Source organism: Clarias gariepinus, chromosome 1 (assembly GCF_024256425.1).
Source record: "Clarias gariepinus isolate MV-2021 ecotype Netherlands chromosome 1, CGAR_prim_01v2, whole genome shotgun sequence".
NCBI lineage: Eukaryota > Metazoa > Chordata > Actinopteri > Siluriformes > Clariidae > Clarias > Clarias gariepinus.
In genome coordinates, this window is record NC_071100.1 from 21,497,763 (window position 1) to 21,549,530 (window position 51,768).

Consider the following 51,768-nt stretch of genomic DNA (forward strand, 5'->3'; position numbering starts at 1 on the left):
CACGGGGAAGACTGGAAGCTGCAGCAGGTCGTCGTAAAGCACAACACGATGCTCATGTCCATGATACACCACTGGGGGAGGGTCAGTTGGTTTATCTGCGTGATTATGGCGCTAGAGGTCGTCATAAAATTCAGGATCTGTGGAGCCCTGTGGTGTATCAGGTGGTTAGAGCCCCTAAGGAGGGTGGGGCAGTATATGCCATCGCACCAGTGGATGATCTGGGGAAGGTTAGATGTGTCCATCGGTCTGCCTTGAAGGCCCGGATCCGGAAGGATAGTGCGGTTGCAGTCTCTCCCTGTTTCCCCCCTTTGGAGACCAAGGTGTCGACACCAGAAGCCTTAGAGGAAGAAATCGATTTGTTTATGGTGGTGCCAGAATTTCCTCCGGTACAGGTTTCCCGGGATACTATTAGGTCACTCAGTAGGCCTGCAAATGCTGACGTGGGGACCACAGTTGTTGGAGGCCCTGAGGCTCCTAACTCTGCAGTAAGTGTATTACCGGGGCCTGTGCATTTGTCAGTGAGTCAGTTAAGTGGTCCGAGTACTTCTCTGCGGAGAACAGGGCGGACTACCGCAGGCCATCATTCAAATCTGCACCGGTTACCCCGTGCTGCAGCCGAAGGCATGAGGACGGCTGTAACACCAAGCCCTGTCTCAAATAAAATTTCTGTTTGGTTTAGGCCATGGGACATGGATACGGAGTAATCTAAGGGTATGGGTCCTTTAGTCATCGTCGGGACGCCGATAAAAAAAATAGGGGGTAGAATGTGGCAGGGTAAATGTCTGTTTTGAAATGTGCTTCGTTGGGGGGTGTGGCTATCAGATTAATACGGGGAACGCAGTCTATTTAAGGACCCTTATTTTGACTAGTGGTGTTGTGTTTGTGGTGTCTGGGTCCTCTGCAACCTGGCGTGTCCCTTTTCGTTCCTGATCCCTGTTAAGTTTAATTCTAGGGAGGTGACGGCATGGACGTGTGGGCTATTCTCGGCGGAGCGCGCTTTTAGTATCAGCGGCGCTAGCGGGATGAGAAGGCCGGCCGGTAGATTGAGCTGCGGCATCGGCGGTGAGTACTCATGCAGCTTCGTGCGGGCGATTGTCTAAACCAAGAGTGTGGTGGACTATTATAATTTCCTCGCCTTATTCCTAGTTGATAATGCTAGCGGCGACGCCATTGCTGTTTTGCTTATGTGTAAGAAGATTGCTTGCTTGTGACTCGGCTGCTTTGTAGGCCGTGGGGCTGGTAGCTACGGTGTGCATGCTGTTTAAGTTTCTTTTTGTTTTCTTATTTTTACTTTTGATTGCTTTTTGTTCTTGTTTTGTGTGAATGGAATTGCCTTTCCTGGCTGATTGTTTTGCATGTCTGCTTTGTGTATTCTGTTGTGACGGCGCGAATGGTTGTGTTGTTGTTGTCCTTTTGTTGTGTTAATTTGGTGCGTTTAGGCACCGGTCTCGGTCGTATATAGGATTGGGAGACGACTTGGTGCCCTCCTCCATATGCTATTGAGTCTGTGAAATTGTTTATTTTGTTTTGTTTATGTTTGTGATTATTGTTTAGTGGGAATTGTGTGGACTTTACACAATTGTGTTTGCTTTGTGTGTGTGTGTGTGTGTGTGTGTGTGTGTGTTCTTCTCTTTTTTTTATTGTTGTGAGTAGGAGCCAGGCACTGTGCAGGACAAAGAAAGCTGGCTGCATGCATTTGTGGTGTGTGCTTCACCGATTGCAAGGGTATCAACATAATTCTTTCTTGTAGTGAGTGCATGGCACTTAATTTGATGTGGATTTGGGGGGGGGTTTTGAATGATTTGCTGAGCTGCAGCCGGCCTGCTTTGTCCTGTAGGTTTCTGTTCCCTTTTTCCTCTGTCCCTGAGGACTGTTTTTTATAAATTTTCTTTGATTGCTTCTGTGTCTCTTGGGAGCAAATAGATATTTGTCTGTTTTTAATAAATAAACCATCCTTTTTGTACTGCTACCCACGTCTCAGGTACTCATTATTCTTGCCTTTGATAAGTGGAGCTTACATGTGTGTCTTTATTGGGAGTATTTCCCTGGCGCCCCACCAGGGTGGCGTAGTCGGATTAAATTAATTTTGTAAATTCCCGCCTTTCGGGATATAACGGTTGCCACATATATATATATATATATATATATATATATATATATATATATATATATATATTAGTTAAGCCCTGGCATATCCCTGGCAAATTCTCACTTAAAGTTACTTTTATTTAACCAGAAAGTTTATTTTTTTGTTGATTAGAAATGACACAGGCTTCTCCCAGAAGATAAGACGATGTGCAAGAGGCATCATTGTGGGAAAATTAATACTCATCTTCTATTTACATTTGAACAAAACATGGCATGTCCAAAATTATTTATACCCTTCTCAATAATCAATAGAAAAGCCTTTATTGGCCATTTTAGCAATCAAACACTTCCTATAAATGCTGACCAGCTTTCTGCATGTCTCCACTGGTATTTTTGCCCAGTCATCTTTAGCAATGAGCTCCAACTCTTTCAGGTTGGAGGGTCTCCATGCCATCACCCTGATCCCTAGCTCCCTCCACAGATTCTCAATTGGATTTAAGTCAGGACTCTGACTGGGCCACTGTAAAATGTTCATGTTTTTGTCTGCTAACCATTTCTTGCACATCTCCCATGGCCTGCACAATCACCAGATCTAAATATTATTAAGCCACTTTGGGGTGTTTTGGATGAGTGGGTCAGGAAACATTTTCCTCCATCAGCATCATGTAGTGACCTGGCCAATATTCTGCAAAAAGAATAGTGCAAAATCCCTCAGGCCACTGTGCAGGACTTGTATTTGTCATTCCCATGACATATTAATGCTTTATTGGCTGCAAACGAAGGCCCTACACCATACTAATGAATTATTGTGGTCTAAAACCAGGATTTATCAGGATTTAAAAAAAATAATAATAATTATTGCCTGTTTTTTTTTTTTTTTTTTTTTTTTTTTTTTTTTTTTGCAGTGTCTACCATTTTCCACAAATATGTTCAAATAGCTTATGGCTCCTTTTAGAAATTGTGTTACAGTAGGTGGTCAACGAGATTATGTTTTCCCTGCCATATTGACCTAAATTACTGCACAAATAGTTTAATGGGATTTTACTCTTTTACAATTCAGCTAATAAGATTTTTAGGAATTAAGGAAATACACTTTTCAGACCTTTAAAACCCTGCTCTCCATACTTTCTCTGAGCTAAAATAATTTTCCCTACAATTAACTTTAAATTCCAACACTTGGAAATGCTAACATAGGTACTTAGGTTTAATAGTTCTTTAGTGATGTCCAGACAGTATATACAGTAGTACAGTGCACATAGTACAGTATATAGTACAGTACATAACATACAAGTTGGCTAACTAATAATAAAACTTTTGCAATATAAATAAAATAATGTTAGTCTGAGATTTAAGTTCTAATTTATGAATTATATGAAATTATATAAATTATATTATTGAAATTTTTAAAAGAAATACATTTATAAAAAAAAAAACATATCATTGCCTGCCAATATAGGAAATATAGCAACTGTTTTAACCATTACCAATAACACACATTATTCCACTTCTTTTTTTCTTTTCTTTTTTTCCTTTTTTGTGTGTGTGTTGTCTCTTGAAGCTCCTGTCACCAAAACAAATCCCTTATGCACAAACATACTTGGCAATAAAGCTCTTTTTGGGTTTGACTAAAAAGCAAATTACTGCTAACACTACTCAACAATAGTACAATTACAGTACTGCAATAGTCTTTTATTATTATTATTATTATTATTATTATTAATAATAATAATAATAATAATAATAATAATTGTGCATGCACTTTAAATCTGTATTAATGAATCTGTATTTACCAGAAAATATTTACTTTCATTCGTACCATTTAATTGATTACATTTTGAGGTAAAAATCATTCCGTCTTTAATACAGGAGAGATAATCAGTGGTGCTGAATTTTTTCCTTCTTTATATAAACCAGGACTGAAGAATGGATAGAGTATCTTTGTAAAAATCTGATCAGTAAAACAGTAGATATGAGCTCTGGCCTCAACATCATAAAAGGAGACCAGACCCTCCTCATAATCCACAAACACCCCCACCCTCTCCACCCTCTTTTTCAGTGTGAGGGGGACATCAGTATTATCATGCGCCCAGTACTGATCTTCATTTCTTAAAGCCACAGTCCAGAATTCATTCTGAGGGTTCAGAGTAATCTGCCCCTTCCTGTTACTGCACTCTGTGGTGACGCCGAGATCCCATGAAGTTTTCCCGCTGACCTGCACCTCATAATAAAATCTCCCTGAGGAGAACCTCTGCTTTCCCAGAACACAAACACCTGTATCAAACCTTTCTGGTGTATTAGGGAGATCCTGAAACTCATCTCCATCTTTTACTTGTTTTCCATCTTCAGACAGGATGAGGTTTGGATGAGCTGTATCAGGATCCAGAGTCACATCCACTAAGGGAAACACAGAGTGTGAGATATGACGTTAGATGTGATCAAGTGAATTAAATCTAGATTTAAATCAGATTTATAAGAGGATTTGTAGTAGATTTAATATTTTAAATAATCTCTTTAAAAAAAAGTGGTTTACACCAAGTATTACAATTAAAATAAAAATCATCTAGTCTTATACACAACCAAATTAAATAGTTTATATGATATGATCTTCAAGTTGATTTTAATCTGTTTTCCACCTTCTGTTTAACACCCTTCTATGAATGAATTATTTAAAAATAACACAATGCCGTCAATAAAATTTACACACACTCGTGCTACAGACTCCGGATTAAGAAATAAAATAATAACTACACAACACATTTCTTTATCAACTGATAAAATCCAAAATTGCCTTTAAAGTGTCCTGTTGCTATAGTGAAACAAGCACATGGTCCTGGGAGAGGGAAGTATTTTATTAAGTCTTTTATTTCTGTGTTAATCATCTGATCATAGCAGGGCTTAGAGGAATACAACCTCAGACGAACAACAACATGTAACTTTTTTCACCATACCATCCATCCATCTTCAACCGCTTATCCAAAGTCTGGTTGCAGGGTTTCACCATGCCATTATTTATTTAACAAAAATAAAGCCAAAAGAAATCATGTGGGCAAGTACCTTATTATTGTATATTATTATAATATAATATGTATATAATAATAACAACAACGACAACAACAATAATAATAATAATAATAACAATAATAATAATAATAATTATTATTATTATTATTATTATATACCACAGCAATAATTTTAAAGTAATTCAACCACAGCATTTTAACAGGGTTGAGGTCTGGACTTGGCTAGGGCAATCCAAAACCTTAATTCTTAGCCAAAAACGCATACAATTACAGTAAAAGATATGGTATTAACTTTTACAAATGACTGTATACACGAGGTAGTCATCTGTAATAGTTTTCAATTCAAATGTGTGCCTTGTTGAGTTCATATATATATATATATATATATATATATATATATATATATATATATATATATATATATATATATATATATATATATATATATATATATATGTAAATATAGGGCAAGTTAACTTAGGACAAGGCACACCTGTGAATTAAAATCCATTACGACATATTTTGGGTTGTTTAACACTGTTTTTTTGTTTTTTGTTGTTCTTTTATAATTTTGATGTCTTCAGTATTAATTTACAATTTTGAAAATAGTAAAAATAAAGAAAAAACACTAACGAAGAAGTGTGTCCAAACTTTTGCCTGCTAGTGTACACATACATATATCTTGGCAGAGGAAATTGTTTTATTGTAAAAAAAAAAAAAAAAAAAAAAAATCATGAACTTATGTTACTGTTAAGCACTTACAAACTTAAACAAACTATGAAAAATTAATTACCAAATGTACTAATAAAACATACAGGTAAACCAAACTGATTTGTGCTTATCCAGTGTTATTAGGTTTTTATATATGAGCATTTAGTAAATGTGATTTTAAATTTCATAATTTCTCTTTTCTGATGGCTGGAAATTACTGCATTTGTGTCTCCTTGACCAAACGGGGTCTATAAAATATTTTATATAGACTTGTCTATATAAAACAGCTCGACACACAGCTATATCTCGACAGCACTTTTGTCAAATACCACTGCCATATTGAAATACTGTAGTGCTTAAGATGTAGTGCAAGTAAAAGTGACAACATTTGTCTCTTTCTAGAAATAGGTAATACAAAATAAGTAATAAGTAAGATTGTAATTTTTTTTTAATAAATAAAAAATTCAGTTAAAGCCCACTTCCAGCCTTATGATAGGTCACAAGAATTCTGTCTTATCTGTAATTGATTAGATCTCTACAGGTAAGCTAATCCTAGAGCATAATGTGAGCCAATTCTAAAGCATGAAAACAGAATATAAACATATAATTCATTTAATCATTTAATGCAGTTAAACGTAATATCATTAGCATCCCCTTCAATTAATGATGCAGCTACCTTCAGATTTTGTTTTTAAAGTTGATGTCATTCTGAGATGACATTTGCAAAAGTCTGCATTTTATAGATTTTATATTTTCCCATCTGTATTTTTTTTTTACCCAATTTGCATGTATTTCTGAACATGTTTCCCAGGCCATGCTTGTCTGGGAATCTTTACTGAACAAAAATATAAACGCAACACTTTTGTTTTTGCTCCCATTTCTTGTGAAATGAACTCAAAGATCTAAAACATTTTCTCCATACACAAAATAACCATATCTCTCAAATATTGTTCACAAATCTGTCAAAATCTGTAATAGTGAGCACTTCTCCTTTGCCAAGACAATCCATCCCACGACGAGCATGCAGATGAGCTACCCTTAGACGGTTTCTGACAGTTTGTGCAGAAATTCTTTGGTTATGCAAATCGATTGTTTCAGCGGCTGTCCGAGTGGCTGGTCTCAGACGATTTTGAAGGTAAACATGCTGGATGTGGAGGTCCTGGGCTGGTGTGGTTACATGTGGTCTGCGTTTGTGAGGCTGGTTGGATGTACTGACAAATTCTCTAAAACACCTTTGGAGACGGCTTATGGAAGAGAAATGAACATTCAATTCACGAGCAACAGCTCTGGTGGACATTCCTGCTGTCAGCATGCCAATTGCACGCTTCTTAACACTTGCGACATCTGTGGCATTGTGCTGTGTGATACAACTGAACATTTCAAAGTGGCCTTTTATTGTGGCCAGTCTAAGTGCAATAATCATGCTGTCTAATCAGCATCTTGATATGGCACACCTGTGAGGTGGGATAGATTATCTCGGCAAAGGAGAAGTGCTCACTATCACAGATTGTGATAGATTTGTGAAGAATATTTGAGAGATATGGTTATTTTGTGTATGTAGAAAACGTTTCAGATCTTTGAGTTCATTTCATAAAAAAATGGGAGCAAAAGTGTTGAGTTTATATTTTTGTTCAGTACAGTATAAAAGTACAAACTATTTACAGGTATCTTCTTGTGTCCTTTTCAATAATCTTTCAAAATATTCTTCTCACTTTTAAAACAAAATGCCTTTCTCACACCAATAATCATTCTTATACTGCCAGCAGTTAATAGCCTACTCTATACAGTCATTTTAATTTTTAATATTGATGCAGTAGTCATTAGGCTGGCTACTGTATGGCCTATTTCTGACCTTTTCATGAAAGAGAAGAACCTGTTGATCTCTGGCAAGACAGAAGGAAACACCCTGACTGCTGAAGATACACAAATACAGTGGAACCTTGGATTACGAGCATAATTCGTTCTGGAAGTGAGCTCGATTTCCAGAACACTTGTAAACCAAATTAAATTTTCCCATAAGAAATAATGGAAACTCAAATTATTCATTCCACAGCCCAAACAAATAAATACATAAAAACAATTAAGACAAAATATAAAGCAAAAATAAAACAAATTAACCTGCATTTTACCTTTTAAAAAAGTAAAAAGAAATCCTGACAGATAAGTGTTTTTGTTCAAGTGTTTCACGCTGTGTGTGTGTGTGTGTGTGTGAAGCCCCACCCATAACGAGAGAGAGTGTACGAACCGGCTCGGGATCAACTTACGCGCGCGCACACACATAAGAGAGGCTGAGGGAGAAAATGTATTTTTATAGGGGTCATACGGGCCTACTGGACATGCACTTTTTCAAGCTGTTTGGACTGAAACTGTGTTAGGAGAGTGTGTACAAAACCACTCTACAATGATAAAGAGCCGCCCAGTGATTTTCTTTTCAAAATCATTTTTGATTTTGAATCAAAATTTTATTAAAGTAACATGCCCCTTCTGGAATCAGGCCAATCTCAAATGCCTGTCAATGTGACGCCACACCAACAGAGGCCGCTCCTACTATAGTTGATTGACACTGGTGTTTTAGCAAAAACCCGCCCCGAGTGAGAAGAAGCTGTCGGCCATTGTTTTTCACCGCTGGAGCAAAATGTCACCTAAGCGAGTGTGGTGTACAGTTGTTGGGTGAAATAGCGAACACAGCAGTCGTCATTCACTACCAACATCTGAGCCACTGAGGACGCAGTGGCTGAATTTAGTTTTTGAAGCTAACGTCCCCGCCGATCTACCTAAATGCGTTCATGTTTGCGCTAATAATTTTTCACCAGACTGCTTTATAAACGAGGGTCAATATAAAGCAGGTTTTTCTAAGAAGCTGCTCTTAAAAAATGGATCTGTACTAACGCTTCATGTTCCTGCTTCATCTTCACCAGGCTCGGTAAGTGTGATTTCTTTTTCAATGAATTTTTTGCAGATCGCCTTTTCTAATAATCACGATGAATGCGGATTGTACTGTAAGTTAACTTACACTCACATAGAACATGGTTATGTAGTTTTTTCTATGTACATCCGTCTCTAGATAATTCCTAATCGCACGTTTATAATAAACAATGCATTAAGGTGATTGTCTAGTTGCAAACTGTGTAGTCGGAAAACTATATTATGCTTACCTTTGTAACGCTAGATGGTTTATAATGGTGTCTGTCAAAGATTAGGAAGTCATGTAAACGCATCGCGTTTGTATCTCTCTCAGTAAGTTTCTTTGCTTTTGTTGTTGTTGCTCGCGGCAGCGTAACAGCCCGTTAATTTATGCCCAGCGTTGTGTGCAATGCTTTGTGGGTAATGCAGTCCAAAGCATTGCCCGCACTGGACTACACTCCCGTGGCTATACCCCACGTGTGTTGTGAAGACACGCCCCACAGAACTGGAGGGCGGGCTTAGCAGAGATCATAAGCATTTAAAGGAGCATATACTGAAACAGGTTGCTGAGAACAGAGCTAGTTTTTACCAGGTAAAAGTAGTGTTTTTTTTTACACAACCATTGAGAATTTTAAATTAAAGTATATTACAAACTTTTAATTAGGACCCTAAAGATCATATTAACATTTAATGAAAAATGCTGCTGGATGACCCCTTTAAACTTCTAATGAGACTTTATTACACAGTAAACCTTTCTTATTTGAATTTTACATAAACACACATTAACGGAAAGACTGTCCTCGCTGCTTCACTCACACACACACACACACACACACACACACACACACACACACACACACACACACACACACACACACACACACACAGCGTGAAACACTTGCACGTTTAGAGTGTGTGTGTGTGTGTGCGTGTGTGTGTGTGAAGCACCCCCTCGCTGCTCCATACACACACACACATACACACACACTAAAACGCGCGTGCAAGAAAGAAAGAGAGAGAGAGAAAGTGTGTGACATGATACTCAGTACTCGTAAACCAAGACTTGTTCGTTTTCCAAATCAAAATTTATTAAAAATTTAATTCATAATAAAAAAAAAAAATTTGCTCGTCTTGCGGAACGCTCGCAAACCGCGTTACTCATAATCTAAGGTTTCACTGGATATAGTTACACTGGGGGCTACAGTGTGAAATACCATGTCAATGTTTCTGATTATAGAGACTTTAACAGGTTTTACTGCTAATTTTACTCTCTCTTCTTATTATGGAGAAGAGAAAGTGTGAGAGAGGAAATGTGTGTGTGTTTTTTGTATTGTACTGTAACTCTTATTGCAATAACTGAAAATGAAGAATTAAAGGAGAAGAACTAAAGAAACTGAGAAAAAGGAAGTGAGAGACAGAGAGAGAGAGAGAGAGAGAGAGAGAGAGAACAGTACAGTACACTTAGAGATTTAACTATTCCAAAATACTGTAAAACTATAAAATTGTTCTTACCTGCAAATTTCTTGTTTTTTCTAAACTCTGTAAAACATAACATTGAGCAATATTATATAAAACAATCTTTTGCTATGTAATGTAGGGTGAATAGTGGTAAAGTGGGACAATGGGTAAAGTGGGACAGTTAGGCTTAATAATTTATATATTTGCATGGATATGTTTTTATTACTTAAAATCAACAATAAGTTTATCATTAGCAAGTATGTGATAAAAAAAAAATCTGTGGCTATGACATCACTTCCGGGGTGTGGCACATCATATTTAACAACCATTTTCAGAAAGTGTCCCACTTTACCACTATTTACCCTACTGTATTTACTCTAAGGTTTTTATAGTTTGGAGAAAAAAGAAAGCATAAAGTTTTAAAATTCATGTGTCATTACATACCTTCTGCCACTCTTTTTTTTAGCTTCTCTGAAAACAGGAAACATATATTAAAGACTGGATAGACATGTTTACTGTAATATGCTTTCGTTATGTTCCATTTAAAAGCTTTGTGAGCTTGATATACAGGTTCAATTTATTTAATTGCATATGTGCACTTCTCAAATAGTTAAATATGAAATAGAAATGTGGTGTTTACCATGTGGAGGATTTGATATGTTTTTCAAATATATCATGTTTAATATCATTACATAGTTCAGGTCCACTAATTTAATTGGACAAGCAGTGATATATGATTGATGATATTTTATACACACTCTAAAAAATAAAACTGTGCTGTACTCAATTTTTTTGGTGAAACATTTTTACACTTAAAAATATTGAGTAAATATAAAAAAATATAAAAATCATGTAAAATATACTTCATGAATTGAGTACAAGTCAGTAAAAAAATTAAGTAGACATGAATAACTATATTTAGTACAATGATGTACAAAATTGAGTAAATGTAATGAAAATTTGAAGTTAATGAAAAGTGAAAATGAGTAAAATAATTGAGTACATATAGGTGAAATGGAAGGTAGAAGATACTTAAAATTATACTATTATTTAATAAACAAATGTGCTACATTTACTAAATATTTTAACTGAATGAAAGAAACAATACACACATTTTAATTTTAATTAAACATTTATTTGCCAAATTTGACAAGACATGAAGTCTAAACTCAACCTGGTTTACTTTGCAAATGACATGTAACAAGATCATAAACAAAGAGCTGAATTTATGTTATTAGTAAACAGTTTCAGAAACAATACTCCTGCCACAAGTATTATACAGTTAACACATGGAAAGTAGACTTTTGTATTAGAATCTAATGAGTCACATTTTACGTCTGAAAGATTGCACACCTTCACACTTCAGTTTCCTGCAAACTGTGGGATCCATACAAATGTGTGTGCAGACCTTCTCAGGTCTTAAAGAAGCAATGACAGTCTAAATGAAGACAGGACACTAAATATCCATGACCAACAGTACCATGCTTCACTCGGTAATGATCGAAATTCCTTTTGATGACGCGACAAATGTGCAGAGCTTACACTGCCATCCCATAAACTGGCACCTGAAAAAGGAACAATAGTATACAAGTAAGTACAAGTGTGACTGTTAATATAAAGTCTACCAGACTGGTAAAGTAGTACTTCCGTTTAAATACATACTTTTTGGACTAATAGTCTATTTCTATCTTTGATTCAATGGTTACACATTTAATACTTCTGTAACATTTAAAAAAGTTGATATTTACCTCCTGTTTTATCTCCATTCAACTTCTCTTCATTAGTGGTGTTGGTGCTGTGAAAGAGATATAGAAAATATATAACATGTTTCACACAAACACACACAAAATCAATCAGTTTTAGGTTCTTTTACTTACATATCAGAACATACATAATGTTTCACTTCAATATTTTAATTTCATATTACTTTCTCCCAATTCTAATTCTGAGAGAAATGTTGTATTTTCACTAAATCTTTATATTTCATAGCTTTAGTTATTAGTACAATACTTAGCAAATTTATTTTATAACATCTGCTGCTGCGTGCTCAGTGTTTAATCATGTTAAAAATACTCATATACAGTAACGGATAAAACAGAACCCGGACACTGCAACTCATTTCTGCTGTTTAAACCGGATTTGGTCCGCGTTTCCTCCTTAAAGTGTCGGAGTGACCGAGCAGACTTGCGGTTCAGTGTGTGAGGTGGACCGGTACACATGCGGTAATTATTTGAACATGTTAGTTTTATATCCTCGCCACAGTGGCGGTAGGCTGCGCAAAATCACCGCATTTGGCGGGAGAAATTCAAATATTGCGGCACAACCGCCGCCGTTTACACCGAGAAACCCGGAAAAAACCCGGAAATGCACGCGCTGCTGCTCGGTGTTAAATCTCTCCTTTTACACCAGATTTTAAGTGTCTGTATTAAACGCGCTTTAGCTGATCAGTTTGGTGGTTGGAACAAACAAGCTAAATCACTATGAACCCCAGGACTGGCCTGTTGCTAGCTATCGTTAGCTCTGGAGCTCGGCTGTGACAGGATTCAGAACAGTAACTCACACACTATAAAGTTGTGTGTGCAGGCAGACAGAGTCATTATTACAGTAACTTGTGTTAGCTGTTTACTCACCAGGATTTGTAAGGAATGTTCCAGAATGTTCCAGGTGCTTCATGTCCATTCTCACATCTTCACAGCCTTCTTGTCTCTGATGTTACACCAGACTTCCCATGAGCACTTGCACAGGGCAATTTACTCAATTATTTAAGTTTTTGTTGTTAAAAATAAAGAATATTGAGTTGGAATGAGTGATTATTGTAGTTCTTGAAACTAATCAGTACAATTACTCCATTAACAGATATTTTGATTTAAATGTATTAAAAATATTAAGGGCATGTTAAAAATATAATTCAGTTAGTCAAATACTGATTTTTACTAGTGAAGTAAACTTAAATTATAGTGTAAATTTAAGACAAAATGAATAATTGTTTTTTTAGGCATTTATTTTGATTTGTCTAACTTAAACAATCATGTATGTGACTATTAGAGATTTTATTAAGGTAACATAACTTTTTTATAACTGTGAAATTTACAAGGCCACAGAATCATTTTTTAGAGTGCAATAGCACTTGGACATTTGACTGCTTATATTAATTACTTTGTTTGTTTGTGTTCAATGTATAAAATCTATATCCTTGCAACAGTTTGTTACACTGAAATGATTACTACACCAACTACACTCTCAGACAATGCGTTGTCATGGAAACATAGAATGCAACTGCTGCTTATTTGGGAAGCAATATAAAAGTATTTTAAGTGTGTGTGTGTTTAAAATTTCAGGGTTATTTTGTTACCTCCCGTGATGTTGAGCACATTGGGTGACAAGTTTCCTTGTTTGTTGTAGGAATTTAAATTCATTAAATAAAATTATTATTATTATTTTATTTCTGGACTGGGTTGCTAGCCTGATGCCCATTACCTTCTCATCCGGGCTTTGAGACTGGCAATGGTGGAGTACTTTGTATTTTAAATTTATTTTAAATTACATTTTAATTATTTAAAAAGTTTCATTGTAAACAGTGTTTTTATTTTTATTTTCAATCAAATGTAATTTTTTTCTTCAAAAAGTGTTTATCGCTATTTCACTTTATGATTATTTTATTTTATTTTATGTAAATTACTTTGAATTACCATTGTGTATGAAATGTGCTATACAAATAAACTTGCCTTGCCTATTGAATGAACTAATTATTCATGCAATCACATGATTCAAACAACAACAGAATATGAATCTCAGAATTTATTTTCTTAACATTACAATGGTATTTATCATGTGTATCAGGTGTGTTTCCATCTGAGGCCAGCTCAGATAAAGTTAGGCTTTGATTCTCCCAGCCTGTAGCTTCAGCTGTCATCCTTTCTGATAAATTAATGTATAACATTAATTTTTAGTTTTAACTTTTGTAACTGTATAATCTGTCCATGGCACAAATATAAAATTTACCAGTTTGCCTGTCATTTTTGAAAATCATTGGCAGTGCAAACAACAGTTGGCTATGACTTCAGATAACTTAACAAGCTGTATACACAGTATGGAGTTAACATTACATCTACATTCAATGTCGCAATGCTAAGCTTTATAAACTCTTGTAAAGTTGTTTACCGAAGCTGAAGTACTTGGGAAGTTGATTCAATACAGTTTTTGTGCTTTAGACAAGAATCTTTTTTTTTTTTTTAAAGAAGAGTGTATACAGTAAGTAAGTGTTAAGGAGAAGTGGCACTTTAATACTTGGGAAGTTAAGTGATATATATAAAATGCTATTTTAGTTTGCCTTCAGAATCTGCTCACCAGAATGCTCATCTTTGAACATTATATCAGTTACTCAATTATTTATTGCTTATTTGTATAAAAACTCATCATGAAATTCAGAATAACTGCATGTGCAAGTATAATATTGTTTAAATTGAAATTTATTCTAATATCATACACTCTCAAAATACAAATAATAAGGCACCTCAATGTAAAAAAATATATATATTCTTCCAAAACTAGGTAAAGGTAAAACAGTGATCTGCATAAAACAGAAGAATTCATGTTCTAATTTTCTTAAAGGTCAATAATATACCTGGATAACACCAGATGCTAATCAGACACTTACTGATTTTTAGGTGAACATGATCATTTATATTAGTATTTAATGTATATATGGTTTATTGCTTTTATTACCTAAATACTGTTTTGAGCATGTTGTTACTTTGTGTGGTTCAAATACATGTTATCTGTTACATGTTACAATATATGTTACCTTTCAGATTAAATTTGATTAGCGTGATATCGTGTATTACGTTTACTCCATTTAATTAATCAGTATGACTTTAATATAACAACAAATTCAGTCTTACCCGTATTTTGTTTCTCCTGTTCAAGCTCTAATAATCAAACAGATAGATTTTTTTTTTTAAGTTCTGTAAAATGTGATAAACAGATTAAATACAACAATCTAATAAACACAAATCAGATGGCAGTTATCAAATGTATTTTTCTCTTACGTTACATATACTGCATAAAAAAGTCACGCACAATAATATTTTGTTGCACCATTTGCTTTGATTGCAACACGCATTGCAAGATCAATTTTGGGAAAAAAACAAACAAACAAACAAAGAAACAAGCAAAATAACAAAACAAAACCCACACACTTGAATGAGTATTAGTGCTAGCTCACAAAAAAAAAACAGAAAGAAATCCACTTCTGCGTTTATTAGCTCACACAAAGTTCAATAATCACACTGCTTTCTGAAACCGTGCTAAAATTATTTGTGGATTCAAACCGGTTTAAATCGTGGATCCCTTCTATGACCTATGACATTTTGCTTGCACGTCTATCACAGATATGTTTGCCTTTCCTAATAGCAGACAACTCTGAACCGGATCAGCATTGTAACAATCACATTTGTTTCACTGATTTGGCCCAGCTTTATTGCAGATTCGGTTCAGGAATCTTGACTTTTTTGTCAAATCTATATTAAAGTTGGAGCCATTTCACTTTTTTGGTGTGACTCTGGAACAGAGTCAGATTTGCAAACAGCAGCCAAAACTGATCCAGATTTACTTTTGTTCCGGCCATACAAGTTGTTGCTACTGCACTACTGAGCAAGAACTCAAACGTATAACTTTTCCTGCTTGTTCTTCATATTAGTAGTCCTAATAAGTGGTACTGAATCAAGAACAAAATATGGAAATCGTTAGGGCGAACAACTTAAGAATGTGAGGACATATTTATTGACAGATACAGTAATTAGAGACAATCACATATTCTGAGCAAATATCTTTAAAAAATCTGACCATTTTAAGATTTAACCTTTTATGAATAAAAGTTCACATTGATATTTGTTTACACACATACATCTTTCCCTTATTCATACTGTACATACATGCATACTCACTCACACACATACACACACACTTATCTCAGTCTTATCGATACTCCTTGCACTTTATTACACACAAACATTAATTTTATCTCATCCTGACCCTCTTTCACACTTACTCCTCTTTTGTCCTTCAATGACACACATACCCTCACATATTTTTCTCCTGCCTTACATTAAGATTTTACATGATTGTTAAAGTTTTGCATTTGACACATGTTAAAGCGCATACACTGCCTGGCCAAAAACAAAGCTGCATAGTCTAATACTGTTAAACCTTGGATTGAGAGCATAATTCATTTCGGAAGCATGCTTGTATACCAAAGCACTCGTATATCAAAGCAAATGTCCACATAAGAAATAATGCATTTGAATAAATCAGATCTACTACAGCAGATAATAAACTATGCTATGTCATAACCGAAGCAAACTACATGCTTATGCCTTGTTTCGTTCAGTGTTGCTAGGCAACAGACCACGCGCCTAATCGGCGGGAATGTGGTGCACTTGGCCGCGGTGTATTATAAACTTGAGAAATGTTTCACTGTTTATGCTCACATAAGAACCATGTAAGAAAAGCGAGGGAAATGTGGAAGTGATGTGTGGCCACTTAATGAGAACTAAAACAAAGATTTCGGTAACTGAACGGGGTGTAACATCTGCATAGTGACACTAAACAGCTGAACAACTTCACTTTTCCGTTTACCTCTGAGAATTTTTTTTTTGTTAATATTTAGAATTTTTATAACAGTACAAGAAAATAACAGTTTGGTCTGTGCCGTTAGTCCCCTTGTATATATATATAACATCGAGGCCCGGTCTATGCAGGAGCACCTCAAATAAATGTCTTCACATGTTAAAAGACTCACAAAATGAATATATTACAAGAGGGAAATCTAATACCGTATTGTGTAGTGTCCCTTTTTCAGCGGATTTTTCCGCTACCGCAGATCATTTTATCAACTTCATTGTTAATTAATATATTCATTTTGTGAGTATATTACAGTTTTTCTCGATTGCTTAAACACTATAACCAGGCTTTTAAACAAAAATTTCAAAACCGTAACGCTATTTTTCAAAAAGCTCACCCATTTCCCTGAACTATAAACACTATTCCCTGCTTTGACACATGAGTCAAATTTGGTGAACTGTTACTGCAAAACTCTACACACAAATCCCTACATTTTTCAGTGCTTACACCATGTAGTCATTTAGAAAGCACTAGCATTCAATAATGTTAACTTAAGTCAGCATAGCTTGAGCTCAATTAGCACACAATTAACCAGGTGGAAACACTAGGAGTCAAAATTTATCACACACCAATCAGAACCTTCGATGGATAGATAAAAGGGCCAAAGTCAGCTCATTCAGGTTTGAAACAATGGATCCAAAGAGATGCAAAGGAAGAGGACGTGGTGGAGAAAGAGGACGTGGTGAAGGAGGAGGACGTGGTGGAGGAAGAGGACGTGGTGAAGGAGGAGGACGTGGTGGAGGAAGAGGACGTGGTGAAAGAGGAGGAGGAGGTGGTCTAGGACAACAGGAAGGTGGTGGAGGAGGAGGACGTGGTGAAGGAGGTGGAGGTGGAGAACGACGGCGACAAGGAAGGGGAAGAGCAAGGGCAAGAAGACAGTCAGTCTCGGATGAAATTCGAGCCACTTTAGTTGACCATGTCCTTGTCCATGGGATGACTATGAGGGAGGCTGGGCAACGAGTACAACCAAATTTGAGTCGCTTCACTGTTGCCTCCATCATCAGAACCTTCAGGGAGGAAAACAGGTAGGTGTACTTGCAGTAAGCCTGCTTTGTACAGAAACTTTTAAGTTACTGAACTTATGTTTCTTGAGTTTCAGTATGTTTCCATTATTTTCCTGTAAAAAGAATGTGTGACAGTTACAGTAATGAGTGCTTCTATTTTTGTAGGACACAGAGACAACCACCTGGTGGATGCAGGTTAAGGCTTTTGTCGGAGGAGCAAGAGAGGGAACTTGTAAACATGGTAATTGCAAATAATGTAATCCGCCTGCAAGAGATTCAAAGGAGAGTGATTGAGGATGATCATCTTTTTCGAGGCATAAATGCCATCAGCCTCTCCACAATTGACCGCATCCTCCGAAAGAATCAATTCCGGATGAAACAGGCATACCGAGTCCCTTTCGAACGAAACTCTGACAGAGTGAAAAACCAACGTGTGGAATATGTTCAGGTATGAGTTTTGATATTGTATAAAGTATTGTGTACCATCACAGCATGGCAGTTTATGCTGCCATTTCAGCACTCTTGAACTGTGGTTCAGGGTACCGATTGACTCTACTGTGTTATGTGTTTTGCAGAGAATCTTTGAGATTGAAGGACGGCCTGTTCCCCATGAAATAATCTTTGTGGATGAGGCAGGTTTTAACCTGACCAAAAGAAAAGGGGGAGGAACATAATTGGCCATCGGGCTATTGTAAATGTCCCTGGTCAGCGTGGAGGGAATGTCACTATGTGCGCAGCCATCAGCCAACGAGGGGTACTCCACCGCCATGCCGTACTAGGACCCTATAACACTATGCTTCTCCTTGCTTTTCTTGATGGTTTAAGACAACATATGTTCCAGCTGGACTACAGGGAACCAGCACAGCCAGAGCAGCCTCACTACGTTGTTGTGTGGGATAACGTCAGCTTCCATCGCGCTGCTCTGGTTCGTGGCTGGTTTACCAATAACCCAAGGTTTTCTAATATCTTTCTGCCTGCATACTCTCCCTTTCTAAACCCGATAGAGGAGTTATTTTCGGCATGGCGGTGGAAAGTGTATGACCGAGAACCGTATGTCCGTGTTCACCTCCTTCAGGCCATGGAAGAAGCCTGCCTAGACATATCAGTAGATGCATGCCAGGGGTGGGTCAGGCATGCAAGAGGATTTTACCCCCGCTGCCTGGCTAGGGCCAATATAGCCTGTGATGTGGATGAGATTCTCTGGCCTGACCCAGACCAAAGACAAGATGCTGAGGTGGAATAATGTTTTTTGGTGTGTGTTGTACTGTATAGTACATGAATAAAAATGTGCCACTGTACATACATTGGTTGCGTCTTTTGTGTTCATCATGTGAAAAGGTTTTTGAAGGGGAGAACCATAAGCAACCTAATTGTTTTGGAACTATTGTTTTGAATTAATTGTACCAGTGTGCAAAACTCTGTTGTAGTGTGTGTGTTTTTGAGGGCTTGTGTTTGATGTCTGAGGGCAAAGTTTGGTCTTTTAGCAAGAGTGAATAGTTTTGAGTGTAGAGCTTCATTTTGACCTGAAAATTGTTTGGGAAATTGAGTGAGATGTTATGGATTTGTTTTTACTGTTGCGAGAATATGAGGCATAGTTTCAAGAAATGTGTTTTAGCAATCGAGAAAAACTGTAACATGTGAAGACATTTATTTGAGGGGGAGCTGCCCCCTCTTGCCCCTGCGTAGGGCCGGCTTCGATTATATATATATATATATATATATATATATATATATATATATATATATATATATATATATAACTGGTAGTCGTTTTACTTTTAGTATATACACATGGTATAGACAAGATACAGATTAAGCATTATAAGTATTACTTACAAATACTTATGGCCAAGCTACAAAATGGTAAATAATGGGCCACATCTGTTTTGGGTTAGCAGGGGTTTAATGTTTAGAGCTGGAAAACTATACATGTTCTGGGCCAAATTTAGACCAGACGTGATAATGACCTGGGTCTGAATTTGGCCCTTTGTGCAAAAATAAGCCGGGCCAAATCTTGTTACCAGATCTGTTACAGACCTTGGAAAAGTCTGGGCCAGAGTATTTTTGCTAGTAGAATTTTGCTACTGTGTCTAATTTGGGCCAAATCTAATAAAATTGTAGATTAAACTGGCCCGGCTCTGGCACAGATTCACATCAGATGTGCACGTCAGACCTGTGCTATATTTGGCTGGTTGTGCAAAAATAAACCAGGCCAAATCTTATCAAATTTGTTACAGATCTTTGAAAATGTCCAGGCCAGATCTGACCCAGGGTACTTTAGCTACTGTGCGTGATATGGGCCAAATGTGATAAAATTTAAGTTTGAGCTGGCCTAGCTCTGGCACAGATTCACATTAGATGTGCAGGACAGATCTGTGCCATATTTGGTCCGTTGTGCAAAAATAAGCCAGGCCAAATCTTGGGAAACATCTGGACCAGATCTGGGCCGGTGTAGTTTTGCTACTATTATTGATTTGGACCAGATGTAATAAAAATTATAGGGTGAACTGGCCCAGCTTTGGTACAGATTTATATCAGTTGTGCAGGACAGATCTGTGCCATATTTGGCTTGTTGTGCAAAAGTAGGCAAGGCCAAATCTTGTTACCAGATCTATTACAGATAATGGGAAATTAATGGGCCACTGGCAACAATCAACACAAACAAAGAAGTAAATATGTAGAGCATATCAATTCAAAACATGTAAAGTCCATAGCAGTTCACAGTTCAAAGTTCTTAAAATATTTAAAGAAAAAATAGTTCAGGTCTAATTACCATCTTTAATCCCCTGTCTTTGTTGCTCTGGAAGCAGACAATAATACAATGTTAATATTAGCCACATTACAGTGTTAATGTAAAAGAAACAGAGACAATAAACAATTTAAACGAATTTGTAATGACATAAAAATGAGTTTTACAGCAAATTTTGACATGAGGCAATAATGAAGTGTTAGTGCTATTATAACATTTCAACAGCGAGCCATTGAAGAATTTATACCCCCATTGTATTCTATTTAGCTATAGAGACATTATTATGTTGAAAAACCATCCTTATAGCTCGTACTCCTCTGTCAAAATGCGCTGTAGTGTTGTTTTCAGGTCCAGAAATTTTATATAAAGCAAAATATTGTGCCTATTAGGTTATTACCTTTTTTGAAACAAATAAATGCCGTTACTATCAGTCCAACAGCAATCAGGCATGATGAAACTGAAATGCCAACAGCCCACTTCCAAACCTCAAAGATTTTACCTAAAATCAAAGGGTTATTGAATAATCAATTAATTCATTAAAAAATATTTATAAAATGTATAAACATTTTCTTATACAGGACATTGTAGCATTTTACCAAAAAAATTATATGTAAACTATATATACAATAAATATATAAATATAAATGTGGTGTGTGTGTGTGTGTGTGTGTGTGTGTGTGTGTGTGTGTGTGTGTGTAGTTTGTGTTTGTGTACAGTAGGTTGTGTAGTGTGTGCATGTGTGTGTAGGCTGTGTAGTGTTTGTGTATAGAGTGTGTATGTGTAGTGTGTGTATGTTTAGTGTTTAAATTTGTAGTGTTTGTGTCTGTGTGTGTGTATGTATGTATAGAATGGGTAGTGTGTGTAAAGTATGTGTGTGTAGGCTGTGTGGTTGTGTGTGTACGTGTAGTGTGTGTATGTGTAGTGTGTGTGTACATGTAGTGTGTGTATATTTAATGTGCGAGTGTGTAGTGTGTGTAAGATAAGTACGGTTTGTAAGGTAGTGTGTGTATACTGTTTTTTTTTTTTTTTTTTTTTTGTGTGTGTGTGTGTGTGTGTGTGCTGTAATGGCAGCAGATTCCAATATGTGTACCAATTTCCATGAGTTTTTGAGCATGTTAAGACCCCCAAAAGGGCCTGGATGATTGAAAGAAAAATTATTATATAGCTGTATAATTACAGTTTTTGTCAATCACATTAAAAGCAAATGCTTAGACCAAAGGCTCAATGCTTAAACTTCTTGAAGCACAGCGTTAAGCACAGTGTAACCATAGCTTAAACACATTTTCAAGTTTGCACTTTGTTCACAAATTTGTAAGAAACATATTGACTTTGTCAGATATTAAACTCCCCTGTTATCTTTGGGAAAACACTGCTGCACACTAAGCAATGCTTACCTGGCAATTGTGGTCACTCACATACACACCTGAAAGCACTTGTACAAAAAACAGAACAGCAATCAGTCTGAGCCTTAGGACTACAAATAGGCCCCAGGTAAGACATTTTAAGAACTATGCAAGCATGGAGGCAATAAGAGTCAGAGTGAGAGGAGGACAAAGAGAGAGAGAGGAGTCGGACGTGGAAAAGGATGAGGACGAGGACATAGACGAGGACCAGAGCGGAGACATGTATCAGATAACATCAGGGCTACTCTGGTCGACCATGTGATAAATTGTGACCTGTCCATGAGGGAGGCTGGGCAAAGAGTCCAACCTAACCTCAGTCGGTACACAGTAGCATCGATAATAAGGACATTCCGACTGAAGAACAGGTATATCTTCAAGTTTATACTCTAATTACTGTTCAGTATGTGTCACATGATTCTGTATCATACAGTATTACAGTATGTAACTGTACCATACAAAAATGGGTAGTGCAGTGAGGTATATCTAAAGGAATACCATTGTGATGTTACAGTACTGTGTACAGTTTGAAGTTACAGTATGTGAAAAAGAACACGAACAGTGACATGTTGTGGTGGCATTTTCGACAGAATGGTTGGACGACCTTCTCAAGGTCGAAGAGAGGCTCTTCACTCTACAACAAGAGCTTGCAACAAGATTACTAAAATGGTGCGAGAAAATAAATTGCAACAACGCATAATTGCAGATGGAAATGTATTCAGCAATATCAACAGGGTCAGCATTTCCACAATAAGTCGCATCACACAGAAACCTAACTTCAGAATGAAGCAGCTGTACAGGGTGCCATTTGAAGGGAAAAGTGTCAGAATCAAGGATGTGCACCATGATTATGTGCAGGTATGTGTCACTTTACTTTACATACCATATATTGTGATGTGGGAATGAGGGTTTATGCTGCCTGTAGCTTGTACTGTAGTTTTTGTCTATACTGATCCAACCAAGCCCCTACGTGTGTGAAAATATAGACACTGTAGTTACTGTATGTGTTCTCAGTAACACTATTCAATATTTACAGACAGTTCTGGATTTTGATGCTGCTGAACTGCCACATGAGTTCATCTACAGTATGTGGATGAGGCAGGCTTCAATCTGGCCAAAAGCAGGCGTCGAGGCCTTAACATAGTTGGACAAAAGGCTGTTGTAAATGTCCCTGGCCAGCGTGGGGGAAATATCACCTTGTGTGCTACAATTAGTGTCCAAGGCGTCCTGCATCACCATGCCACACTAGGTCCCTACAATACTGAACAAATAATTTTATTTCTAGATGTACTACATGCATTTGTGTAGGACAGACCAGAGCAGTCCAGGTTTGTTATCATCTGGGATAATGTCGGTTTCCACCAGGCAGCTTTGGTTCAAGATTGGTTCAACAACCATAAACAGTTCAAACTTTTATATCTGCCCTCTTCCAGCCCCTTTTTAAATGCAACTGAGGAATTCTTTTCAGCATGGGGGTGGAAAGTATATGATCGGCAACCATACGTACATCCGCATGACTCTTCTGCAAGCAATGGAAGATGCATGCGGAGACATTGAGGTGGGATCGATTCAAGGGTGGATTCAGCACATAAGGCGATATTTTCCCCGATGCTTGGCCCGCGAGGACATTGCCTGTGATGTTGATGAGGTCTTGTGGCCAGACCCAAATAGAAGACATGAGCCATCCCCACCCCCACCCCCACCCCCCACCACACACGTCATTTTTTTGATTAGGTTTGGTTTCTTTTTGTTGCTAAATGTCTGTAAGAATGTCTGTTCATGGAAAAAAATATTGTTTGATTACTGTAGTATGAATTACTTTAGGCTTTTACAGAAGAGCAAAATACAATTAAAAAATTCAAAAAAAAAATTGAAATGCGTATTGGTAGCCATTAGCAGGTGGTAGACCTGCAGGTTAGTGACATTTAGTTAAATATACTTTTGTATTTCTACAGGATTTAGGTTTCAATTACTATGAATAAAATGTATTTCTTTTATCACTTCTAGTTTTACTGGATTGTAAAAAAGTTCCGTTTTTTTGTGTCACCTTATAGATATTTGCAAGCAATGATGAACGGGCCCAAGCACTTGTGCCATTACCACGCAAGCGCACCAGACAACCCTTTTGAGCATGTTAAGACATCCAAAAAGCCACTTAAGTGCACCGCACAATCTGTGTGCCTTTTGGCATAAGATAAAGGCATTGTCATGGCTGGACGAGTCTTTCTGGTGCCCAGGTGGCAATGGCACAGGTGTTTAGGTGTTGCTTGCAGCATTGCAGTTGCTTTGGGCAATCATACAATGCATGAGTTTAAGGCATCATCATGGCTGAACCATTTGAGATATCAAAAATCCCTTTGCAATTTTGTATCCTCAATGCTTTGAGGTTTTGAGTGTGTGTGTGTGTGTGTGTGTGGGTGTAGGATGTGTAATGTGTATTTATGTGTGTCTAGAATGTGTAGTGTGTGTGTGTGTGTGTGTGTGTGTGTGTGTTTTGGATGGGTAGTGTGTGTGAAGTGTGTGTGTAGGATGTGTAGTGAGTGTGTGCGTGTGTGTGTACTATAAAATATATAAAAAAAACAAATATAAAAATAAAATATAGTTGCAAGCAACGATGACGGGCCCAAGCACCCTGTGCCATCACCACCCCGGGGGCACCGCCCAACCTGTGTGTTATTTGAGTGTGTTAAGGCCTCAAAGACTTCATGGACTTCTTCAACGAAAAAATTTATAGTATCAGTAAGAAAATAACAGAGGTTCAACTTCTAATAGCATGTGTGTTCAATAGGCTGCAGGTGCTGGAAGAAAAGGCTCACACTATGATGTTCCTCAATGTGATGTCACTAAACATATCACTGTATATAATGTCACTCAAGATAATAGCACACAGAAAGTTATTAATTATTAATATCATTAAAATCCCTCCACAATTTTGCATCACCAATGTCTTTAGATCACATCGGCCCGGTTTGGTGACGATCGTATAAATTCCCTAGGCGGAGTATATCAAAATCCATCGGGTGCGTTTTTGCAAACGACCCAAAATAACCGGCCTCCTGTTGAGTTGAGCCCATGACTTGCAGTGCGAAAGTTGTTCGGCTCAATGAGCTCTGAATGTGTACTGAGTTTTATGTGCCTACGTGAAAATGTGTATTTGCTATCCAGCAAAATCTCATGTGGGGGCCCCTGGGAGTCCCGGGCCACACGACTCTCAGGCATCCTAATGGCAGCAGATTCCAACCTGTCTGGTGAGCTTCATGAGTATTTGAGCATGTTAACATGAAAAAAATAAATCCTTAGGAAAACAACAGGGTCCTGCGCACCCTATAGCGCTGGGGCCCTAATACATAAAATCAAATAATAATCCTTAGAACAACAAGAGGGCCTTCGCACATTATGACATCAGGACTATTAAAATATAATTTTCAGAGCGATGGCGATGATGTCATAATTATGTTGTCATCGCGCTGATGATATAGTGCTTGGGCCCTAAAGATACAGTAGCATAAACTATAATGCAACAATAGCCATGGTAGGTTATTAACTACCTTATCTGTAAAGATGCAACAGTCTAAATCTGAGTATAAAATTTTTATAGACACTTACTCTTGATGATGATCTCTGTCTCCATCATGTGATGATTTTGTAGAAGTCTGCAGTAAAATCTGTTGGAGTCACTATAGGAATACACAGTGATGCGGCGTTTCACACTGAACCCCTCAGTCCCTTTGTGTATCTGTGTCTCTTCAGCAGTCAAAGGAGCTCCTTCTCTATCCAGCCACAGAACCTCAGGTTCAGGATTCCAGCCTCTGGACTCACACACTAGATTAACCCCTCCTGAGTTATCATAACCCTCCATCATGATCACTGGGTGGCTTCCCTGAGCTATAAACAGTTAGCTAAATTGATTAAGTAAAATATTGTTTGAAAAATAATATAACATTATGGGTAAATGATAACATCAATTTTTTATACAAGTAAATGAAAAAAAATGTACATATATGTATTTCTCCATTACTCATAAAAAGATAATAAAAATCTTCATTTTAAATAAAAAAAAAAACCTGCTCGTACAGTGTGGAAAAACCAGGAAAAAAAAAAGACTTCATGAGGCTGGTTCCACCGCTGCTGAACCAATGTACAATCATGGTTGTGTGAAAAATAATGCTGATTATTACTGCAGATCAAATAATACAAAAATGGCATTTTCTGTGTCTTAAGTGAAATGGGTTTAGCTGAGTCCAATAATATATACTCACAATGATCAATCTAAGTAAGTTGATCCACATCTGCCAAGGGAGTGAAGCACAGCCTAACTAACTCAGACACTTCACATATCATTTTGATTAACTGAAATAATTATTTTTTTTACAAAAATACTGAAACATGAAAGTATTATTATTTTTTTAAATTATTAATTTGGTGAGCCATTATTTGAGATGCACACTGCCACCTAGTGAGTGCATGTATGTTTGAATGATGTCTGTACTTGTGAACTTAGTTCTTTAGTTCACATTTGGCCAAAGTTGATCTGAAAAATGACTAAAATTGCACCTAAAATATGATTTTTTTTAACAGATATTTAAAGTGATATATGTTTTCTCAACCCATTTATACTGTTAAAAACAGTATTAGATTTACTGTGTAATTCTTTGGTGCCCAAATAGATCTTACCATTGACAATGATGGTCACAGTGATATCATCAGACCAGGAGTTGTCCTCAACAAAACACTTGTATTCTCCTTCATCAGAGACTTGAACAGCTGAGAGTTTAAGAGAAATGTTTCCTTTCTGTAGCTCCTCCTTGAAAACTGAAGTTCTTCCCCTGTAAGCCTGAGCCTGATTTTCATTTATGTTTTCATGATCCATATAGAGATGCACCAATGAGTCTTCTACATATGGTCTGAACCACTCCACTGTCATGTCCACAGCACTGGTGTTGGGTTTGATAAAACAGGGTAGAACCAGATCTTCACCAGCTACAGCAACAAGAGGAGAATCTGGACCAGTGACCTTTAAATTCTCTGAAATATAAATGTTCATCACCTCTGAATGTTCTGTGTCAGCAAAAAAGATAAAACAATTAATATATTTATATATATATATATATATATATATATATATATATATATATATATATATATATATATATATATATATATATATATATATATATATATATATATATATATAATTGTAATATAAGAGCAAGTAATATGCTCTGGTCCCATCCCAATGAGACATGGCGACATAGCAGCTTATAGCAGGTTATGGTCGCTGAACCGCTGGATGTCCAGGTGGTGCTCTGAAAACAACATGGGCTTCATAGACAATTGGAAGACCTTTAAGGGCATCAAACTAAATTGTTAGTATTTCAAATAGCATGGAAGGAGAGCATCCTGAACTATAGAAAAGCTCTTAGTATAGCTGGATCAACGTATCTCTCCACTTTAGATTTTTATTTAATACCGTAGCCAAATTAACCAGAAATAAGACCACTACAGAAATCTCCCCAACAGCATTGTGTAATAGTGAGGACTTCATGAACTTTTTTAATAATAAAATTGTAAATATTAGGCATAAACTTGAGGCTTTAAAACCAAACAATGTAATTGATGCAGATGTTAAACTAGCCATGTCAGAGCGGAACCTAGAATACTTTACTCCCCTTTGAAGAGAATGAACTTATTTCATTCATCTCTTCTGCAAATTCATCAACCCGTATATTGGATCCTGTACTGACACATTTTCTTAAACATATAGTACTATAGTACTAGCAATAACAGAACCCATGTTGAGAATAATAAATTCTTCACTCAGCATTGGGTATGTTCCAAAATCTTTTAAATTAGCAGTTATTAAACCGATTATTAAGAAACCTGACCTTGACCCCTGTCAGCTGTCCAATTACAGGCCAATATCAAACCTCCCCTTTATCTCTAAGATTCTGGAAAAGATAGTAGCGGAGCAGCTATGCTCATATCTACATAGAAATGGCATACAGTACATGAACTGTATCAGTCAGCTGACCTCCTATTGGCCTCTGATCAAGGTTGTGTAACCACGCTTGTATTACTCGACCTTAGTGCAGCTTTTGACACTATTGATCATAGTTTTCTTCTTCACAGATTAGAAAATGTGGTAAGGGTACAGCCCTCTCCTGGCTCAAATCCTATTTGACCAATCGATATCAGTATGTAGACTTAAATGGTTATTATTCTGCATGTTCTCTGGTGGAGTTTGGTGTTACACAGGGTTCAGTTTTAGGCCCACTGCTTTTTTCCCTTTACATGCTTCCTCTGCGCAACATAATCCGTAAGCATGGTATTAGTTTTCACTGTTATGCTGACAACACACAGTTATATGTTTCAGCAAAACCTGATGAGATAAACCAGCTTACTAAAGTTGAGCGATGTGTGCAGGACATAAGAAATTGGATGCTAATTAACTTTCTTTTGCTTAATCCAGATAAGACAGAAGTTCTAGTCATAGGACCACAAGCAGCTAGAAGTAAGATTCTAGATCACTCTGTAACTTTAGATGGCCTTTCTGTTCCATCAAGTGCAACAGTAAAAGACCTCGGTGTAATTATAGATTCCAGCCTTTCATTTGAAGCTCATATAGATAATATTACCAGGATAGCATTCTTTCACCTCAAAAATATTGCCAAGATAAGAAATATATTGTCGCTAAACGATGCAGAAAAAAATAGTTCATGCTTTTATCACCTCTAGGTTGGACTATTTTAATGCCCTACTGTCTGGTTGTTCAACTAGGTGTATAAACAAGCTTCAGCTAGTCCAGAATGCAGCAGCAAGAGTCCTCACTAGAACCAGAAGATACAAGCACATCACCCCTATCTTATCTTCACTTTATTGGCTCTCTGTGAAATTTCGCATAGATTTTAAAATAGTACTTTTCACATATAAGGCATTAAATGGTCTCGCTCCGCAGTATCTGAGTGAACTGCTAGTGTCTTACGATCCGCCACGCCTACTTCGATCAAAGGATGCAGGCTGCTTGTCAGTACAGAGTATTATGAAAAATACAGCTGGGGGCAGAGCTTTTTCTTACAAAGCCCCAAAATTATGGAATAGTCTTCCAAATAGTGTTCGGGACTCAGACACAGTCTCAGTGTTTAAGTCCAGGCTAAAAACCTATTTATTTAATCAAGCATTTTTATAAATAGATTTGCCTTAGGTAAAGGAGCAGATCTGGGGGACTCATGGACGTAAAGTATTATGGTGAACTGGTATGTTTAGGTGCTGTCTTCCCCACTCTCACTGATCACTCAGGTTTGTTGACGGTGAGGTGATTGGTTGCTTTACATCTCAGGAAGCCCTCATGTCTTTGTTTCCTTCTGGCTCTCCCTTTTAGTTATGCTGTCATAGTTAGTCCTGCCAGAGTCTCTGCTTGCACTCTACAGTAAATATACATTTATATTATACATTATATGACTGTGACCAGACCTAACTGTTATCTCTTCTCTTCTGCTCTCTCTCCTGCTCTTTCTTTTCCCTCTCTCTCTCCAAATTCCTATCTTAAAAAAATTTGCATATTTCATCCGACCAATAAAAAAAAAGTGTTTTTAATACAAAAAAAGTCAACCTTCAAATAAGTATGTTTAGTTATGCACTCAATGCTTGGTCGGGAATCCTTTTGCAGAAATGACTGCTTCAATGCGGTGTGGCATGGAGGCAATCAGCCTGTGGCACTGCTGAGGTGTTATGGAGGCCCAGGATGCTTCGATAGCGGCCTTAAGCTCATCCAGAGTGTAGGGTCTTGCGTCTCTCAACTTTCTCTTCACAATATCCCACAGGTTCTTTATGGGGTTTAGTTCAGGAGAGTTGGCAGGCCAATTGAGTACAGTAATACCATGGTCAGTTAACCATTTACCAGTGGTTTTGGCACTGTACAGTGCCAGGTCGTGCTGAAAAATGAAATCTTCATCTCCATAAAGGTTTTCAGCAGATGGAAGCATGAAGTGCTTCAAAATCTCCTGATAGCTAGCTGCATTGACCCTGCCCTTGATAAAACACAGTGGACCAACACCAGCAGCTGACATGGCACCCCAGACCATCACTGACTGTGGGTACTTGACACTGGACTTCAGGCATTTTGGCATTTCCCTCTCCCCAGTCTTCCTCCAGACTCTGGCACCTTGATTTCCGAATGACATGCAAAAGTTGCTTTCATCCGAAAAAAGTACTTTGGACCACTGAGCACCAGTCCAGTGCTGCTTCTCTGTAGCCCAGGTCAGGCGCTTCTGCCGCTGTTTCTGGTTGAAAAAGTGGCTTGACCTGGGGAATGCGGCACCTTTAGCCCATTTACTGCACACGCCTGTACACGGTGGCTCTGGATGTTTCTACTCCAGACTCAGTCCACTGCTTCTGCAGGTCCCCCAAGGTCTGGAATCAGTCCTTCTCCACAATCTTCCTCAGGGTCCGGTCACCTCTTCTCGTTGTGCAGCGTTTTCTGCCACACTTTTTCCTTCTCACAGACTTCCCACTGAAGTGCCTTGATACAGCACTCTGGGAACAGCCTATTCGTTCAGAAATTTCTTTCTGTGTCTTACCCTCTTGCTTGAGGGTGTCAATGATGGCCTTCTGGACAGCAGTCAGGTCGGCAGTCTTACCCATGATTGCGGTTTTGAGTAATGAACCAGGCTGGGAGTTTTTAAAAGCCTCAGGAATCTTTTGCAGGTGTTTAGAGTTAATTAGTTGATTCAGATGATTAGGTTAATAGCTCGTTTAGAGAACCTTTTTATCATATGCTAATTTTTTTATATAGGAATTTTGGGTTTTCATGAGCTGTATGCCAAAATCATCAATATTAAAACAATAAAAGGCTTGAACTACTTCAGTTGTGTGTAATGAATCTAAAATATATGAAAGTCTAATGTTTATCAGTACATTACAGAAAATAATGAACTTTATCACAATATGCTAATTTTTTGAGAAGGACCTGTGTATATATATATATATATATATATATATATATATATATATACATATATACATATATATATATATATATATATATATATATATATATATATATATATATATCAAATAAAACAAAATGCACTTCTGAACATTACATTTATGGTGTCATAATGTTGTATAAAATTGTTAAAAAATGCCACTGCGAATGTGTATGTAATCAAAGTTAAATTAAATACATTTTATTATTATTCTTTGCCCGGACGGCCGTCTGGTAGTTCTAACAAACCAGTATCTATAGATCCAAACCTGTGTATCAGATATTGACCTATTAGTTTCCAAATAGACCAAGTTATAATGCACAAAGCAAGACCAAATTAGGCTATTTCCTGAACAACACAAAAGGAGACAAGTGCTTTTAACCACGAATATGGGCTGTAATTTGCGCACATGTACTGTACACAGACCCACACACTACTGTGGTTATAAATGATGATCAGATAAAAAGTAATGAATGATCATGTCATCTAAAGAGTCAATATACTATTCCATAGCAGGAGGTTTTCCTACCTGATAGAGAGTCCATTAATCTGAAAAGAATCAGGAAAGGCACACACAAAAGCATCTCTGAAAAACAGTTTAGCATTATTATAAATACATTAGTGGCACAATTTAACATCTTTTTTTTATACAAAAAACTCAGTACTCTATGCTAACTCACTTTCAGACTTATATTTGGTCAGTAAGAAGATGCTAAAGAATCTCCCTTGCCCCAACGTCCAGAATTTCAGTCCACTGTCCTTACATATGTAAGCCGTTACTGAAAGTGAAACTTAACCCCTCCTTTTTCAAGAATCATCCATCTGCATTGCTGCAGCCCCACCCCACTGCAGTCTGCTGAAAAAAAGGGACAAGCTGCTTGATACTCAGTCTGTCCTGTTTTAGTCTAAATTAAACAAATATAAAGAACATACAATCAGTAGAATAAATAAAAACAACCATAAATGTCAATAATCTAGTGAACTAAATATTATAATTTTCAGAATGCATTTTTGTCCCTTTTAATTTCATAGTAAAGAGATATTTAAATCCCCTTACACCCCCCAAAACACTCTATGTTTCTCATTAAGCCCTTCGACACTACACTTTATATGAGAGTTTTCTTTTATAATGTAATGTCAGGTTTATTTTACTCTATTGTAATTTTCCTCTGGTCAATTGGAAAGGTGACAAATTCAAACTCTTAAACACTCTCTCTGCTACAATGACTTGGCAGTTCTTGTGTCTAAGCTAACTCACTGTCCTGATATTAAACAACACGAAACAATGTGCATGATTGAAATGATGGCACATATCAAGCAAAACCAGCAAACATAGACTAAATTTCATTCATTGGTAAGAAGTGCCAGTGTCTCTGTTTAAAACTCCAAACAGAGATCAAGTGGAAAATACAATACAGATCTCAGAGGTGGAGGGAAATCATGTAAAGCAAAAGCAGGCAAAGAGTCCAAAGCTGCCAACCTGCCAAGCCTCAAAACTTTGCAGATCCCAATCCGATGGAGCATCCATGGGATTTGCTGAACAAAAGCATCTGATTGACGAAGGGCCCCCTTTGCAAACCACAGCATCCAGAGCATCCACTTTCCACAGCCTACCCAGAGGCCATTTGGAGCCAAGCCATGAGGGGCCTTACTTTGATTAAAATAATAGATAATTTAAACTAGCTATCAAATGCTAGCAGAGTCACGCATGGTTAAATCAATAATCCTCAATGACTACAATGTATTATTTAAATGAACATTTAAATTAAAAAACAATTAAATAGCAATTAATCACCAATACAGACAGGTTTTAGGCGGACCCAATGTCCTACTGGCACTGTTCTACTGAGCATGCCCTTGGTTTTAATTTTCGCATGATGCCAATTCTCCTTTTGACTCAATACGAAGGCTTTAAAACCAACGTGAGTGGTACTATGTTGTCCACTTATATTTACAGTAATTGGGCTGAACCACTGGGCTGTTGATTGATCCTTTAGCTTATCATTTGTTATCAAAATTATGTTTGCCTGGAGCAGACAGTGAATGCAGGGCATACAGTATTGTGTGACAAATTTATGCTTATCTCAATAGGAGATGCAATGATTCCATATTTTTTACACATTGTTTTATGCATAAATTAGGTCTTTACATTGGTTAGAGGAACAATATAGTAACTAAAATCAAACCAGATTCACAGGAAATAGCAGAAACGATTATAATTACTGGTAGAGGCAGAGAATAAAGGGCACACTCATGTGTTAATGTAGAGCAATGTCCTTATTGTCCTGGTTAAAGAGACAAAGTTTCTTCCTGAGTTTTGCAGAAGAATAGAAAGGAGCTAGTGTGACAAAGTTACCAGGAGAACTCTGTCATTTTCACCAGCATGCTTAGTAAAATGCGAGTCTAATCTGATCAAATCGACTGCATATTTTATTGCGTAAATTTTTAGCGGGCCTGATGGCATAGTGGTGAGCATGGTTGCATTACACCTCCAGCTTTGTGGGTCTGAGCCTTGTCCCTGGGCTGGGTGTGTAGAACAGAAATTGTTATAAACCAAGAAACTATTGTTATATTTAGATATTTTTAACCACATATTAATAGACTAATAAGAATAAATCAACTGTTGAAGAGACAAGAAGTTTTATTCACATAACAGGAATGTCAGCATTAACAAGACCATAAATCAGAACAATGCAAGTGTAATGTAAAGGTACACATACATTTATATATCATTTTTTTTCACATACTTTATTGTATTTGTAATTTTTATAATTTTATTATTTATTCTTCAGTGTATAGTCTGGACTAAGTTCAGCCACAATGTGCATTCAGTCTGAATGAACAGGTTCCTTTTTTAATGTCTAATTGAGCATAATGATATTTTTGAAATAATATTCATGAAAGCAAAGGGAATAGTTTTAAATTTCATTGTATAGCTATCTGGCCATTGAAATTAAAATAAAATGTATATTTATGGTTGGTTAATCCTGGTTTTTGCATTAATCAATGTAATAATGGACTGTAGGATTAAAACTATTTGTTTATTTAAAAAAAACATAATTTCTAGAATTAAGCAGAAATACTTTGATATCTGTTTTCATTCTAACCACTTAATAGATAATTACATGTATGTGGTGAACATTCATTAAGTCTTCAATACAGGAGTGATGATCATTGGTGCTGAATTTGTACCTTGTATATTGTACCAAGGACTGAAAATTGGATAGAGTTTCTCAGTGAAAGATTGATTAGTGAACGAATAGATAAGAGTGATGGACTCCACATCATAAAAGGAGACTAAACCCACGTCATAATCGAGAAACACTCCCACCTTCTCCACCTTGTCTCTCAGTGTGAGGGGGATATGGGGATCAGCATGAGCCCTATACTGGTTAACCAGTCCCACAGACCAGAGCCCATCCTGAGGACTCAGTGTAATCACTTCCTTCCTGTTAATGCTCTCTCCCGCGACACCTAATATCCACCAAGTTTTTCCACTGACCTGCACCTCATAATAAAATCTCCCTGAGGAGACACTCTGCTTTCCCAAAACAAAAGGATATACACTAAACCTCTGTGGTGTATCAGGGAGACTCTTCCACTGGCATTTGCATGTCACTTGTTTTCCATCATTGGACAGGTTGATAATGGGATGAGCTGTATTAGGGTCCAGAGTCACATCCACTGAGAGAAAGACACAGAATGAGGTATGAATATGGAAATAAACAAAAGATTAAATCATCATTCAGTGGAAAATACAATGAAATATACAGTACAATAAAAATGTAATAACATTTTAATCTGATTTTTTAAATATAAACACGCTAAACGCTAAAACAAAAGATAACTTTGAGGATGGTAATTTAAATAAATACAAATGTATGGTATTTAACCTTGTTTAATACATATTATGAATGTATTTATCTTAGTATATGCAACAGAATGTATTGTAAGTTATTATATGGGCCAGCAATACCACTAAAAGATATAGCCATTAAGACTAAAAAGTATAAGCTGGAAAAACATGTAGAAGATCACAGGTTTTTAAACAAAATTAAAACAGGACACCTTTTAGCCATGGAGCCATAGCAGCAAATCAAGAGCATATCCCTACTGCTTCTAATAAATACTTTATTTTTATGTATTCAAAAGGAACAGAACCAAGATGCGGGTTTAAACAAGTCCAAAATCTGAGCTTTTGTGTTAGGTACTGGTACAGTATAAACAAGCATGAACTTGCATGAATTTTGGCTTAGGAGACTGTCAATAGAAATATGGCCAATTGCATGAATTTTGGGATAGTAAGCTGACAACAAAAGAAAATCATTGGCAATGATCACAGAATAACAACAATTACAGGAAAAACTGTACCATCTGCATAGATTCTGTGTATGCATACAATATGTCCAACATGTGTACTTCTGTATGGACCTCACAAGCTTTCTGCATGGTCAAGAATGACAAGCAAATATCACACCTGAATGAAATCCAAGAAGTATTGAAAGCAATTCACAAACCTTAGTTAGTAATTGTAAATTATCACAGACATGATCTGGGTTTGCCACAAGAGGAAATGTTCCTGCAGTCTGACCTGGTTGGAAAAACTAGTCCAAAGTTTAATTGACCTACAATGGCCGACCATGCTAGCGGAACAATTGACTTTCCATGTACTTGATACTTTATTTTATTATAACAAAAAGGTCTCAACTCTACACACACACATTTACACACAGAATAAACAAAATATAGTAGAGACTCAGTAATTAGGATAAATCTGTAAAACCATTATCACCTGCAAACTTCTTCTTCTTTTTTATAAACTCTGTAAAATATGAAAGTAAACAATATTTTATTATGTAATCTTTAATAATCACAATTCAAAAAAGTCACAATTAAAAAATAAATCACGTTATTACTCTCTTTATAAGTGTTATTAACACTCTGCCTCAGAATTGCTGAAAAGAAAAACAAAAGCACAAAGACTTGAATTAGATGTTTGTTAAAAACTGTTTAAGGCACTCTTATTATTTTGTATTCAGTGGCAGCTTTGTGTGCCAGATAATATATAACACTTACTTCATTTGGATTTCATATTTCTACTATATTTATATTTTTACTATATTTCTAGTATAGAGTATAATAGATTAGTTTAATAGTTAAATTGTTTGTTACACCGAAACAATTACTACACTACGGTCTGTCAGTAAATATTTTTTTTTTGCCAAGGCAGCATGCAGGGCTCAATGCAACTGCTGCTTTTTAGGAAGCATAATTAAGTAAAATACATGACCAAATTTTATACTTTTATACCACTTACACATCATACACAAAATCACACTTACAATCGAGCTACTGTACTGAGCAAGACTATGATTACATACACCTTCACCTATTACGTACCTTACTGTATCTGCGGCCAAAGCGCATTCATGCTAAAATTCAGCATAACATCACATTTCTGAGTGTAATATTGGTTGAATATAAATTAGCACTAATATCATATGTGAGTGTAATAATTCATATCAGTATTTAATATGTATTTTCTCTTATTTTTTGAACCTTGTTTTAACTATTTTAAAAGTAAGTAAAACCACAGCAGGTTTTGCAGTCTAACAAACTTTATGACCTTTATGATTACATTTGATCAGGATGATATTGTGTGCTCTATTTACTTCAAATAATTAATCAGTATGATTTTATGAGCACAACAAACTGATTCTCACCTGTATTTTGTTTCTCCTGTTGAAGTTCTGTGGATAAAATAAAGTTGTTTTTTTTTATTGTTATTTTTTTTAAGTATGAAGTATTAAATAGTATAAGTGTAACAATGTCATAAAGTAAACACAATTGAGATCACAGTTGTGATAAACACAACTGATATTGTATTATATATTATATTATATTATAATCTGATATTATATATTCAATAAATGATTAAACAAATTGTAACATGTGAAAGTGATGTTAGATGTCAGTTATGAACCACAGAAAAAAAAAATGTAAATGCATTTCAACTGTTGTGTATCTCTTATCTTTACAGAGCCCTCTCTCCTGCTTACAACCTGATAAGTGTATTTAGGTACAGTACATGTGAGGTTCCCATAATTTGATGACATGAATTTAAATAAACATGGAAAAGAGCTGAAACATCTACAGTGGTGTGAAAAACTATTTGCCCCCTTCCTGATTTCTTATTCTTTTGCATGTTTGTCACACTTAAATGTTTCTGCTCATCAAAATCCGTTAACTATTAGTCAAAGATAACATAATTGAACACAAAATGCAGTTTTTAAATGAAGATTATGTTATTAAGGGAGAAAAAAAAACTCCAAATCTACATGGCCCTGTGTGAAAAAGTAATTGCCCCCCCTTGTTAAAAAATAACTTAACTGTGGTTTATCACAGTTAAAAGTTTAATTTCTGTAGTCACCCTCAGGCCTGATTACTGCCACACCTGTTTCAATCAAAAAATCACTTAAATAGGAGCTACCTGACACAAAGAAGTAGACCAAAAGCACCTCAAAAGCTAGACATTATGCCAAGATCCAAAGAAATTCAGAAAAAAATGAGAACAAAAGTAATTGAGATCTATCAGGCTGGTAAAGGTTATAAAGCCATTTCTAAAGCTTTGGGGCTCCAGCGAACCACAGTGAGAGCCATTATCCACAAATGGCAAAAACATGGAACAGTGGTGAACCTTCCCAGGATTGGCCGGCCGACCAAAATTACGCAGAACGCAGAGACAACTCATCCGAGAGGCCACAAAAGACCCCAGGACAACATCTAAAGAACTGCAGGCCTCACTTGCCTCAATTAAGGTCAGTGTTCACGACTCCAACATAAGAAAGAGACTGGGCAAAAACGGCCTGCATGGCAGATTTCCAAGGCAAACCACTTTTAAGCAAAAAGAACATTAAGGCTCGTCTCAATTTTGCTAAAAAAAATCTCAATGATTGCCAAGACTTTTGGGAAAATACCTTGTGGACCGACGAGACAAAAGTTGAACTTTTTGGAAGGTGCTTGTCCCGTTACATCTGGCGTAAAAGTAACACAGCATTTCAGAAAAAGAACATCATACCAACAGTAAAATATGGTGGTGGTAGTGTGATGGTCTGGGGTTGTTTTGCTGCTTCAGGACCTGGAAGGCTTGCTGTGATAGGTGGAACCATGAATTCTACTGTCTACCAAAAAATCCTGAAGGAGAATGTCCGGCCATCTGTTCGGCAACTCAAGCTGAAGCGATCTTGGGTGCTGCAGCAGGACAATGACCCAAAACACACCAGCAAATCCACCTCTGAATGGTTGAAGAAAAACAAAATGAAGACTTTGGAGTGGCCTAGTCAAAGTCCTGACCTGAATCCTATTGAGATGTTGTGGCATGACCTTAAAAATGCGGTTCATGCAAGAAAACCCCCAAATAAAGCTGAATTACAACAATTCTGCAAAGATGAGTGGGCCAAAATTCCTCCAGAGCGCTGTAAAAGACTCGTTGCAAGTTAGCGCAAACGCTTGATTGCAGTTATTGCTGCTAAGGGTGGCCCAACCAGTTATTAGGTTCAGGGGGCAATTACTTTTTCACACAGGGTCATGTAAGTTTGGATTTTTTTTCTCCCTAAATAATAAAAACCATCATTTAAAAACTGCATTTTGTGTTTACTTGTGTTATCTTTGACTAATAGTTAAATGTGTTTGATGATCAGAAACATTTAAGTGTGACAAACATGCAAAAGAATAAGAAATCAGGAAGGGGGCAAATAGTTTTTCACACCACTGTATACTTTCCTAATCTGCACCTTGTTGTGACCCTTTACTATTTAAAACTGTATCTTTAAGTCAAGGGTTAATTTGCTAATTAATACAATATCCACCATCGCATTTAATATAACACACTATGTCAAAGGTCTTGTTAAAATTCTCTGTGAACTCAAACTGGTTTACATCACATATATCCCTTCTATGAGCAATGACTTTCTGCTGTTTTGCCCTCTCATTATCTGATTTAAAAAAAAAAAACGAAATACAAAATACAAATTTCTGTGTAATTACCATTTTCTATTTTCTGTCTCTTCTTCTCTGAAAAAGAGACAATATTAAAAATGGAATATTAATACATTAGACTCATTACAGTGCTGGTTTGAAAGACACAGACAATGTCATGTCACAATACTGGTGACTTACTGTAATTGAATAAAGTGAAAAGAATTGCCTGATGTGCATTAGATTTGCATTTGTTGGGAATAAAATGTATAATTAAAACATCAAATTTAATAAATGTACAATAGGGAGAAATAATAATTGCACATAAGTCATTTAAACCATATATACAGTATATAACAAAAGTGTGAATTAGAATTGAGCAAAATTAAACTTCTCAGTAGAAGTTTTTGTTTCTTCACACAGTTTTTTAGCTGCGATATCAAAGTCACATAGATGTGGTTTAGAATTGTACATTTTCCACGACAGGAAATTAACTTCCCAATCGCCATGGTGATCTCTTTAACCTCAAATTCAGAAGGTTTTCTCTTTGCGGAAAAGATTTGTGTGTGTGTGCAGGACCAGAGTTAGGAAGACATGGTATTTACTGTAATATATTTAAATTTTGAAATATTATGTTATAAAAGAAGATAATTTAAATATTACTGTACCTTTATCGTCACAAAAAACTGCAGCTACTATCAAACCAGCAGCCATAAAACCTCCTGCAACTGTAATGCCAACAGCCCACTTCCATGTATCGAAGGCTTTACCTAAAAAAAAAAAAAAAACACACACACATTTACAAATTTACAGGTATACAGGTTTTCAGATATTAAAACCAACTGTGCATAAATTAATGAATAACTTTACAGTATTCTCTTATACAGAACACTAGAGCATATTACCAATACCTCAAGTAAAAATAGTGCACACATTAGGATGCAAAAGTAGCAATATGTATTTAATGAGCAAATTATCCATAATGATTGCACCAGAATGTTGCAATCAACATGTGAATGTAAAAGTCTTTTTTTATTATTGTTTTTTTGTTTGTTTTTCAATCATGAACACTTACTGTCAATGATGATCTCTGCCTCCATCAGGTGGTGTTTTTGTAGAAGTCTGCAGTAAAATCTGTTGGAATCGCTATAATCATAAACAGTGGTGCGACGTTTCACAGTGAAGCCCTCAATGTGTCTTTTAATTTGTGTATCTTCTGCAGGCAGAGGAGCTCCTTCTCTGTCCAGCCACAGAACCTCAGGTTGAGGATTCCAGCCTCTGGACTCACACACTAGATTAATCCCTCCTGTGTTATCATAACTCTCCATCGTGATCACCGGGTGACTTCCCCTAGCTATAGTCAATTATTTATAGTCATTATCAATTAATAAACAAACAAACAAACAAACAAATAAATAATAAGTTTTCAGATAGTACAGGACATTTATATAAATATCAAGCTTTAATCTTCTTTGCACAATCATAGACATATAAAGGATAATGCTGATTATTATTACTACTGATACATTGATCCAAGTAAATAGATCCACTTCTGTCAAGTCACTGCATTACCAAGGAATTAAAGCACAGACTGACTACTTCATACTGTACAATTCATGAATCATATCTACTAACTGGAATATGTTATAAAAATCATTGAAATTAAAACTGCTTATTATACCACACTAAAACTACTTATTAATTTTACTTATTATTTTAGATAGTCTGTCACACCTGATTTGATTTGTCTGGCTGATTAACAGCCCTTCTTGAATTGTATTCAGGTTGACGAAAAAAATAGAAACAATTAATTTAGTAATTAACTTAATAAACTCTTGTACTAAAAATCACTTTTTAAAATTAACCCTCAAGTTAAATAAACTAAAATAATTAAATCCTTTAAATATTTTCAACACATCAATAAAGTGATTTATGTATAACCATTAATAAAAAAATATCAATATTCACTGTGTAATTATTTGATGCCCAGCAGATCTTACCCTCAACAATGATGTGCAAAGTGATATCATCATACCAGGAGTAGTCTTCAACAAGACATTTAAATAGGCCTTCATCAGAGACTTGAACAGCTGAGAGTCTAAGAGAAATATTCCCTTTCTGTAGCTCCTCCTTGAAAAATGAAGTTCTTCCCCTATAAGCCTGAGCCTGATTTTCATTCCTGTCTTCATGATCCTTATAGAGATGCACCAATGAGTCTTTTACATATGGTCTAAACCACTCCACTGTCATGTCCACAGCACTGGTGTTGGGTTTGATAAAACAGGGTAGAACCAGATCTTCACCAGCTACAGCAACAAGAGGAGCATCTGGACCAGTGACCTTTAAATTCTCTGAAAAAAAAAAAAAAAAAAAAAATATATATATATATATATATATATATATATATATATATATATATATACAGTATGTAAATGCTGAATATTAATATATATTTCCATTCCTGTGTAATTTGACCTATTTTTGCTCACTACCTAAAGTAAGCCATTTCAGAAGGATCAAAATATTGGGCTGCATCAAGCAAAGAAACAACTTGGGAGATTTAAAATTACTAGAACTGGGTTAACACTTTAATACATTACCAAAACCTGAACAGATAGAGCTGAACCACTATTAAGATTTTTTTAACACTTGGTTATGCGGCATAAGAAAAAAAATACTAGTCACTTAAGTGGTTTTCTTATAGCTTTTTAGTTCTTATCACTTATCACTAGTTAAAGTAAGACCATTTCCATATGCACACAATGTGATAAGAACTAAAAAGCTATAAGAAAACCACTTGTTAGTGACACTAATTAGAAAAAGTCTAGGATTTTGTCAACTTTGCTAGGAAGCATAACGATTGGACCTTAGAACAACAGGAAAAGATCATGTGGTCTCCAGATTGACCCTATTCCAGAGCGATGGGTGCATCAGGGTAAGAAGGAAAGCATGTGAATTATGTGGAAAGAACATTTATTTTAAGTAAGTTGTGGCTTTTCAACAGTTCAAAATAAATAGTGGACTAATGTTGCTAAAAATTGAAGGTGTTAGCTTCTAGAAGCCAGTGCTGTAGTGGTTGCCAATATGTCTTGGAAAAAAGAAATTAACCAAGAGAAATGTGCTTTCTCCCTTTTTTGTTTTGGTGACTCAGTTCTTTAAATCTCGTTCATCAAAATGAATGAATCTTTTTGTCATTTAGTCATTTAGTTCATTTCCTTCTTTTGATTAAAAATAAAATAAAATGTTACATTTTCAATAAACAGACACAAAACACGTCATATGCGTGACTATAGTTCCAGTAGTGAAAATATTACAATGCAGCTAAGGACATATTATGATAAACAGAATGAGCTTCTTACCTCTCATATTTTCTAGTCTGAGTCATTTGTTCTTTTGAATCTATTGCACTAGAGTCTGAGGGGGTCACGTGACAAAAAAACGAACCACTCGGGACTGGAAGACTTATTGAGGAGAACTGTTCAATTCTGTTTCCTGTGTACTGCACTGCATAATGTCTATGGGAGTCATGTGACAAAAGAACGAACGAATCACATCAAAGATGCATTCAAAAAGTTCATGAATGACCCATCACTAGCATTTCCACTCTCCCCACATGAAACTTAGGTGACAGTATGATGTGAAAACAATTCACTTTGGTGTAATCATAAGCTGAAAAGTAACAATTTAATATTCAAAATTTAGTTAGTGAAAGTACAGATTTGTCATTGAATAATGTAGTGAATATACTGCAAAAAATACTTAAGTAGAGTAACAATGCATTTGGACTTTATTACTTGCCATCTCTGGTAAAAAAAGACAGTAATAAAAAAAAGCCCCTTTGTCCCAAAATTAGAATCAGATTTAAATCAGAGCAAAAATCATTAGAGTTTGCTCTGCTTTTATTTTCAAAACCAATTACTTAAATGTGAAACTAAACGTTCCCCATTCTATCAATCTTCTTTGCTGCAACCCCACCACTTTGCAGCCTGCTTAGATAAAGGGAATGAGCTGCTCAGTACTCAGTCCACAGCATGTTTTTGCATAATGTACAAATAACACAAATAAACACAATAACTAATCACTGTCTAAGAAAATGCCACATTGAATACTGTATATACAAAAGATTAAGTGCACAAATAATACTTATTATTATAAAACAATTCAATTCAATTTATTTTTTTCAATAACTTCAGTTTATTTTTATTTTATAATATAACTTTTTGTCCTTTCTCTACACTACTGTAGACTCATGTATCGACCTAGACAGCTTGTGCCACAAAACCAGCTGTGATCCAATCCAGGCATGGACTCTAGAAGACCTCTAAAGATATGATGTGGTATCTACCACCAATACCTTAGCAGCAAATAAGTTAAGTCCTATAAGTGGTGTAGTTGGGCCTCCAAGGAGCAAAATGTTTTTCCAGCATATCCTTCAGATGCTCCATTGGATTGAAATCCAGGGGAAGCAGTCAATACATTGAACTCTTTGTCATGTCTATTTTTCAAGCAATTTTTGTAGTGTGACAGGGCACATTATCCTCTTGAATATGGCCATGGCTAGGGAATACATTTGCCATGCAACAATATTTAGGTAGGTAACATATACAGTATTTCATGACCCAAGGTTTCCTAGCAAAATAATGTCCAGAGCATGGCACCACTCCATGCCAGCTTGCTTTCTTTACACAGTGCATTCTGGTACTATATTATTCCCAGGTCAGTGATGCACATGTACCATGCTGTCCAGATGATATAGAAGAAAATATTATTCTTCGGACTTGGCACCTTTTTCCATTATTCTTTACTCTACTCCTCATGGCCATATGCACATTGGATGTGCTTATGATGGTGGACAGGAGTAGCATGGCCACTCTGAACTGCAGGTATCCATCCTCATAAGCAGTAAACTATGAGGCACTGTCTGTTCTGAAACCTGATTTTTTTTTAGCAATAACTTTTCTGATCAGAAACATACATACTGTATGTCAGTGGGTATAATAATGTAAGTATTACAATTTAGTTTTCTTATAATTTGGTGTCAGAAATGTGGAAATTAATATTTATTAGTTTAAAATAAAGCAGGGTTGAATGAATATTTGTTGATGGTAGATAGGACAAAAAACAAATAATGCACATACAGTACAGTAGGCAACGATAGATTAAAAAAATGTTAGAACATGGTTGTTAAAAAACCCCTGCGAGACTGCATGTGATGGCAGGGGTGTAAAAGACAAGCATTTGACGTCACCACAAAGATAGTAAAAGACAACAACAACAAAAAAAGACTAATGTAATAATCTATGATAAACTGATAAAAAGTAATGGGTCACATTCGCCAAAGTGTTCACATCTCAGCTCGCTATAGCCTAATAGTAAGGCGTTTCTGGTCTCCGCTCACCATAACAACACTTATGAGCATGACTCAGCATCTCTTTGAAAGGGGATCTTTACACACCACCACTTACAAGAGAACCAGAGATCAAAACACCTTTTCTAACTCTACTAAACCTATAGAACCTTCTGGACAAAAAAAGAAGAAAGAAACACACACACACACACACACACACACACACACACACACACACATTTCCATACCTGATTGAGATTCCATAAATCTGAAAATCAGGAGAGTCACATACAAAAACATCCCTAGAAGAAAATTTATCATCAGTATTAAACCAGGTCCCCAATTTAACACATATATTTGTTTAAAAAATATACTACTACTACTACTACTACTACTAATAATAATAATAATAATAATAATAATAATAATGTGTATATTTGATTAGTAAGATGATGCTAAAAAGCCTCGAAGTTCCAGATTTTAGTTCACCGAGCATTCGTTTGATACAAAGTGAAACTACATCCCAGGCACTGCGGCAGCTCCGCGTCATACACTGACCATAAAAGGACATCCGGGTACGTCACTGTCAGTCATTACTGATGCTCGAAAAGAGCGTTGAGCGTTTATCAGAATAAAATGCAAAGTGTTTAAATACAGTTTCTCATAGGGATGCACGGTTGGCTCCTTTAAATAACACTAAATTAATCTTGCTCTACAGAAAACAAACAAATTATAAACATAAATAATCAGAATCCACCACAACACATGAAGAAACACTTGTTTGCTTATTCGTTTGATAAACACGACGATTTCCCTATTTTCTAAAATATTTTAAACTTGAACACGAGTGGAAAATACCGGATTTTTTTTTTGTTTGTTTAAGATTTGTAAATGAATAATTAAACCTGTCATACACTGCGGCGTTTAAAATAAATGAACCCTTTTTCATCCATCTGAACTCAGCACGTTCATTTTCCTTCCATGCTTTATGGTTATAGCTATATTAAGCCATTATAGACGTAAAGCAATTCTGTTATTTACGTGCATTCAGTTATTACGCAAACAATTTGTATGATGTGTCTGTTAATGTATTTGTTGCGAGCTGACCCGGGGATCGTGCAGGAGTTTACAAGCCCCGTCCATAATCGATGGACTATTATTTGCAGGGCCTCCAGATGGCGCCAAGACCGTTATCGCACACACACACACACACACACACACACACACACCACCCACTTTAAGCGGAACAACTGTACACCTGCTCATCTATGCAGTTACCCAGTTATCATGAGTGCAGCAGGAATCAGGCTCAGAAATCTTCATGTGACTTTCAGGTTTAATGGTGTGTGTGTGTGTGTGTGTGTGTGAGAGAGAGAGAGAGAGATTGTTAGATATTGTATGAAAAGTATAGAATATAGCACCTATTTACCATCACTTGTAGAATGATAACATATACTGAAATGTAAACATCGAATAGATTGAACAGAAAAAAATACATTTTATGCCCAATAATAAAAAAATTTTATTAATTTTTTTTTTATTCCTACACACACACATTCCAAACTTAAATAATTACTTTGATTGTGTAAAGCTGCTTTGCGACAATGACAATTGTTAAAAGCACTATACAAATAAAATTTAATTGAATAATAATAATAATAATAATAATAATAATAATAATAAATGGTCCATTATAATATTTGGTGAATTGTCTTTAGCTTTGATTTAGGCATTCCTTTACCATGATGATTTTGTTAACAGACCTATATGATGGCATAGCATTAACTTTTGTTTGTGGAGTATCATTGTATGAACTTTTTGGCCAAAATCTTGTATTGATTCTGCAACAATTAAACTAGTCCATAAATTCTTCTTCAGACCGTACCATGCCATTGAGTGGTAGTCAATCCATGTCTTTGTTGTCCTAAAATATGCTGATCCCATCAGGGAAGAGAAATCCAGTGATGAGATAATACATTCACAATGTCAGCCTACTTAAATCGAAAGATAACGATACATTACAAAGTCTACCAATAGACCACTTGAAGCAACCCAAACAAAACACCGCTGCCAGAGGATCAGGTACATTACAGACCATTACATCTAGACCTGACCTACTGAAGCAACCCAAACAAAACACTGCTGCCAGAGGATTGTACAGCATACATGTACAGTATGCATAATAGATGTGTCATGCACTTCCTTTCTTTTCCTGATGTGCCCATTACTCTGGAAAAAGGTAAGCATTGTAGCATTGTGTGTGGAAATCTTCTTACTTTAACTATTAAACAATGCTGTGATTCCTGGTGTTGAATTTTTTTTCACGAACGAACCCTTTATGATTTTTTATCAGCCACATATTTTCTGTGGACAGTATGGTGGTTTAGAGGTTAGCATTGCTGCCTTGCAGCTCCAGGGTCCTGGTTTGTGAATGTATGTGTGTGCCCTGCGTTGGATTGGCACCAAATCCAGGGTGTACCCAGCCTCATGCTCTATGCCTTTGACCATGTATATAGGATAAAGTGGTAGAGACAATATCTCCTGAAATGTTGACAGGTCACTACTATCTTTTCAAATGTATTGGACAACTTTTATGCCAATTCCAGTATTTATAGCAATCACTTTAGTTGATATCTTTGATTATTGTAGGTCAATACACAGTAGCATCTTCTTTTTCATGATGATGGAATACGTCTTCTGATATGGTTGTTTAAGAAAGGAGAAGGTGCTCACTGCATCAGTTGAGGTTAAAATAATTGTTACCTCCTGAAACATATTAATCACTGCAGTAATTATCAACTTAAATTTTTACGTATTTAAATTTAAATCATAAATTTTTATTTTGGCCAAGCTACAGGTATGTGTGGGTGAGAAAGCATGGAAAACATTCAGTCAATTATTCTTTATACTTCATATCCTGTACAGGGTAAAATGAGGTACAAGATGGCACACACCCTGGATGGGATGCCAGTCCACCACAGGGTACAAAAGCACACACATTCACACACTATGGGCATGGCAATAGACTATTGAAGGAAACTGGAACACCTGGAGAAAACCCACCAGGTACAGGAAGAATGACTTAAGCTTGACTTACACGGATCCACGGCAGGAATTGAACCCTGGAGGTGCAAGGCCATAGTGCTTACCACTATGCCACCATGCTACCTGCATAGAAGGCATGAATATATATATCTAAAAGAAATCTTGATTGATGCCAAAATGCAGTATTTTTGCATTAACAGATTTAATTGTAAATATCACGTAAATAAAACAACATGGTTTCCATTCTTATTATATGGAAGATTATAAAATAGCAGTTGTTCTAAAATGGTGCATGGTGGATTTTTTTTATACTGAGCACTTATAAATAAATGTGAACCTAAATTCTGGTTATAAAATCATGATATATGTAAGATAAAGATCACACATTTAATGATATATTTTAAGTTTTGTTAATTTTAATATTTAATTCTTTACATTGCCACAGCTTATAAGATGCATGGTTAACCTAAATGCCAAAATCTTTTACTATATGAAAATAGCTCGTTAGCCAACTCAATCATAGGCAACTCCTCAATAAGAACATGAACTAGCTACCCAATGCTAGCTAGCTAGTTTATGGATGTAGAGTTGAAGTAAGCTTTGTAAGTTTGCTAAAACTCTTTTTTTTCTCTCCCTGATTTTTCAAATTTTATTTTATCGATTTATAGGGCATTCACCCATCAAGTGACAGCTACCAACAAGGGAGGCTTCTTTTTCTATTTGTATTACTTGCTTCTCAGAGGAGTATGTAAGGCATTAGAAAAATACTAAAGGAAAGTGATATACATCCCTTCACTCAGATTGTTGATGGTGAAATGACTCGATGACTTACTTTACAGAGAGCCTGGTTACTTCTGGTATTAAGCTGTTGTAGCTAGTCCTGCTGGAGTACCAGCTTGAACTCTGCACAAAATGTATATTGATATAAAATTGTCTATTACACGACTGTGAGTATACAGTACCTAACTGTTTTCTTTTTCTCTCTTTCTCTTTCTGTTAAGTTACCCATGGCACTCTGGACATGTCTGATACATCCTCGAGCCTCAACGGCAGTTAGTGGTGTCTTGAGAACTCCAAGCAGATGTGGGCCCCAAAATGCACCACAGAGTCTCTGTGTCAAGGACATTCTAAGCAGAATTCCGTCTCCAGGATGTATCAGACAGATTTGAAGGGCAGAAGAAATCAGCATCACTGGTAAATCAAGAGTGCAATGTCTAGCTTTACGGAGTTTCACTTTTAAATTCCAAAAGAAAATGTACTTTATCCTGATAATTTAACCTTTTTAGACGCACTGTATCTTGACTGGGTTATTCTGTGTACAGAGTTTGGCATGTCTATTGTCCAAAACATGTAGGGACATGGATTAGCTACATAAATTACCTCTTGTTGTGAATGAAAGTATGTAAGATCCAGTGGTGGCTGGTGAAAATTTTTCCTGGTGGGGCTGATGTGACAAAATATTTCTTTGCTTAGTCCAATATAAGAATTAAAATCAACAGTCAGACGATGATTACAATTAACAGTAATGATTTAATCTCCTCCTCAAAATCACCAGTTTCACAGATAAAGTCAATGAACAAATTTCCATTGTATAATACGCCATGCATGCTTAAGGGAGTATCAAATACAATAATCAACATCAAAGGGTATGATCAGCTGGATCACCTTTCAAGCAAAGTTGCATCTCAAAGTGGTTCACACAAAGAAAAACAGTTTTAAAAATGCAATTTAACACAACAGTCTAAAACGGGTATATTAATAAGGATCTCACCGAATTTGGTGGAAACCGCTCTTCGCTCGTTAAGTTCGCCATCATTACTCTGATTGACCGCGCCTCTCTCTGATTGGCCGCGCCTCAAAAGAAAAAAAAACTTAAATCTCGCGGTATTTTCTGCGGCTTGGGGCAGAATTTCCAGCGCCCAGACCATAAAATTCTGAGAACCTGATTGGCCGCATATTTATTAATTTACCCTAGCAACAGCTACATGACGGGCTATTTGGCTGCACTCAGGGGCGCTTTTTCTCAGCGCCCCATGACAGAAACGATACAAGTCTGTCTGTGGAAATTCACTGGTGAATGAATGTCACTAGGTGGGAAATGTTGTATATGTTATTCATATCGCATGTAGGCACATACTGGTGGGTAAACCGAATTTAAAAACTTAATTTGTAAAAAATATATTTTACATTTTTAGCCCCTCTTATCAGGGAGGGCGGTGCCCCAGCGCCCCCTATGGGCCGGCCGCCACTGGTAAGATTCCCAGTGATGGACAGGCATTCTATCCGAGGTGAATTCTCCAGTCTTTTGTCCACTGTTACCTTAACTAATTCTGTATCCACTAAGATCCTTACCATGAAAAAGCAGTTACTATGATATTGTAGCGTTTTTCACCGCCACGCAGGAACTTGGAGAGACGAGTGAGCTTCTTTGTTGCCCAATGCAAATGGCTGGGAGTAATTTATTTCTTCTTAACACGTAAACACAGAACCACCACATCCAACCTCCATAAAACACACATCTAACCACACACACACCTCCGCCGAAGCCACTAACTTAAACACCTTTTCCCAACAGGGTGAACACAAAACAATCCCTCCCGCAAAGCATGATGGTAGCCCATCAAAACCCCGCCCACGCCACACTGCCCCCACTCGAGCTGTGACCGTCCCCGGTCATCATGGCGAACTCAGTCTAGGAGGCGTGCCGGTGGTCGACGCTGGCGTTGTGAACGCCAGAGTCTCTTCGCAGAGGAAGGAGGGTTGCAACCGTCCTCCTGAGGCGGCCCGGCCTCCACAGAGTTCGACATCTCGCTGGCGTTGGGCTGATAGGGAGCGAGACGGTCCCGGTGGAGCACGACCACTCGCGACCGCCCCGTCAACCGCACCCGGTAGACTACGTCAGAGAGCTGGGCCAGTACCGTGCAGGGCCCCACCCAGTGAGACATAAGCTTAGGGGAAAGCCCCCTTTTCCTTCCAGGGGAATACACCCAAACCTGCTCCCCAGTAGCAAAGTCTCGTCCCCGGCTGTGGGTGTCATACACGCGGCGCTGTTTAACACCAGCGTCCGCCAAGTGTCTACGCGCTAACTCGTGGACACGGAACAGTTTGTCTTTTAGCGAACAAAAATAATCCAACCCCGGCTTCGTAGGTAAATCCACTTGTGGAGGGGGGCCAAACACCAGGTCCACGGGCGTGCGCAATTCGCGACCGAACATTAACGCCGCTGGCGTCAGCTGTGAGGACTCCTGCACTGCAGTGCGATAGGCCCACAGCACGAGGGGCAGATGTTCGTCCCAATCCTTCTGCCGGGCGCTGGTAAGCACGGCGAGCTGGGTAGTGAGTGTCCGGTTGAAACGCTCCACGAGGCCGCCACTCTGTGGATGAAGGGGCGTGGTGCGGGTCTTTTTCACCCCGAGGCGCTCGCACACCGCCGCAAACACCTCCGCCTCGAAGTTACGCCCCTGATCGCTGTGCAACTGCTCCGGGGCGCCGAACCGGCTGAACACCTCATCCACCAGCACTCGAGCCATGGTAGAAGCGCTCTGGTCAGGAACGGCAAACGCCTCCGGCCACTTGGTGAAGTAGTCCATGGCCACCATGGCGATCGGAAATGGGAAACGGCCCGAGAATGTCTACGCCCATACGCTCCATAGGTGCCCCCACCCGAAAGTCTTGCAGGGGTGCTCGCGAGCGCTGGGTAGGGCCCTTCTTTGCCGTGCAGACGTCGCATCTGTGCACAAAGAGTTCGTTATCAGTGTGGCAGCCTGGCCAGTAGAAACGAACGCGCAGCCGCCGCAAAGTTTTTGTTACGCCGAAGTGTCTTGCGCCCGCGTGCCCATGGACCATCCCTAACACCCGTGTCCGCAAAGTCCGCGGCACCAGCAGCTGAAAATACTCGCCAGCGCTCCCAGTGGCGATAGAGTAGGCCCCCCCGCAACGATAGTCTGTCGAACTGTGAATGGAGCGCTTTTACCTCTAGGCCCAGGTGGGCGACCGCATTATACTCCAGTCTCCGGCCCGCTTTAACCCAACCTAATACCTGCTGCAGCGCCGGGTCCTTCTCCTGCTCGGCGATTAACTGTTCACAGTCCAGCTGCGGCACCGGCGCAACGGCTACAGGCGTTGGTTTAGGCACCGCAGTAACTCGGCTGCACGCCGGCTCGGACGGCTGGTTACCGACGGGGGCTCCGGAGGACTGCGCAGGAAGACTGTTCTGACTCACGGGGTTCGAAAAGTGCTCGACGTCGCAATCACCCGCGCGCGCTTCTAACCTCTCGCAGTGCCGACAGCGCTCGTTGCTACACGGCCGGCGGGACAAAGCATCGGCGTTAGCATGCAGTTTCCCCGCTCGGTGCTGAACGATAAAATCGTAATCTTGCAACCGCTCGAGCCAGCGCGCT

At 37.2% G+C, this 51,768-nt stretch overlaps 2 protein-coding genes across 4 annotated transcripts; both read right to left on the bottom strand.

The window, feature by feature from the left end:
- Positions 1–3,798: 3,798 nt before the first annotated feature.
- Positions 3,799–31,743, bottom strand: LOC128526181 (butyrophilin subfamily 1 member A1-like). Its single transcript, XM_053497798.1, has 10 exons — positions 31,680–31,743; positions 31,529–31,585; positions 26,690–27,040; positions 25,622–25,900; positions 21,013–21,114; positions 20,640–20,666; positions 15,083–15,109; positions 10,626–10,652; positions 10,236–10,262; positions 3,799–4,482 (listed from the first exon to the last, which is right to left on the bottom strand). Exons 2-10 carry the CDS (start codon positions 31,581–31,583, stop codon positions 3,935–3,937), a joined length of 1,443 nt encoding a protein of 480 aa, XP_053353773.1. The 5' UTR covers positions 31,584–31,585; positions 31,680–31,743; the 3' UTR covers positions 3,799–3,934.
- Positions 31,744–33,737: 1,994 nt separating this feature from the next.
- On the bottom strand, positions 33,738–44,717 carry LOC128527372 (butyrophilin subfamily 1 member A1-like). 3 transcript variants are annotated; one of them, XM_053499697.1, is made up of 9 exons: positions 44,572–44,717; positions 40,977–41,327; positions 40,052–40,330; positions 39,645–39,746; positions 39,046–39,072; positions 36,723–36,749; positions 35,916–35,954; positions 35,792–35,821; positions 33,738–34,683 (listed from the first exon to the last, which is right to left on the bottom strand). In XM_053499697.1, exons 1-9 carry the CDS (start codon positions 44,642–44,644, stop codon positions 34,145–34,147), a joined length of 1,467 nt encoding a protein of 488 aa, XP_053355672.1. In that variant the 5' UTR covers positions 44,645–44,717; the 3' UTR covers positions 33,738–34,144. The 3 variants fall into 3 exon arrangements, with proteins under 3 accessions (XP_053355672.1, XP_053355687.1, XP_053355678.1); XM_053499712.1 differs by lacking the exon at positions 44,572–44,717 and adding an exon at positions 42,336–42,470; XM_053499703.1 differs by lacking the exon at positions 35,916–35,954.
- Between the last annotated feature and the right edge of the window lie 7,051 nt (positions 44,718–51,768).

Coding starts and splice junctions, on each gene's coding strand:
- LOC128526181 (XM_053497798.1), bottom strand. CDS start 31,583: ATGCTTTTGTGTGTGCCTTTCCTGATTCTTTTCAGATTAATGGACTCT. Junction 27,041..31,528: donor ATTAATGGACTCTCTATCAG/GTAGGAAAACCT, acceptor TTTATATTTCAG/AGAATTTAAAGGTCACTGGT. Junction 10,263..10,625: donor AAAAAAAAGAGTGGCAGAAG/GTATGTAATGAC, acceptor TATGTTTTACAG/AGTTTAGAAAAAACAAGAAA.
- LOC128527372 (XM_053499697.1), bottom strand. CDS start 44,644: ATGATAAATTTTCTTCTAGGGATGTTTTTGTATGTGACTCTCCTGATT. Junction 41,328..44,571: donor ATTTATGGAATCTCAATCAG/GTATGGAAATGT, acceptor TTTTTTTTTCAG/AGAATTTAAAGGTCACTGGT. Junction 34,684..35,791: donor AAAGAAGAAGAAGTTTGCAG/GTGATAATGGTT, acceptor TCTTTCTCTCAG/TGGATGTGACTCTGGACCCT.